At 44.9% G+C, this 72,089-nt stretch overlaps 2 protein-coding genes and 2 pseudogenes across 2 annotated transcripts in view; 3 read left to right on the top strand and 1 right to left on the bottom strand.

Moving 5' to 3' along the window:
* LOC136465356 (MADS-box transcription factor 34-like) overlaps positions 1-4,867 on the top strand; it is a 6,263-nt gene extending 1,396 nt beyond the window's left edge. Inside the window, exons 2-8 of the mRNA XM_066464134.1 lie at positions 1,424-1,505; positions 3,135-3,196; positions 3,300-3,399; positions 3,847-3,888; positions 3,979-4,020; positions 4,246-4,379; positions 4,468-4,867. Coding sequence (XP_066320231.1) covers positions 1,424-1,505; positions 3,135-3,196; positions 3,300-3,399; positions 3,847-3,888; positions 3,979-4,020; positions 4,246-4,379; positions 4,468-4,543 — 538 coding nt within the window. The 3' untranslated portion in view covers positions 4,544-4,867. The remainder of the gene's footprint in view (positions 1-1,423; positions 1,506-3,134; positions 3,197-3,299; positions 3,400-3,846; positions 3,889-3,978; positions 4,021-4,245; positions 4,380-4,467) is intronic.
* Positions 4,868-31,134: 26,267 nt separating this feature from the next.
* Positions 31,135-46,639, top strand: LOC136465176 (PHD finger protein ING2-like; annotated as a pseudogene).
* On the top strand, positions 39,767-57,460 carry LOC136465268 (probable helicase MAGATAMA 3; annotated as a pseudogene).
* A 44-nt stretch (positions 57,461-57,504) lies between these two features.
* On the bottom strand, positions 57,505-59,367 carry LOC136465088 (protein NDH-DEPENDENT CYCLIC ELECTRON FLOW 5-like). The gene is made up of 3 exons (XM_066463980.1): positions 58,634-59,367; positions 58,086-58,541; positions 57,505-57,983 (listed from the first exon to the last, which is right to left on the bottom strand). The coding sequence occupies exons 1-3, from the start codon at positions 59,201-59,203 to the stop codon at positions 57,792-57,794; spliced, it is 1,218 nt and encodes a 405-aa protein (XP_066320077.1). The 5' UTR covers positions 59,204-59,367; the 3' UTR covers positions 57,505-57,791.
* Positions 59,368-72,089: the final 12,722 nt, after the last annotated feature.

Raw genomic sequence — 72,089 nt, 5'->3', positions numbered from 1 at the left:
TTCCCAATACATTGCTAATTGCAAGCATTTTTCTTTTTATTATAATCAACAATGAATATTATTTAATTTCTTTTAGGAGCTGCGAGTTGTGATACATTTTGTAATTTCTAGCACTACTCTCTTCTGTCTTCTCGCATTATATGTGATAGTACCAAGTATTATCGCATTGTTCCAAAAAAAAGGTACTATTATTGCAACAATGTAATGTACATTGAGAAGATCTATGTGCAATTTCTACTCTGTAAAAAAAACAAAGAAATCTATGTGAATCAGGGAGAAACGTTTAAGCTTTTTGAACTACAAGAGATAAATAGAGTTGTTTTGCCTGATTTTAGTTTTTTCTGATTCCAATCTACCTAGGGAACCTGCAAACGACTCAATAAACTGATTTTGATTCACTAAAGAAATGTTTTAGTGAATCCAAAATATTTCTATAAGAGTCTAGAACCTACCAAACACACCCTACTCCGCTATGCAGGATTCCATAATTCGTCATCTTGGACAATGGCACATTCTCCAAAATATAGCTTTGGCTATGATTTTTTATTATGACATATACAAAAATAAAAAAATATATATTTTTTATTAAATTACTTTTTAAGACTAATCTTAATTATCTGTCCTAGTGTTTTCAAACTAAATATTTTTAGAAGTTCCTTATAGTCAAAGTTGTATAAGTTCGACCTAACCTTGTCCAGAACGGAAGAATTGTGGAACCGAATGGAGTACTTAGTGAAGCATGAAATGTGAAAAGTAGCATGTAAAAACTACACTAGATTTAAAACTGAAGTGGTCTGGTGTCAATTTGGGCTGTGTTCTTTCGGTAATCAGTAGCTTCTAAGTGCTTTTAATTGATTCTCCACTTTTACTATTACACAAAAAGGGAGCAGACTAGTATGTATACACATTAACCGTGGTACACAGCATAATTATGCTAGCTGTGCCACTAAGGTGGTCTTGTGTAAAATAAATGCAAAGAGTCGATTTTATATAACATTGGCAGCCATTTTCACCTTTAAAAAGGTATAGATCATTTTAGTTTTGTCCTAAGTTAAAATTTTCTAAGTTTGATCAAGTTTATGGGAAAACATCCAGCTACAACACCAAGTTAGTTTTGTTAAATCCACCATGAAATATGTCTTTATAATGCGCTTATTTCATATTGTAGATGCTAACATATTTTTTCTACAAACTTGTCAAAATTACTGAACATTTGACTTTGGTCAAACCTAAAATGATTTACATTTTGGAACGGAGATAGTAGTATATATGGAAATATACTGGTCCATATCATAATAAATACTTTGGTTGCATTTTATTGTCTAGCTGGTATGGTTTCTAGTCAATTCATAGTTTTTATTTCTATATGTACATATATATACGAATGCATCACTTATTCATTATTTTATTGCCTTAATATCAGTCTGGTTAAGACTCTAGAGCGGTACCAGAGGTACATCTATGCTTCAGCTGATGCTGCAGTGCCATCTAGCGATGAGATGCAGGTGTGAGGACTATCCATTTTACTACTATTGCAACATTTATAGGTGATACTACTTTTATATCATGTGTCCCTCTCATAACTACCTGATTTTACTAACATTGTTCAAGTTCTGAAACTATACACATCAGGTTAATGATTTCTTCAAACATGATCAATTGTTACCGACAAATAATACCTTTCATAATAAGAAAACTATTGGTTTATTACTGTTCTATAATTATTATCATTCATTTCTCGTGAAAACACTTTATCATCAACCTGTGCATTTCTATTTCAATATTTCATTTCTGAAGCAATGATTTCCATGAAAATAGATTCAGTATAAAACTAGGCACTAGTGAAACCCTAGCTCTCAACTTATTTAATTTGGATGTACAAGAGCTACTGTTAGTTTGGACACTTTTTGCTCCAATCCTTAGGATGGCACAAATAAGTCAAATGCGCTAGAAAACTGCTGTTGTTTTAATGCAGAGTCTTCTTGGAGACCAGTGCACTGATGATCTATCAATTGACGAGTCATGAAAATTTCTGTCTATAGTTGGTAAATCTGAGTAGTTTCAGTTTGTTTGGGTTTTGGACAGCAGGTCTAGAACATATCCTCACAAAAATAAGGACGAACCATGAGAAACATTGAAACAAATTGCAATACTTGATATAGCAATTGAAGAAAAAAAATGAGTATGCACTGTATCAGTCATCAAGTGTGAGGTGCTATGGCCTAGTTCAACAGTCGTTGTATGCTACCCTGTCATGGTGGCAGTGCTTGATCGAGTGTTCCAGCTCATCACAAACAATTTCGTGGAATGTTTCTTCATCCATGTTGTCCATGTTAACATTATTTTTAATTATTCAGTAACTGGCTGGTTGCAAATCCAATGAAGCATCCAGCATCAAATAACCTGGCTGGATATATCTGCATGAAGTCACGCAGGGAGAAATTTATTATTTTAAGAAATTAAATAAAAAATAAACTATGGTAAACTTTACCTGTACCAATGCTGTGCAGCTATCATATATAGGGCCCGTCATAGTAACATGCAATTGATAGTAACATGCAATTGTCAGACTCATAGTGCTCGTTTTATGATCTACTAGTAGTAAGATAAATTTCTACATACAGCTATTCTACTGTATGGATTTAACTAAGTATATGGTACTAGATTAATACGTCTTACATCTTTTAATGGTGATATTACAGATGGTGCATTATAGAGTACATGCAATCCATCTGTTTAAACACTGACCACTATTTTTATTAAAAAAGATTTTATAATCAATAGTGCACAGCAAAACTATTAGGGCACCTTTGCAAATTGGAATACAGAAATTTCACATGAATCAGTTTATTTTCACTGGAAGAATGCAGGAAACAAGAAAAAAAAATCCTGCAATCCAAAGGGCCCCTTATATTTCTCATGTATATGTTCTCATTATGTTCACTATCATATACTATAAACATAATAGGATCATGGTAAAAAAATGTGGCCTGAAAGGATTAGTATAAATTAAAGAGAGTAGACATGTTTAAATAATATGCATGTTTTGAATATCACCTCTAGATAGTTTAGCTGCAGACCGTATGGATAGTTTTGGGATTTCTCCATCGAATGTCTGATATCTGAAAATGCAGAATAACTATCAAGAATATGTGAAGCTGAAGGCACGCGTTGAGGTTTTACAACACTCGCAAAGGTGTGATATTTCCATATAAGTTTGTTCTTGTTTTTCCTCTATATGGTTCCACTCCAATATTTGCTTTGTTTTGGTAAAGAAAGTACTGGTGAACCCACTGCAGGAATCTTCTTGGTGAAGATCTGGCTCCACTTGGCCCTAGTGAACTTGACCAGCTTGAGAGTCAAGTAGACAAGACCTTGAAGCAAATAAGATCAAGAAAGGTAAACTAGCTAATTAAGTGGGAAGGGATTCAGGATGAATGATGTCAATGGTATTTTGCGCAGAACAGAATTATAGTGAACAAACTTTTATAATGCATGCCTTGGCACTTTCCTCCTACCTTATATCTGAACCAATCCATAATAGTGCAATTGGACTTACATTGATTATTCATTCAATTAATTACTAGATGAATCTCACTTGAAAAGACAGGATGCGGTGGATAAATGTTGATTTGTGCTACTTTCATTTTAGTTAAAATTTGAAAAGGTAGAAATTAAAAAGTTGAGGTGTATACAATTAAGGAGACATTTAACTGGTATTTAAAACATAGATAGATTGTCTTAATGTTGATTTGTGCTACTTTCAAGTTACCTGAAATTTGGAATGCCCCACCATGTTGCTATCCAAGTAACTCTTCTATGCGTCTCTTCATTTGCGTTTGGCAGACTCAAGTTCTACTTGATGAACTTTGCGACTTAAAGAGAACGGTACTATCACCGCAGCAATGCTACTATGACTCTCTGTTTCAATACTGAAATCCAATATATGCCTGAGCAACCGGCCCTCATCTCTTGCAGGAACAAATGCTGCAAGATGCAAACAGGGTTCTGAAAAGGAAGGTAAGTGACAGTTGAACTGGAAAACTCGTAGCTCGCAAGGTTGGCACTGGCAGTAGTACCCATATGAACAATGACCCTTCAGCTACCTCTGCATTTGCCACCACAACTTTGAAGCTGAAAGCCTGAACCAATGATGCCATGTGTACATGCAGTTCATAGCTGTAGCCTCTGCTTGCATCATTCCAACTCTCTTTTGTTTTTTTGCCGGACCACTATTTGTTTCAGCTGGACGAGTTTGAGGCAGAGGCTTCTCCCCCGCAGCTAGCGTGGCAAGACGGAGGCGGCATGTTGTCCCATGACCCTCCACAGCCAGAACACTTCTTCCAGTCTCTGGAGAGCAACCCATCTCTGCAACCCACGTAATCTCTCTCTCATACACACACAGTCACACACACACATGTAAGTTGTCTCTCTGTCCTGAATCCTGCACTACTTCCGTTTATGCAGATATCATACGATGGACATGAACCAGCAGCCAGTGCCAGAGCGGGGCGGCTGCTACCCTCCTGATTGGATGGCTTAGCCAGTGCTTCATTCCATTGCCTTGAGAAGTGCCCTGTCCTTCAGAGATCACTACGAATTCTGTTGCTACTTTTGCCTGCCCCTTTGCTGCTTTGCAATGCTTACCGAACTGTCCAAATGACCACATGGTCATATATAGGTTATTGTCGTCTTTATCTTCTGTTGGTCAGTGATTACGTCCTGCTCAGCTGCTTTGGCGCCATGCAAAATGACTTGGCGATGCATGCTGGAATGGGCTGAACTGCTTGTGTTTTGGGAGTATAAATCGCTTAGCAATAAGCATTGGCATGCCCCTCTGTTTCAAATACAAGTACACCTTATATTACTAGGAGTGAAATACACTGGCAGCCCTTTAACTTGTCGGCCTATGCCAGTCCGGTCCACGAACTTGCAAACGCGAAAAATAGACCCCTGAACTTGTCAAGTTGTTCATCGCAGGTCCATTTCCCATCCGACGCGACCTCCAGGTGACGTGGCAGCGCCAGCGTGGCGGACGAAGCACGTGAGCCGCACATTTTAATGTAGGCCCCTCACGTCAGGGTCGCCCCCTACCTCCCACTCCGCACGGGACGAACGCCGTCGCCGGCAGCGCTTGGACCACGCCTAGCCGTGCCCTTCTCCCGCGTCCCCTGCACGACCGAGCACCCTGCGCGGACCATTTCTATGCGCCATAGCCCCTCGCCCAGAGCCGCTCGTCCCGCAGCGCCGAGTCAGAGATCCGCCATTGTCGGCATGGAGCCGAGCTCCTTGACCGGCCTTTCCTCTCCTCCCGCGGTCTCTCTCTCCCTCTAAAATGGTGCCCAGAGTGTCGCGTGAGCACTCCACACTCACTCTGCTTCTCCCCGTGCTCCCTCTCTCGCTCTATAGGCGCCGTCGCCTCATCCCGAGCTAGCAGTGCCACCGCCGCCATCGAAATCCTCCTCTGTCGCTTTCCAGCAGACGCGAGCTTGTCAACGAGCTTCGGGGGCGTGCTAAGGCACCGCCCAGTGCTCCCGCGCTCTTCCTCTCCCTCTCTGTGCGTCACTCTGGCTCATCGGAGCTACGTCGCCACAGCCGAGTCGCCTCGCCGCACGTACCGCTGCCTTCGGACGTCCTCCGCCGCAGGGAATGTCCTAGGCGAGTTCGCCTCGTCGCGCTCTCCACCCCCGTGTAACCCGCACAGGCGCTAGCGCTCCACAGCGCCATCCCGCCGAGCTCGCCGTTGCCGGCCATGGGCGCCGCCGCGTCTCGCGCCTCCCGGTCCACCAAACAGTGTGGACACAGCGCCACCCCGCCGCGTTCGGTATTGAAATGTGCAGATCATGACAGGATGATGGTAATGCCATGATGATGATCAAGTGCTTGGACTTGAAAAGAAGAAAGAGAAAAACAAAAGGCTCAAGGCAAAGGTATAAATGATAGGAGCCATTTTGTTTTGGTGATCAAGACACTTAGAGAGTGTGATCACATTTATGTTCGATAGCCGTACTATTAAGAGAGGTGAAACTCGTATCAAAATGCGGTTATCAAAGTGCCACTAGATACTCTAACTCATTGCATATGCATTTAGGATTTAGTGGAGTGCTAACACCCTTGAAAATGTTTGTGAAAATATGCTAACACATGTGCACAAGGTGATACACTTGGTGGTTGGCATATTTGAGCAAGGGTTAGGAACTTCACCGGTGAAGTGTCCACCCGTAGAGTGCAGACAGTCCGACGGTGCCATCGGCACCCTAGACAGAAAAGACGGATGTCACTGTAAGTGATCGGACGCTGGTCTCTGAAGGACCGGCGCGTCCGGTCAGTAGCAGCAGAAGAAGCGCAACGTCGGTCGTCGACCGGACGCTAGCGCTGAAACGACTAGACGCTGGCTGGCTACATTCGGTCACACTGACATGGTCATGCACAGGGGAGTCGCTGTGTGACCGGACGCTGGGTGAGTCCGATCAAGCATGACCGGACGCGCCTGGTCGTGAAAAGTCATCTCTGGATGCTTACTAGAAACGATCGAACGCTGGGGTTCAGCGTCCGGTCACTTTGAGCTATTGCGTCCGGTCGTCACTTGACCATTGAGATCGGGCGATCAACATTTGAAGAGAGGGGACACGTGACATGCATCGTGTGACCGGACGCTGAGGTCCAGCGTTCGGTCGATATGACCAGAGCGTCCGGTCATCCCGTGTTGTGCCCAGTGAAGAGGTACAACGGCTCTATTTCGTGGGGGCTTCTATTTAAGCCTCATGGCCGGCTCAAGATCACTCTCTTGGCCAATTGTATTGACATAGCAACCTTGTGAGCTTAGCCAAAGCTCTCCCACTCATCTCCATCATTGATTCATCATCTTTGTGAGATTAGGAGATAATCCAAGTGCATTGCTTGAGTGTTTGCATCTAGAGACACTTGGTGTTCATGTTTTGTTGCGGGATTCGCTTGTTGCTCTTGGTGGTTGCCGCCACCTAGATGGCCTGGAGCAGTGAGGATCGTCGAGCGAAGAGTGGTGATTGTCTCCGGCTCCGATCGTGGTGATTGTGAGGGGTTCTTGACCTTTCCCCGGTTGAGAGCCAAAAGGTACTCTAGTGGATTGCTCGTGGCTTGTGTGATGCTCATCTTGTGTTAGTTGTGCGGCACCCTATTGAGGGTTTGGCGTATGATGCCAATTAGCTCGTGAACCTCCAAGTGAGTGAATCGCCACAATGAGGACAAGCTTGCCGGCAAGCAAGTGAACCTCGGTAAAAAATCATTGTGTTCATCATTTGATTCCGAGGTGATTGGTCTTCATTGTTATTCATTCTTGTGATTGATTGGCTCCTTCCTTGATACGGCGGTATAACCTTCTTGCTCACTCTTATTACATTACCGCAAACTAGTTATCAAGCTCTTTAGTGTAGCTAGTTGTGAGAGCTTGTTAGTTTGGTTAGTGTGGCTCTTTAGTTAGCTTTTGAGAGCACACTAACTTAGTGTAGTGTCATAGCTATTGTATGGATAGAAACTATATAAACTAGAATTGTGGTAGGTGGCTTGCTATTTTAGTAGGCTAGCGCAACACTTGATTCGCCTCATAATTGTCTAACCGGTTTGTTAAGTGTTATTGTATAAATTTTTAATAGGCTATTCACATCCCCCCTCTATCCATTAGGACCTTTCAAGTGGTATCGGAGCCGAGGTCATCGTGATTTGAGGCTTAACAACATTCGGTGTAAAAATGGCTTAAATCAACAACACCAAGAAGCCACCCCAATTTGATGGCACAAATTATCCGTATTATAAATCAAAGATGACCACACATATCAAGTCAATCAATAGAAAAGTATGGAAGGTGGTAGAAACTAAAATTGAGATTGGTGATCCAGAGAATCCCACCGCGGCCGAAGAAGTGCTTCTCCAAAACAATGACATTGCTCTAAGTGCCATTCATGATGCAATTGATGAGAGAACATTTGAGCAAATCAAGAATATTGAGATGGCTCATGAGGCTTGGAAGAAGTTGGAAGAATCATTTGAAGGCACTCAAGCCGTGAAGGGTGCAAAGGCATACATTCTCAAAGAGAAGTTTGCAAGCTTCAAGACGAAGGAGGACGAGAGTGTGTCGGAGATGTTCCATAGGCTTCAAGTGCTTGTCAATGATCTCAAAGCACTTAGAGAATAGGTGAAGGACAAGGACTTCTCCCACAAGTTCTTGAGATGTTTACCTTCAAGATTTGACACATTGGTCACTATTCTAGTGAGAAGTGGTTTGGACACCATGACACCAAACCATTTGTTGGGAGATATAATGACCGATGATACATATAGAGATGATGATGAGAAGGAAGAAAAGAAGGAGAAGAAAGATGAGAAGAAGAAGAGTGTGGCATTCAAGGCCACATCATCCAAGGGCAAGGCTAAGCAAGAAACATCAAGTGAAGATGATGGCTCATGGGATGATGATGATGATGAGAAGATGGCTCTCTTCGTAAAGAAATTTGGCAAGCTCATGATGAAGAAAGGTTACCGTGCTAGAAGAAAGAAATCTTCATCCAAGAACAAGGAAGAGTCAAGAAGGTGCTTCAAATGTGGAAGCAAAGATCATCTTGTTGTTCAATGTCCATATAATAGCGACAATGATAATGACAACAAGAAAAAAAAAGAAGAAGAACAAGAAGGAAAAGAAAGAGAAGAAGGACAAGATGACCTTTAAGAAGAAGGGTGGTTCATATGTGGTCACTTAGGATAGTGATGCCTCCTCAAGTGATGATGACAAGACCACCAAGAAGAAAGCACTTGCAAGCATTGCTATCAATGAGAAGCCTTCTCTCTTCGACACTCCATCATGCTTCATGGCTAAGGCCACTAAGGTAAAAACTTGTGATGATGATGGAAGTGATGATGAACATGATAATAAAAATGATAGTGATAGTGATGATGATGAACCTACTAAAGATGAATTATTTGACATGCTAGAAGATGCCAAAGAACACTTTGATATTAAGAGAAGGTAATGCAAGAGCTTGAATAAGGAGGTAAAAGCCCTTAAGCAAGCCCTTGATGAGCTTAAAGCAACTCATGAGAGGCTAGAGGAAGCCCATGAGAAGCTTAGCAAGGCTCACAAAAAGCTTGAAAAGGCTCATTCCTCTTTGCTTAATGAGCAAGATAAAAAAAAGCATGTTGAGACTTGTGATGTAGGTTTAACTTATGATATAATTGATAAATCATTATCTATGCCTATCATTGTTGCTCCCACTAACCCTTCTTGTAGTACTTCTACTTCCACCTCATCTAGTAGTGATGGTCTCACTTGTGATGCCTCACTAATGGAGTAATGGTTGAGAATGAGAACCTCAAGAAGGAGGTCGATAAGCTCACTCACACATTGGCTAAGGCATATGGTAGTGAGGACCGCTTGCTTATGTGCTTGAGTAGCTAAAGAGCTTCTCTCCACAAAGAGGGATTGGGCTATACCCCCAAGAAAGGCAAGGCGACCTTTGCTCCTCACAAGACTAGTTTTGTGAAGAACAATGGTCGATTTTGCACTAGTTGCAAATAAGTTGGTCATAAAGAGCATGAATGCAAAAAAACAAGAGCAAAAATGCTAATGTATCCTCAATTAAGATTAATTCTTTCTATGTGCTTACTAAGGGTATAAATGGTGTGAAGGCTAAGTTCATTGGTTAACCATGGATGGGCTCAAAGAAGAAAGCCATTTAGGTACCAAAGAGCTTAGTAACTAACCTTCAAGGACCCAAGCAAGTTTGGTTACTTAAAAAGAATTGATCTTCTTTTGTAGGTCAATTACAAAGCCAGAGGAAGACATTGGGTTCTTGATAGTGGGTGCACTCAACACATGACCGGTGATGCAAGAATGTTCAACACAATCAACACCAATGGCAATTATGGTTATGATAGTATTACATTTGATGATAATGGCAAAGGCAAGGTCAAAGGGCTTGGTAAGATTGCAATATCCAATGACATGAGCATATTCAATGTGTTGCTAGTAGAGAGCTTGAACTTCAATTTGCTATCCGTGGCTCAATTGTGTGATCTTGGATTCAAATACATATTTGGGGTAGATGATGTAGAGATCATAAGTGTAGATAGCTCTAATTTGATCTTCAAAGGCTTTAGATATGAGAATCTATACTTGGTTGATTTCAATGCTAGTGAAGCTAAATTATCTACATACTTGTTCACTAAGTCTAGCATGGATTGGTTATGGCATAGAAGGCTTGGTCATGTTGAAATGAAGCAATTGAATAGATTGGTTAAGCATGACTTGGTTAGAGGCTTGAAAGATGCTGTGTTTGAAAAAGATAAGTTTTGTAGCTCTTGTCAAGCCGGCAAATAAGTTGGAAACACCCATCCAAAGAAAAGCATGATGAGCACTTGTAAAGCATTTGAGTTATTGCACATGGATTTGTTTGGGCCAACATAATACACTAGCATCGGTGGTAACAAATATTGACGTGTGATGCCAATTAGCTCATGAACCTCCAAGTGAGTGAATCGCCACAACGAGGACAAGCTTGCCGGCAAACAAGTGAACCTCGATAAAAAATCATTGTGTTCATCATTTGATTCCGATGTGATTGGTCTTCATTGTTATTCATTCTTGTGATTGATTGGCTTCTTCCTCGATACGGCGGTATAATCTTCTTGCTCACTCTCATTACATTACCGCAAACTAGTTATCAAGCTCTTTAGTGTAGCTAGTTGTGAGAGCTTGTTAGTTTAGTTAGTGTGGCTCTTTAGTTAGCTTTTGAGAGCACACTAACTTAGTGTAGTGTCATAGCTATTGTGTGGATAGAAACTATATAAACTAGAATTGTGGTAGGTGGCTTACTATTTTAATAGGCTAGTGCAACACTTGCTTCGCCTCATAATTGTCTAACTCATTTGTTAAATGTTGTTGTAGAAATTTTTAATAGGCTATTCACCCCCCCTCTAGCCATTAGGACCTTTTACCTGCGATGAACAACTTGACACGTTCACACTACGTAAAATAGTATTTGTATGGGCGGCTCTAGAGGTTTTGTAGGGGCGGTTTGCTCAGCCATCCTATCCAAATGCCTCTATAAATCATGTATTTGTAGGGACGGTTTACAGACCGCCCCTATAAATTGATTTGTAGAGAGAGGCGACTGTATATTAAGCCGCCCCTACAAATCAATTTCTAGAAAACACTAAAAAAGAGGTAAAAATAGCATTTTTTTAATCCGATGAGGTCTACAAATCAATTTTTAGAAATCACAAAAAGGGGCAAAAAATAGCAACTTTTTTAATCCGAGGAGGTCCTCACACCCAGTCTATGGTTACAACATTTTTTCATAATTTTTGCACATGTCGGCTAGGATTCGAACCCGCAACCTCTCCCTTGTGCACAAACTCCTCTACCACTGCACCTTACGATCACTTATATCTACAATCCATTTTGGTTCCCACATATTATATAAAAGTGAGCATAAATTGATTGTTTGAGGTCCTAAACTAATTCAAATAAAAAAGTTGTCAACTACAAAGTTTTATAACTTTTCGAGATCTATAACTTTTATTTTGGTAGTTTCTCCATCCAAGGTCACTTATAAAATTTAAATTTTAAATTTAAGAAATTCAAACATAGTTTTCCATAACAAGATGATTTTAAATCAGAAAGTTATCAACTACAAAGTTTCATAACTTTTTATGATCTACAACTTTTATTTTTACTGTTTGTCCATCCGAGGTCGTTTAAAAAATTAAAATTTTAAATTTTTGGAAATTCAAATATAGTTTTCCTTGACAAGATGATTTCAAATCAAAAAGTTGTCAACTACAATGTTTCATAACTTTTCGTGATCTACAACTTTTATTTTGGTTGTTTCTCCATCCAAAGTCGTTTACAAAATTTAACTTCTAGTGCTTAATTTTTAATACTCGGTGTCTATTTGTAGGGGTTGTTCAATATTGAGCCGCCCCTACAAATCTGATTTGTAGGGGCGGCTGAATATAGAGCCGCTCCTCGGCAACCATTTGCCCTACAAAGAAAGGGAGGCGTTGCCACAAATCGTTTTTGTAGTAGTGTCGGGGCCTATTTTTCACGTTTGTAAGTTCGTGAACCGAACTGACACGTGCCGATAAGTTAAAGGGCCGTCAGTGTATTTCACTCTATTACTAACTAGAGACTCTGCTAATTCTCACCAAATATGCTAAAAAATAACTAAAAATTCTCATAAAAAAATAGAAACATCACTTGGGAATCCAACGTCTTCTCTTTATCCAAAACCTACAAGATTTTGGTTGGTCATTCAGAGGTTGATCTTACCTTCAAATGGTTGTGGAAGAATTACTATCTGTCCAAACACAAGGTCTTCTTCTGGTTATTGATCAAAGACCAGCTAAGTACTTGGAATCTCTTAAGAAGGAAAAACAAGCACTTGGACTCATTTTTTCGAGAACGCGCTTGACATGTATTTCATTAAGGAGAAGATACAGTTTACAAAACGGCTAGCGGAACATCAATGGCGAGCTGCCGTTGATGAACGGCCGCCCCCTGACACCACCGCACCGCAGAGCTCGCAAGAGGTTGTAATTTACAGAAAAATGATTTGCGACGAGACTCTACGCAAGGCAATCCTGCTCTGCTCCTTGATGACGATGTCCCTCACGACATTGCTGACACGCCCGGCTATTGATCCCGCGGGTGTTCCATACCAAGACATTGTTTGTATTCATTGTGGCACTGCGTTGCGACGGTGAACATTCCGCGCTCAGTGGGACACCGACGCCGCGGCGTGACTCCGTCTCTTGGGCTCCGGCAACTTCTCATGCATGGCGGCACGCTTTGCTAAGGAGAGAGGCTCGGCAAAGGTCTCCCGGAACTTCTTGGCGATGGTGGCATCTGGCGTGACTTGGGCAGAACGGCAGACCCCGGAGCTCGAGGCTTCCACTTGTTCAACAGGACCTTCTTTGCCTGCTTCTCAGGATCGGGGTCGCGGCCTGCAGTTTTAGCCGCCAAATGTGCTTTGCAACCTGCTAGTAGAAGAATCCTCACAACATCTTTTCCTAGACTGTCACTTTGCAAGAATGTGCTGGGATATCATCAACCTTGATGTTTCAGTGGACTGCAATTTCCCAGAAGCCACATCTTTGCTCAAAGACTAGTTACAATCACAGTTCTTCATGGAGGCAATAATCCTCATGTGTTGGACAATCTGGACAGCTAGAAACGACCTCATTTTCAAAGGAATGAGATTCGATTTGCAGGATTGTCGAAGATTCCTCTTCAATGAATTGATACTTCTCTCCTACAGAGTGAAGTCAAGCCTCTCTGAGCTACTTCTGTCATGGATACAAACTCTGGGATAGTCAGCTTTCTTTTTCTTATCTTTTTTTTTTCTTTCTTTGTTTCTTAAGTTTTCCTCTACTTTGTTTGTGTAGCTTTAGCCGTTTTGTAGTCTCTTTAGACTTTTGGACTGGTTTCCTGTTTCGGTTTAATAAATCACTGTAGGGGACCAGGCCCCTCCATATTCCTAAAAAAAATATTATCTTTGCACAGTAAAAGTCTCCAAGTAGCAGGTTTGTGGTAGATGGTTGGATTGCAGAATCTCATTTTAGAATTCAAACGTTTGGATCTCATTCTCATTTTCTATAGGAGATTCAACAAGGTCTTATTCGAGTGGTAGTGCAAAGTTGGTTGGTTGTACCCCGGCAAAGAAAAGAAAATAAAAAAGGTCTACCACTCTATCGAGATGCACATTCAGGTATTTTTGTACCTTCTTTTTATCCAAAATTCTTGTGAAAAAGCCAGAGCCACGAAAAGCTTCCCAGAATATCTAAAGTTTCATATCCAAAGCATGCTATATGTATAGTGATTTGAAATGGTAGGACCTGCAATGAAGACGTATGACGAACCTAAACGAATTCGAAGAAATATAAGGTGCAGCATAATTTTGCATCATTATTTGTATTTCTAATGATTGTTTGCATTATAATAAGCATCCATGATTGTTTAGTGGACAAACATTTCGTCAACATGTACAGTGCTTTGCCATATCCTTTTCAGGGCACACAGGCTTCGTAGTTTACAGCCGTTCTCAAACTAAACACACGATAATTTGCTCTACTACCGTACCTCCAATAGCGCAGACCACAGAAGATGCTTTCAATTATCTGACCTACTTTCCTTGTCTGCGATAATATGCAGCCGAAGAGGATAAAATTGTTGTGCCTTTTTGGAAAGGACAGTGCACGATCGTGAAAGCTGTCAGCCTGTCACTGTCGATCTTACAGACACCAACGGTGGTTGATATCCAATCCAATGGTATCTTTTGTCAAGCTTTTCATGTGACTGGGCTTAATGCAATTCTTTTTCTCCTCTAATTAAACTATCTAAAGTTTCAGTAACAGCAGCACAGCACAAAGCGTTAGCGATAGAAACGTAAAACTCATGGAGGATTCTGGGCGTGTTTGGATTGCAGCCACAGCACGCCACGCCTAAACTGCGGCCGCTACACCAACCTTGTTGTTTGGTTCTCACAGAAGCGTTGGCCGCCACAGATTTTTAACTTGTCGTTTGCTCTTGCTGCTCGTCGTTTAGCGCGTGATAACTGTGGCGAGACTGTGGCGAGTGTGGCGCACTTTCTGGCCGCCACCGCCACACCGTGGCGTGGCCAGAACCCAGCAGGCGCTAAGTCGGATCGGATGGAATGCATTGTTTTTTCAATAGTACCACTTGCAGAGATGTGTTCAGTTTCTAGAATAAGGATAGGATATGTTACCGTTGCTATCTTGACTCTGATCACGGCCTCAGGTGAAACCAGGAATATTAGGTTGCCGACACAAAAAAAATAATGCGCATATATTATAGGATATAGTTTGGTTTCCATAAAAGTAGGATCAAATATTAGGGCAATTAAATTGCTACACATCAGCGTTCTCATACGCCGTCTCATACAGTGCCACGTAGGATTTTTGCTGATGTGGAGAAAAAAGAGGGGAGAGAGAAAGAGATCGTTGTTTCGCGTAACAACCACCTCATGAGATAAAATTTAGGACTATAAGGCAACTTAAACACCATTGTACAAGTGGTTGTTGTCATGCAACTCACAAATATTCCATTGTTGTATCCACAAATTATGGACTCTAGAATTACTACGAGACAACTTAAAAGACAATCTATTGTACTTGTTATCTCTTAAGTCATCTCATAATTATGTGGCACTGCATGAGACTACCTATGAGACAGTACCAATGCACTTGCCCTGATAAAAAAAACAAGAGCCTTCCCCTAGCAACAAGTGTACTTTCTATCCTTCTGTTGATGAGCTAGCAAAAGTAATTTTGTTGCCTTATTTTGTACTCCCTCTGTCCACAGAAGAATGTAGTTATTATTTTTTTAGAGTCAAACAGTTTCAACTTTGACTAGATTTATATAAAAAGTACTAACATATAAGATACAAATTAAGTACCATTAGAATAGTTATAGATATATTTTCATAATAAATTTATCTAAAGACATAAATGCTAATAATATTTACTATAAACTCGATCAAACTTGAGTCATTTTGACCCGCACGGATCTCATAATTGCATTATCTTATGGCCGGAGGGAGTAGTTTGAATCTTAGTTTGTTTTGGAAATTGTAACTTCAAATGGAATAAGATGAAGACAAACTTTATATAAAAATTAGGAAATGCTTCTTTTAGAGTGTGCCCGTGGAGAAGCCTCGTGTGTGCGTTGTGCTATCCATCCGATGATCAGGGGAATATCCAACAGTGAAGCTCCCAACCTTATCTGCTCCTAGCCTTATCCCTTCCGCACCCAAGCAACACTTCTTCTTACTTGTGCATCATCTCTCTTCTTATGCTTCAATTCATGCATTGAAGTTTCAATGGTTACCAATAGCGGCAAGGTGGGTCTTTCTCCTTCTCCCTCTCTTAGGGTTCGGAGTTGGGTTAGGGGGGTTATGTGTTCTCCTGACTATAAAGGATGCTTGGGGGAGGCTGTCGGTGGTAGCGACGAGATGAAGGTGGTAGGAGCATCGACTTAAGAAAGAGGAGAATGATGTTGTGGTTAGGGCTGGCGGTGGAGGCAGGGGCAAGTAGCCTCCTCAGTTTATTAGAGGGTGGGACACAATGGGGGGGAGAGGGGGAAGGTGGAAGGGGGGAAGGGGTGTAGGATCGAGAGGTGGCCAACTAGAGGGGGTGAATATTTGTTTCTAAAACTTAATTGTGGAAGCTAGCCAACTTAAATGCAGAATAAAACTAATGGTCTAGCCTGGACTACACCCATCTCACTAAGTTTGCTAGCATCCTAACAAGAGACTAAACAAGAGAGCAACTAGGGTGCCATGCTAGTAAGAGCTTATCTAAACAAGTCTAGTTAGCAAGGTCAAACAACCTAACCTACTAGAGAACAAGCTATCAACAGGGAGCTCTTACACATACTAGTGAAGAAATGGTAAACAAGCTACAAACTACATTAGTAAGTTGTAGCACTACGACAATATTAGTACAAGTAACAAGCTAGTGTTGGGATATGCAAACCACAATGGATAGGATGACCCAAATTTTTTTTGCATGGCTCGATGATTTGCCGGTCACTTAGTCCATGTTGAGGTGAGTTTTAGGATTATCGCTCCCCTTGCTTGTAGCACCTGGTTTTAAGAACAAAACCAGATACACACCATATGTGAGCCTAGGAAGTCAAATCTCACATATAGCTACAAATAAAGATAATATCAATAGACAATGCTTAATATATAATATACTTAGTATAAAGGACATAACCTTAGATAGCAAACAACGGAAAGACAACTCCAATCTTCGGGTGAACACTCCAATTCTATAGGGACAACTGACTGGTTGATTACAAACCTAATTCCTCCAAACTCTAGCAATTTGGTACCCATCTGGGGTTTTCCAAAGATTTAAAAAGTAAAGCAAGCATAAGTACATGCCGTACTCAACAAATATAACATGGGGTTCATGAGGCTCAAAAGATTGATACTGGTTTAACTGTGATTAGCTTTTAATTATCACAATTTTAGCATAGGAGTAGCAACAAGTTTATCACAAGCCCATATAAACACATGATTAGGTAAACATGAATAATGAATAGCATAAACAGTAATTATTAGTGAGCATTTTTATCATCAGTATCATCCGTGTTCATCATCTATTCTGTAAGGGTCTAAGGCCGCTCGTGACTATGAGCATAGCTGATATACCAATTTTATACTCTGCAGAGGTTGTACACTTTTACTGTAAGTCGTGATTTACCCTTTCGTCCAAGGTGGCCAACCTCTTGACCCACTACCAAGGAAGGTCGATAGGGTTCACTATGAAGCCTTTCAAAGGTTTGTCTAACAAGTTAGGACCGCTAGGTTTCCCAATCAATAAGCATAAACTCCCCTCCAAGGAGTGACTGACAAAAGACCAAGAAACAAAAATGCACTCAACCTGGCAGGCAAAGGTCATACCTATCGGAGCCCCTCTTACGCCATAAAGGTAACCACTAACAAGCTAGAAAAAGGTCCTCATATTAAGCTAAAGCCAGAGCCATGTAACCCTCATAGCTATACTGTAAGTCTCGGATGTTCGCTTACAGATAAGTCCTTAGGGAGAAGAATCTAGAGCACCATAAAATAGCTCAATGCTCTAGCCCCCTGATTCCATGTTGTTAAAAAGCATCTTTTAGTGTTTATTGCATACACCATTAGTCAAGTTACAAGATCATGGTTTCAGTTTGAGCACTAGCATCATATTGCCCAATGCATAAACCCATAGGAATCAAGGTACAAGATAACAAAGTACTAGGAAATCCTTAGTGGTAATTAATGTAGACACATGCAGCATGAATTAAATTATTAAAGCGAATAGGACAACAAGGATGATCTAATGCTATACTTGCCTTAAACTCTGATTCTTCTTCAAGTCCAAAACTTCAAAGGAACTCCTTCTTGATCAACACATAAAGCTCACCGACTAGACAAGATCATAAAGCACCACATAAGCATCCATGCAATCATACACGAAGCAAAACAATAGAACTAAATTAGAACCATACACCAAATATAATAATCAACAAGTAAAAAGGTTTTAAAGATGTTCTACATGTTATTACGAACACATAGACGCGAAAAGCACTCTAATCGGAGCTATAATGAAGAAGTTATGAATTAAACAAGATTTCTTTTGATAAAATAATAGATTAAATTTAACCTCAAATTTCAAAAGTTGAAAACATGCTTAATAATAAGATAAACATGTAGATTACACAATTATGAATCTAACACAACTTGAACGGGTCAAAACGGAGTTAAAACGTAGAAGTTATAGCCTAAAGAAAATAGTGGCAAAACTGTAAATAGATGAAAACATATTTTGGATCTAACAGAAGAAACTACATTTTCAAAAATAGAAAACCTATTCTAGAAAATACGTCATGGACCGCGGGTTAGAACATAGAAACTTGTGGGGGCTCTTTTGCAAGGTGGCCGACCGAAACGGTATCACGTGATATCGGCCGTTGGATTGGTGATGGATGATTTAGAACAAATCGAGAGGGGGAAAGCTGCCGACAACGAGCTTGGCGGCGATAGCGCCATGGCCAGAGATGGGAAAGCTCGTCAGAGCTCTTGGAGAAGGGCCTATGGGCTACGGTATTGCACGGGAAAGGCACCAGAAGATAGAGAAGGAAATGGCGAATCCAACCAAGCATCTTACGGAGATGCGGAGCGGACGGAGGCAGCGCTGTGCTTGGCGAGGCGATGACAGACGACGACGCTAGGGTTGTGGCTCGGCGTGGTGACTCAGCGAGATAGGAGCTTGCTCTAAGGCTCAGGATGGAAGCGGCACGATGCGGGCGCCCGGTATTTATGGCCGGGAGCAGCTTGGGGCGCAAGGCAAGGATGAGGCATGGCCGACGCAGAGTCGGAGTCGGGCGGCGGCGGAGCAGAGTCCAGGTGGAAAACGCACGGGAGGTTGAAGACCCCGCTGATAGATGGGGCTAGGGTGGCAGCGAGACAAGGCGGGAGGAGCGGAGAACGGCGCGGCTATGCTGGGCCGGCCTGCTAGGCTGCTACGGCGCGAACTGGGCTGGCCTGCTAGAGAGAGGGGCGGGAACGGCCTACGACGGAGGGGAAAGGCCATGCGGGGGAGCAGGCCATGCGCTGGGCCATTGAGGACAGAGAGCACATGGGCCGCGGAGGAGAAGTGGGCTGCTCGGGCCAAAAGCCAAGAAAGGGAGAAGAAAAAAATAAAATTCATTTTCTATTTTCAAATCCATTTTCAAACCATTTCAAAAGCATTTGAAATTATTTTTGAATTTTGGACAAAACCACTCATCACAAAAATACAAATATACCAGCATGAATGCACCACAATGTTGCTACCTTATGATAAATTTTAATTTAATGATAATTTATTATTTACCTATGTTTTCATGAGCACAAAATACATAACTAAATCTTTTCATATCTATTTCGAAAAGAAACAAATTTTAGGCTGTTACAATTCTACTCCCTTAAGATGAATCTCGTCCTCAAGATTCAGACGATGGTGATCAAAGAGATGCAGATTCCCCGTCTTTGGCTTCTTCTTTACTTTGCATACCTATTATCCTTACTCCAAGTAACTTGTCAAACTTATTCCAAGATTCTGATATGTAATACAAACACCCCTCAAGTAACTCCAATTACTAGGTCACCTTTCCTTTTTAGTCCATACTATCAATTATTTTTCATAAAATATTCACCTTCCAACAGAGACTTCTTACTTTCTTGGTCTAAAGTAGGTTCTATTACCAACTTTAAAACATTAATGACTATATATGCTTAGGTTAAGCTGCTCAACTCTCAAGCACAATTCTAAGTCCATGGTGTCGTCCAAATCTTCTTAGCATAACTCTCCTTTGCTAAGGGCATCGACCACAACTCTGCTTCTCGAAGTGATAGCACTTTTCCAAGTCATAAAACCTTGATTGCTTCAATCCAACAATGATGTCACAAGCTCAAAACCATCTTAGTAAAGATGTCCTTTAGGTTCTTATGATCCACCTAGATGTCACTTTTATGCCCAAGTAGATAGTACCTCCATGCTCCACAATGGATGACTCTAGATCATACTTCAGATGTTCCATCTCATGCTTTCTTACATAAACCTCTACTTTTCTTCTTGCATAAGGACACATCCCACATCTTGGCAGGGTGCATCACAGTGGATATAAAGTTCTTGTCCTGATTTGGCAAAGCTAATACATAGGTTTTACTTCAACCTTTTTTTCTTTACTCCTTTCAATACTTAGCCGAGGTCTCTTGATCCGAACTTAAGACCTTCTCAAGTAGCACTGTCAATATCTTGATGATCTTGGTTAAACCTCCCTTGAACCTCTAATCAAATCTCATCTTTGAAAACCCTGAGTTTCTCTCACATCTTTGAGTGGGTTTCAATCACCTCACTAACTTTCTTGGTACCTTTTCTCCCTAATAACATATCCACATAGAGAACTCACTTGTTAGGCTTGATGTCACATCGATGTTTTCTGAGTCCACGTAGATCCAACTATAGATGTCTCATATCTCCTTCCAAAGGTGTTTGTTCCTCCAAAGGTTTCGATCCTGGGACCTGTGGGTTATGGGCCCACCACGCTTCTGTTGTGCAAACTCGAACGTATGATACTTCATCTTGCAATTTCTTCAACTTGGCTACCCCCTTAAGAAAAGATCAACTAGGGGACAAAAAGGGTAGCTTCCATATTCTTCTGAGTGAGTTAACTATCATAAAGACCTTCTGATATCCGAGAGAACTCATGTGCACATTTAAGAAGAAATAGTTTGATTTTCTTTCTTCCATTATTTTGAATTTTGGACAAAACCACTCATCACAAAAATACAAATGCACTAGCATGAATGCACCACAATGTTGCTACCTTATGATAAATTTTAATTTAATAAAAATTTGTTATTTACCTATGTTTTCATGAGCACAAAATACATAACTAAATCATTTCATATCTATTTCAAAAAGAAACAAATTTTAGGGTGTTACATTGCTAGACACCAAGCTAGCAAGCTTGGAGTACCCCTTGAGGTAGGCTCCAACATGAGCACTAAATTTGAGACGTTCGAATGAACTAGACACTTCAACAAGCCTCCAATTCACTAAAGATGTTCTTCGCCTTCCTCTAGCGCGGATGAGCTCAAAAGCCCCAAACAATGCCTTCTCTTGAGCACCACACAATCACCCGCTTCAATGGAGACACAATCTCCAAGCGGCAATGTTGCTGTAGACCAAGGGTGGCAGTAGAAGTTGGTGGTGCTGGTTTTTTTATCAACACATCGACGATGATGACCTTATCCATGTACATATGATGTGGTCCTGCCGAAGCATGCATGCAGAATGCTAAAATCCCACGCAACTGAGATTTTGTTATTCCCATAAAAATTTGTAGATCTACGACATTTATAATTTTTTACATTTGAAACTTTCTAATTTTGAAATAATTTATTTAGATCCCAAATAATAGACTAATGTTTTAGAAAAAAAAACATAAAAGGGCAAAGTCCATTTTTCACCCTCGAACCTTCAGTGGTTAGATTTTCAACCTTAAACTACGAAATTGGGTAACAAACAGGGGCGGATCCAACGGTGGGGCAGGGGGGGCTCGAGCCCCCCCTACCCATACCGGAGCAGTGGAACCTCCTATGGAGTCCTCATAAATTTTTAGGTAAAGTTCTATAGTGTAGAGGGGCTGAGAGCAGCAGTGTTGTTCAGCCCCCCTGAAATATTTCCTGGATCCGCCGCTGGTAACAAACACCCTCCAATTATCAAAATGAATAAATTAGGTCCTCGTCTTGGTTTAAAAAGTGCTTTTCTATTTTGTAAAAATAATAAAAATATGAACACCTATCTAAAAATTCTTAAATAATTTATTTTAAATCAGAAAAATATGAAACTAGTACTAATTTTTGTTCTAAACATGTTCTCTACTTGTTTGTGGTCATATAGGTATTTAGAATTTCTTTATTTCTATTTCTATTGCTTTATTGCTCATAGTTGCACTCAGTATTTATTTAAAACAAGTAAGAATTGAATAACTCTAAATATAGCACTAATGGATATGTGTCATTTTTAGAAGAAAACTGGAGCTAGTTTCATAACTTTTAATATGTAAAATAAATTAATTATTAATTTTAGAAACTAGCCTGATTATTATTTAGGAAATAGAAAACCAACTTTAAAACCAGCCACATGATCAAATTTGTTCGGTTTCGACGGTGGGAGGGGGTGTGTCATCCATTTCATAGTTACGTGTTACGTTCAAGGTTGAAAGTCAAATTATTGGGCAAGTTTAAATGTGAAAAATAAACTGTACCCTAATAAAAACCTTTCTATTATATCAGCAATGAAGTATATGTTATATTTGTCAACCCACATGACATATGTAACACTCAAGAGAAAGATAGAGTACCTCAACAACTTAATTGTGTGCTAATGCTTTGATGAGGGCGTCAGTTCGGGAGTGTTCGTCCCAACGCATTGTCACACCTGGTTTTAAGGATAAAATAGAATGCATAATCTTATTTGTGCTAAGAGAACAGTCACACACATAAGCCAATAAATTATAGATAGTATCATCACGAGTGTTTATTACATCACATATAATAAGACAAAGTCTTTACATAAATGTAGCAGAAGTATAAAGAAAAATCTCTCATGGGAGCTCCATATCATAGGGACATCAACTGGTTGACCGCAAGTCTAGTAATTCTTAGGAAAGTTATCATTACCATAGCCATCTGTTACCCATCTAGGATTTTTATCCAAATAAAAAAATAAACAAGCGTAAGTACGTGTCGTACTCAACAAGTGTGACATGGGGTTCATGAGGCTCAAAAAGGGCTTAACACGGTTTAATAGCATTCAGCTTTTAGTTATCACAATTTTAGCATAAGAGTAGCAACAAGTTGTTTTAATCTCAAAGTAAAACATATGATCAATGTAAACATGAATAATAAAATGCATAAACGGATAATTCTTAGTGATCATCTATTCCATAAGGGTCAAAGGCCGCTCGTGACTGTGAGCACGACTGATATACCGGTTTTACACTCTTTAGAGGTTGTACATTTTTACTATGAGTCGTGATACCCATATGCTCGGGTTTATAACTCCCAAAACACTTACAAGATGAGCATACAGGGTTTACTATAAAGCCTTTCAAAAGTTTGTCTAACAAGTTAGGGCCATTAGATTCACTCGGCAAATAGATGTAGAGCCGTCCTTCCCGATGGCACAATGATGCATAGCCTATACACAAGGGGACAGAGGCCGCACTATACCCGATTCATCAAGTCATTCTTACGCCAATAAAGGTAACCACTAACAAGCTATAAAAAGGTCATCATACTAAGCTAAAGCTAGAGCCATGTAGCCCTTATAGTTATGCTGTAAGTCCCGGATGTTCGCTTACAGATAAGTTCTTAGGAAGAGAAATCTGAAGCATTTAGAAAGTAGCTAAATACTCTAGTCCACTGTTTCTAAGTTGCTTAAAAATCATGTTTTAATGTTTATTACATATACCATTAGTCAAGTTACAAGATCATGGTTTAGTTAAGCACTAGCAAAGCTACCCAATGCATATCCCATAGGAGACAATATTTAAGTTCAATTCTAGGGAATCTCTATCAAGATGACACATGCAATATGAATTAAATGTATTAAAGTTGATAGGAAACAAGCATAATCCCATACTATACTTGCCTTGAACAAAGTGTTCCTGCTGATCCTGCTCGTCAAAGTAGTACTCCTGATCACCCACGAATTGCTCACCATCTATACTCGATAATCACAGCAACACACAAGCACCCAGAAGCAATCATCCATAGCAAACAATGACTATAAATTAGAATAGTACACCAACAACATAAAATCAAGATGAAAAGTTTGTAAAACGAATCTACGTCTCGCTATGAACACACTGACGAGAAGATCACAAAAATCAGAGCTAAAACGAAGAAGTTATGAATTAAACAAGATTTCCTTTAATAAAATAACATATTAAATCCAACCTCGAATTTTAAAAGTTGAAAACATACTTAACAGTAGTATGAACATGTAGATTACGCAATTACGAACCGAACGCAACTTGAATGGATCAAATCGGAGTTAAAACGAATATTTTATGGCCTAAATAAGGCTAGTGGCAGAACTGTAAATAGATGAAAGCGTACTTTATATCTAACCAAAGAAACTACGCTTTCTTAAAAAGAAAACGTATTCTAGGGATACGCTTTGGACCGCAGGTTTGAACTTAGAAAATTGCAAGGGCTCTTTTGCAAAATGGCCGGCCAAATCGGTATTGTGTGATTCGAGCCGTTGGATCGTGACTGGTTGGCTCAGATCAGATAGGAGGGGGAGAGACTGTCGGCGGTGAGCTGGCAGTGGCGCCATGGCTGGAGATGGGCGACGCACGTAACACGGTCTACGGCTACGATTGGATGAATCGAGGGCACGGGTAGAAAGAGCAGAACAAGGCAAATTCAACCAGGCCACTTACAGCGGTCGACGACAAAGGGAAATGGCGTGGCTCAGCAGGTGGACGATGATGGTGATGCTAGGGTTTGTTGTGGCGTGGCTACTCAGCGCGTCGGCTATGGCTCGGAAGCAAGATAGGGAGGCGGCGCGCGGTGCAGGCCACTATTTATGGCGGCGGGTGGCTTGGGTGGCACGACAAGGGCGATGCGTGGTAGCGGCGGGGTCGGAGGCAGCGGTAGACTCCAGTTCGGTAATGCTGTGGGGAAGAAGACGTTGTCGCATGGGACCGGCTGGTCATCGTCACGCGGGGGAAGAAAAGAGAACGGCGCGGTGACGGGCTGTTCAGCTGGGCCGGCCTGCTACGGAAAGAATGGGCCGCCTGCGGGGAAAGAAGAAACAGGCCGCGCAGAAGGAAAACCGGGCTGCGCGGGAAAGCCTAGAGCAGGCCACGGCAGGAGAGAAGGCTGAGTTGAGCCAGATCCAAGAGAGGGAGAAGAGAGAAAATAAAATTCCTTTTCTAATTTTCTCAACACAATTTCATATCCAATTTAAATCCAAATTTAAATCCTTTTGTAAATTTTGATCAAGCCAACGCATCATAAATAAAATATGCAGCAGCATGTATGCACATACATATATGTAGACCTTATATTTAATTTTAATTTTAACAAAGTTTTAATTTTTCTAAATTTAAATGCTCACAAAAGGCATAATTAAATCATTTTCTTCTATTTTAAATCATGCAAATTTTAGGGTGTTACACGCCATTTCCTGGACCTGCGCAGCGACTGGGCCCAACAGGCAACGGGCCTCCTCCATCTACGCTCTCTCCTCCATCTCTACACAGCGACAGCTGGCAAATCCCCTACTCACCGCACCGTCCGCCTGCCCCAAGCCGCCTCACTGCCGCGCGGCACCCCATCCCGTGTGGCATCGCGCCATGCCCCGCCCCCACCCCTACGCATCATGCCCATCCCCTGCTATCGTGCGCCATGCCTCGTCCCCCGCCGCGTCGAGGTGCCGCCGACGCCGCTGTTCCCCTGGCCGTTGGAAGAGCTTCATGTGACGCTGCCCCGCTAGCAAGTTATCTGTGCCGCTGCCGGCACCGATGAGCTCCATATGCCGCCATCGACCTTCGTGCTGGCATCGAGCTCCACAACGATGAGCCTCCATTCCTCCTAGCCGCAAAGTGACATTGTGTTGAAAGCGCATGTTACAAGCCTATGTTTTAAGTGTTTCACATGTCTCATCTGGATGTTGCATGTGTTTCATCTGGATGTTGCAAAAATAGACCGGGATGTTGCACATGTTGCACTATTACACGTATGTTGCAAATGTATGTTCCAGATGTTTCATCTGTTTTTTCAAACGTATGTTGCAAGTGTGTTTATTTGGATGTTACATATGTTGCAAGTGTTTTTATCTCGATGTTGCATATGTTTTGCAATGGCTTTTCATGTGTTTTCAGGTGTTTTTGCAAGTGTTTTATCTGTCTACGGACGTATGTTGCAAATGTTTCACCTAGATGCTTCAAAAATAGTTCGGGTGTTGCACATGTTGCAATGACGCTGGTGGCTGACGAACAACGGCTTGTCGTAGGGCTTCGGCTCGTATCTCGTGCGGCGCGCCTCGTCCTCTCCTCTCCCTCCCCTCCCCTCCCTTCCCTTCCCTCCGTCTCGCCTCGGTGTTGGCGTTGACGTTGGGGTGGGGGTCGTCGAGGGTTCTACGTTTCGGACGTAGGCGCTGGCGTGGGATGGGATGCAGAGTGCGGGGGCGTGGAATGCGATATGGGCGCAGGTGTGGTAGTAGCGTCCAGACGAGTTCTGCGGGCCGGACATCCGGGCGCTAGCCCCTCCCTTAATTATGTGTAAAATTTTGTAATAAATATGTGCTTATATATGTTAGAGATTAGGTTTATGTAGAAGGGATTGGTTGATCGGTAACACACTGAACTGGTTGTCGTTTTACCTTTTCTTCAGGCTTCGCCGCCGCCACTGATCGATATTGTGATTTGTGAGGACTGAGTGACGTGAGGAGACTTCGCTGCTGAATGGATTCCACCATATGAAAGATATACAGCCTGTTCGCTTGCTCGTAAACGATCGTAAATTTTCAGCCAGGAACAGTGTTTTTCTCTCACACCAAACCAGCCAGCAGTAAATAATCCACGATCGTTTACGGTCTCCCGAACAGGCCGATAGTCATAATGATATCCGGTCCCTCACGTGGTTACAGCCATATATATGCCCATATATAGGTAAAGTGGCCACTATTTTTATTAGACAATTGATTACTGCATTGGGTGGCCATCATACAGAAAATTAAGCCTCAACTAACAGATTGTGACACTACTACTAACAGATTGTGTTGTGACACGTCGCCGAAGATTAATGTGTGGTGCCGCCGAGCCGTGAGCCCGTCTGCCCGTGATAGCTACGTTTGCACGGAACGGAAGTCCACTATTGGCCAGTCTGTGCATGAGACAGCGGTGGTGGAATATACATGCAGCTACTGTGTGCAACTGATAAGGGAGATGGGAGATGGGAGATGGGAGATGCATGAGCCGTGTGAGGTCATGTGGTCGGCTTGAGGCAGCGTATGTATGCAGTGGCCGAGAATATCTTGTACTGGCGGTCGAGTGAGTGGCTAGAAGTAGAACTGAACATCTATGGTGGCCGACAAATTAGATCTTCTTCTGGTGCTGCATACAACGGGAGCTTTAGAGGAAAATGGTTGGTCCACGAAATTGCCGTGGGAAAATGTAGCGAGTGATGTAAAATCGTCCTTGCTCATGGCTAAAATTGTTAATCCTCTAGCGCTTTGTTTTTTTCTCATGTGGAGCAAATAAACAGCTCGACTACTGATCATCTCGTTTCAAGCATTGATGTCTAAACAATGAAACAGATCCAGGAGGGAGGCTCGGGCAGTATACCCCAAAAGCCGCCGCCGCCGCCGCCACCCCTTACTACTCATCCCTACTTCCTTCGTCACCAGAGAAGCCGGTTGGAAGCCTAGCGGACTGCAAGGATAGCGGTGGAGGGGCCATCTCTTCTGGTGGTATCCGGTTCGTGTGATTTGGCGGAGCTTCATGATGCAAACGTGGCATTTGAGCCATGCTGGTGGGTGACGTGTGGATCTGGCATGAGCTGGCCAGGGACGTTTAGATCTGATCCGCCAATGACCTTCGGCGACTTGTCTCGCAAGCTGGCAAGTTGGTGTCACAATGGTGGTCCATGTTATAAAACATGTTGCCAGCGGTTAGGATCTTTCCCTCTCCGTCTCTCATGATCAACATAGTAGATGAAAATAATAGAACAAGTAGACATAAGATAGGGAGACTTTTTCTTTATTCCTATGAAAATTGGTGATTATAACATAGAGGTCCCACGTATATATAGTCCTGTCAAGACTTAAGAGTTTGGTAAGAGTCCACATACAAACGGATTAGGATTAGGATTCCTCCTTCTCCTTTCCTTCTAGGATAGAGTCCGAATGTTTTACAACACTCCCCCTCGGGCGATTACCATGATATGCACATGCCTCATTAAAAACTTCATCCGAAAATCCAGCGGGTAAAAATAGTTCTTGAAGAAAAGAGTACATTGCATTCGTTAATTACATGTACATGTTGTTTCGTTAAAAACCTTGTGTGAGAAACCTTCAAGTAAAAACTCACATAGGGAAAAAGAGTGCAACATTTAACCTTCTTGGTCATGTATACTTTAGGATGTTCTGTTCTTCATGAATAGATTTTTATCTTCATGATCAATGCATAAACTTCAATGTTTTAGCAAAAACGATCTATTTGATCTTTGTAATTCTAGTGGTTTACCTTCAAGGTAGATTTAATAAAAATATGCTCCACCTCATAAAGCCAAAATTTGAACTTCATTGTTCAAACCATACTTTTCATAAATGTGTGCTTAATTAATGATATGCAACACCTAGTACTATATCTTTTAAAAAGTTGGCTCATAATTCTTCTATGAATTATATGGGTATAAACAAGAGCAACATGCTTTATGCATAATAACAAATTATTAGTTGTGCAAAACAAATAAATTTTATCCTTCAAGGTAATAAATTCTTTCAGAGGATTATGGGGGTAAATAAGTTATTATTCAATATCTTCTAGATAGTGTATCAAATTTATACTAGAGTTTGAATACTGATAATTTTTTCTTAGTGGATTTTCAAATTATATGTTCTACAAATCTTCAGGACTTTAATTGTATCACTAAATAATAAATCTAGTCTTGCATTTGGCATTAAGGGGATAATTCAATTGCTAAAATCATCATTATTCTTATACCTTCTATGATATTTAGAGGATATCAACACTTCATTGCTAGCTTTCAATATGCACTTTCTGAGTGTTCATATGACAACTTCACGGTGTTTAGAATTCCTCATTTTCTTTCACTCGGGTCTATATTCACTTCAGGGATTAATGGTGTTTATTCAAGAATCAACTGGTAAATCCTTCATGGATTAATTCCTTCAAAGATGTTCTCAATTTGGATGAATTATATTACTCTTCTATGAGATATATTCTCTACTGCATAGGAGATTATTATGAGATATACACAATCATAGTGTTATTCACTACAAAGTCATTCAATGACTCTATTCCTTCTGGGACATGCCCTTCTTGAGACTTCAATATTCATTCAGGAATATATTCTACCTTAGACTTCTTTAATACTTAGTATGAGATTTAGCCGGGACGTGAGCCTCCTCGCGGAGGTGTAGTACGCTGAGCCGGTCGGCGACGAAGTCCAGGCTTTCGAAGAGAAAGGCCTAGGATGGCTCGAAGATGGGTGGAACCCGCATCTCAACCGGTGGGGGAGCGGGAAGTTTGAGCGAGCCGAAGCGAATCGTATCGCCTGAGCCCGCTGCAACGAGGGTGGCAGAAAAGTGGGCCATCCGATGATCAAAAAGTGTTGAACGTACAACGTCCTCCCCACGGATGGCGCCAACTGTCGGTGCAGAAAGTGAGCAACACGTAAATATTTGTAGTTTTGCCATACGTCGTGATCGGAGGTGGTCTAGCACTCAATGACACAGGGTTTATACTGGTTCAGGCAACGTGCCCTACGTCCAGTTTGAGTCGGTCGGTGACTTTATTCCTGAGCCCAGGTGCTCGAAGTCTGCAGTGGGGTTACAAACGAGAAGGAGAAAGATGGGGTGTACAAGAGGTCCGGTCGGCTCCGGTCGGAAGGGCCGAGAGCGATAGGAGCTCCGCTATGGGCTAAGTGTTCAAGCGTGTGCCTGAGGTCCGAACCTGATGGTTCTGTGGTTGTGAGCTAGTGAACTTGATCGGTCTGGATTAACTTGTATCGATTTGAATCAACTTGGTCTATTGGGAGAGAGCGTAACCCCTTTTATAGATGAAGGGGGTGGCCTTACAAGTGAGAGAGAGAGAGAGTACGAATGCTTCTAAGCCTTGTTGCCTACGCCGACGGGTACGGGATGATGGTAGGCGGCCACAACACTGTTGGATGTCAGATGCACATGGGAGGTTCCGTCGTCCTTGTTTGGGTATGGCAGATGTCGGTACCTGCATATATTGTTGATGCCTAGAGGCATGTGAAGAGTTTCACCATGTGCACTCGGTACGGTAAATCCTGGCGCCCACAACACTGTCGATGCCCAAAGGCATGTGGGGGAACCTTACCATATTGGAGTTTAATGGCGCCCACAATACTGTAAGGAAAATGTAGGGGCCTACAACACTATTTGTGTCTGGGCGGTTGCAAAGTACTGTTCTGTGCAGGGTATGGTCCCTGGTACCGTGGTTTAACTTGTGCGCTTTGCCTTGCTTTTCTCCGCACGTCTCCTAGTCCCTACCGAGCGGGCGTCCCCGGTCGGTTGATCCCAGTCGGCTCTGACCGTGCCAGTTGGAGAAGAGCGGTGAGCAGGGGTCGGGCGTATCCCCGGTCGGAGAGTGCGGGGTCAGAGTCGGAAGCGATGCTTTTGTCCAGGTCTTTCGGTCGAAGAGGCCGTCCGGAGGCGGGCTGGCGACCGAATCGAGCGCTCTGGTCGGAGAGGTGGGCCGAAAGTCGGAAAACGGGCGTTGTTCCTCCTTGGCCTGACCTTTCGGTCGGAGATTGGATCACTCCTCCACCCTGTCGCTCAGGTATTTGGGCCGACCTATGAGTTGCGTGTTGTCTGTTTAGGCCGAACTTTTACGGGAAAGCTGGTCCGCGAAGAACCTCGGGTTTACGAACCCGACATATGGTCTTTCACTCAATTCCGTACTAAACGAGTTAGAGCAAACAAATTGAAGAGCATGGCACGGTCACTGATAAAACTTCAAATTTCTCATGCACATACGAGTTAGAGTGGCAAACGTTCAAGCATATTGTGGATTGTGATTTTAAGATGAATTGAAATGCATGACGTGATCGTCCGTTGCAATGCACCGGCAACAAATTGGAAGGTGAGTTTTTTTTTTTTTTAGGGAATGGGAAGGTGAGGTTGATTTGAGGTCTGACGGTCGATGACTCGCTGATGGCCTGCTGCAGTGCTGCTTCCCTGAAAACGATTTGTTGGCCCGGTGACTATTGGGCCATGTTCCATGACCTTCAGCCCAGTTCGTGGACTCCTTACCCCCCCCCCCACTAGGTCGCTGGGGCCTCCCCGCGCCGTCGTCGTCGTCCGTTCGAGCTTCCCCGTGCGGGTCCGCGCTTCCGCTCCCCAGCGCTTCCCTGAATCGCTGCCGGCTCGCGTTTCCCCGAGCCAGCGGTCAAAGGTCGATTCAGCGCCCTCACGGGAGCTCGTCCACGCCCCCTTGGCCCTGCGCACCCACACCTTCGCCGGAGACCGCCACGCTGTCCTCGAGTTCGACCTCTCGGGAGACGGCGCTTCACGCCCTGCAAACGGGACGACCCCGTCCCGCATCTACGGTGGATATTCGCCTGTGGGACGAGCCCATCCCACTTCTCCCCTCATCCAAACGCCAGCGAGAAGAGGACCGTCCCGTCCCGTTACGGTTCGTCTCTCCACCCCTAGTTCCCCAAATCGAGGCATCGATCCATCGAACCCTGCCCGGAGACGCGGAATCCGCGAGCCATCATAGACAGGCATGGCGATCGCTCGGACCGGCGTGTACGTCGACGACTACCTCGAGTGTGAGACTTACGCGCCCCTATTTTACGGATTATTGAGTTTGCTACCCCCTCCGATTGTTCGTCCGTACCAGTTTATTTTGTGTTTCGAATTGTGCAGACTCGAGCACCCTGGCTGGCGACCTGCAGAGGATTCTCTCCACCATGCGCGAGCTGGATGACAGGGCACATGGTGATGATTTCTTCCCCATTTCTGTTTTTCTTAGTATATATATAAGGATACCAGTTCGAAATTTTGCATATCTTATGTTTGCTTATTGTCCAAGACAGACTAATTTAAATTTGACTAAGTTTGTAGAAAATAGTATCAACAGCTGAGCTATGAAAATATGTTACATGATGAATAATGATACCTATTTGATGTCATAAATTTTAGGGATACTAGTTTATTGTACAATTTTTGCTCAATTTAAATATGGTCTGACTTAGAACTGTAGCTAGAATTGCACTCCTTTCGGGACGGAGTATGACAATTTCTTTTAGTGTCAATTGATGCTAAGTTGGCATTTTCGTGATGTGATGATGAGTGGATAATTGTTTTTGCCTATGCGATTTTGTGTTTCAGGCATTATGGGTCAGACCAAAGAACAGATAAAGTATATTCTGGGAGTATCATCCCATGGGTATGACAGGTCAAACATGGATGATGATGAGTCGGAGAGGATGAAGAAGGACATTGAAGCTATCCAGGACAATGCTCTGAATCTTTGCACCGAGAAAGTCTTACTGGCACGCCAAGCTTATGACCTGGTACTGCATCCTTCCTGTTGTTTCCCTGTGGTCCTAGGTTCAAGAAACTTATGGTATGAGTTCTTTTCAATTTTAAAGGCTCACCTAGTGCAACAATATATTTATTCCATATTTAATAACTATCTTAGTTGCTGTTGCTTTCTATTCTACGGTCAGGTCCAACTTTTTTTTTATCTGAAATCCAAAAAGCATTATGAGAGTATGCATTTGTAATGTTATACAAACTTAAACTAATTCTAGGGTCAAGTCTTTGCAGTCATTGATATGTTCTGAGTTATAAGCTGCCGCAAATTCAAATATGAGTACTAACTAGAACTACTAGATAATGGTCAGCAAGAAGAAATTGAATTTGAATGTGAACTTGTGAAGAGCCTGATACGATTTATATTGTTTGATATGCCTCCATATATCTAAGATTAGATGTTTATATTAGAAGCCTAACAGGTGTTACGCCCACTGGAAGTAAAGAGATTTTGGTGAATGTGGATCAATCTAGAAATGAAATACCAACTTCTATAGTCTTACCACTTTATTCAGTGTCACTGGCTTTGCGTGGATATCTAATTGCAAGCACCTTGTGCATTATTGTACAGATAGAGAGCCATATAAAACGCCTTGATGAAGACTTGGGCCAGTTTGCAGAAGATTTAAAGCATGGTATTAGCAGTCGTGGCAGATGCTAGGCATTATTGTGGGCTGCCATCCTTAGATCTTTGTCAAACAGATTATTATTATTATTTTTCTATTTTAATTGCAGAAGGGAAGATACCTTCAGATGAACCTACAGTCCTTCCTCTAGTTCCGGTGGTTAGCAGGGATGAGAAAAGGAGGTTTGGTTTTAGTACGCCTCAAGCATCAAAGAAATTTAGAGAGAGGGAATGGGACAGGGAAAGGGGTATGGACTTTGACTTAATGCCCCCTCCAGGTAGCAGCAAGAAAGCAGGTACATCTATGGATGTGGATCAAACAATTGATCCAAATGAACCGACATACTGTATATGCCACCAGGTCAGTTTTGAAGATAATATATGTGTTAATATTTCCTGAAACTTATTTGCATGAAACAATTTTTATGTCGCAATCACTTTCTGAATAAGATTTCTTTGCTATTGCTATTTCAGATTTCATATGGTGACATGATTGCTTGTGACAATGAGAATGTAAGTCATCTTGGTGCCAAATAATCATGCCTCATGAGTTATCTTTCAGAGTAAACTTATAGTTTCCTTTACGTTTTAGTCTAATCAGAGGATAAGCTTTAGATCTTTGCTGTGATTTTAGGATTTTCTTTTTCCCATTTCAAACAACAGAATGTAGCATTCATTATGCTTTGTTGCAGCTTGATTGATAATCTATGATCTTATCTTCAAGTTTGTAGTTTTCTTCTGTTGCCATTGTGCACAGCAAAAAGAAAACCCTGTTCAATTGGTTTGCTTGATACATAGGCCATCTTACGTCGTTGAGCATTGCCAGTATTTGATGTTTGATAAACTGTTATTACTTATTATCAATGTATACACCTTCGAAGAAAGAAAATAGAGAAACAAATAATTCTTTGTAAACCAGTTAAAGAACCTACATGGTGTATCTGAATATTTTTTGTCAACAATTCATGGTCATATGCTTACATGCATGGTGTATGACTCTTTGTGATCATGCTAAAGCCTGCACTATAATAAGTATGATTTCCAAACATCATTACTAAAGAAAGGTTTCTGACGAACAAATGTTATGATTCGAATCCACAGTTGTGTTGAACCATCACATTAGAAACACAAAAGCTTGTTATGTTACAATACAAAATTTCTTTTTTGTGTGAGAGCAACCTCTCTCTTATAGATGCTAACTGTTTCACCTTGATGCTACAGTGTGAAGGAGGTGAATGGTTCCATTACACGTGTGTGGGTCTGACACCAGAAACGAGATTCAAGGGGAAATGGTTTTGCCCAACATGCAGGAATCTTCAGTAAGAGGTTCTCCAAGTAGGTATGATGATGCTAGTAACCACTGTTGATTTCCAGAAATCTGAATTTTATAAAACCAAGTCCTTTGTCAATATAGGACATAGTAATTTTTAAAACCATGTTAAGCCGTTCCTTTTGTACAGCCTTTCCTCATTACAAAAGAAAATTGTCATTTAAATATTAGCTGTTACATTCAATGTTTTCTGATCGTCCGATTAATCGCGATTAATCGTGATTAATCGTCCTTGTAGAAGAATAGAGTTTGGGGCAATTGGCCACACCTCAATGTGAGGGGGGCGCCTTCTATTATATGGCCGGCTGGCCTTGCTTTACAAGGCAGGGGGTAATCTCCCTGATTTACATCAGCTAACTATAGCAACTGATCCCTGATTTACAGCTGCTAATTATGTCTATGATATCCATAATTAGCAGGGGATATTCTATTTCCTAACACCCGCCCGCAGTCGCAGCGGGAGGCTCCCGGACGCAAAGACTGGATCGAAAGTCTAGAAACAATGCCGTCGGAAGCCCTTTAGTCATGATGTCGGCGAACTGATGAGAAGAGGGCACATGGAGTACCCGAATCGCACCAAGGGCCACCTTCTCGCGGACGAAGTGTATGTCGATCTCGATGTGCTTCGTTCGCTTGTGGTGGACGGGATTGGCCGTCATGTAGATGGCGCTGACATTGTCACAGAAGACAACAGTGGCAGAGGGTAGCTGTAGGTGGAGCTCCTGGAGGAGCTGTCGGAGCCAACAGCATTCGGCCACCACATGGGCCACAGCACGATACTCCGCCTCGGCGCTGGAACGTGACACTGTGGTTTGGCGTTTGGAGGACCAGGAGACCAGAGTGTCACCGAGGTATACACAGTAGCCGGAGGTAGAGCGTCGGGAGTCAGGACAGCCTGCCCAGTCGGCGTCGGAGTAAGCCGTCAGCTTGTCAACGGGCCCGGCGCCGATGTGTAGACCCGAGGAGAGGGTGCCCTTCACATAGCGCAGGATGCGTTTGATCAGCGCACGGTGCGGCTCTCGGGGAGCGTGCATGAAGAGACACACCTGCTGGACAGCATAAGCCAGTTCAGGACGAGTCAGAGTGTAGTACTGGAGCGCCCCAGCCAGGCTCCTATACTCGGAGGCGTCCTTCTCTGACAGGAGGTCCCCGTTATGTGCGGAGAGCTTGGCCTGAGTGTCAACAGGTGTCGCCGTAGGATGACACTCAGCCATGCCCGCACGCTGAAGGAGATCGACGGCGTACTGGCGCTGAGACAGGAATAGGCCGTCGGAGGAGCGTGTGACGGCGATGCCGAGGAAGTGATGAAGCTTGCCAAGATCCGTCATGGCGAATTCAGAGCTCAGCTGGGCCGTGATGCACTGAAGGAGAGCTGTGGATGAGGCGGTGAGGACGATGTCGTCGACGTACAGCAGTAGGTAGGCGAGGTGCGTCCCCTCTTGGAGAACAAAGGGGGACGCGTCGGAGGCGGAGGCGACAAAGCCGAGCTGCCGGACGAAGGTGGAGAAGCGCTGGTGCCAGGCCCGCGGAGCCTGCTTCAGTCCGTACAAGGACTTCTGCAGGAGGCAGACGCTGTCGGGGGCGCCAGGGTCGACGAAGCCTGGTGGCTGCTGGCAGTAGACAGTCTCCTCGAGATGACCGTGAAGGAAAGCATTCTTCACGTCCAACTGGTGGATCGGCCAGGCGCGAGATGCGGCGATGCTGAGGACGGTCCGAATGGTGGCCGGTTTGACCACCGGGCTGAAGGTCTCGTCGTAGTCGATGCCCTCGCGCTGAGAGAAACCGCGGACCACCCAGCGAGCTTTGTGGCGGGCAAGAGATCCATCGGCGTGGAACTTGTGTCGGAAGAGCCATTTTCCCGTCACGATGTTGGCACCGGGGGGACGCGGGACGAGTTGCCAGGTGTTGTTGTTGACAAGAGCCTGGTACTCATCCGTCATCGCTGCGCGCCAGTTGGCATCGGCCAACGCGCTGCGATAGTTCGTCGGGAGAGGCGAGGTCGAGGATGATGTGGCCGTCAGCCCTTCATAGCTGACGCGAGGGATGACACCAGTCATGGTGCGCGTGACCCGCGACGGAGGTGGCGGTGTTGTCGAAGGCGCGGGTGGCGCCGGTGCAACCGGAGGCGGTGCCGGCGCAACTGGAGGCGCCGGGGCAGCCGGTGACGGGGCAGGGGCGGACGCCGCGCGGGGGCGTCGGACGTAGACCCGTGGAAAGGGAACCACAGGAGGGCGCCCGCCCGGTGCCGGAGAAGCTGATCCGGCTGCTGGTGATGTAGGTGCGGCGTCGGTGTGCGGCTGCTCGACATCCGAGATGGATGGAGCGACCACGGGCGTCGAGGGAGGAGTTCCACCTGCAATAACAGTAGGACAGGGCACCGAAACCATATCGTCGTCTAAGAGGAAATCTAGGGAGGTGGGGGATGGGGCGGCTGGGGTTGCTGTAAAGGGAAACGTGGACTCGTCGAAGATGACATGACGGGAGATGATTATGCGACGGGTCGAGAGGTCGAGGCAGTGGTACCCTTTGTGAGAGGGTGGATATCCAAGGAAGACGCATGCCGCGGAGCGAGGTGCGAGCTTGTGTTTGGAAGTGGCCTGCAGATTTGGGTAACAGAGGCACCCAAAGACACGCATATGGTTGTAGGTGGGTGGCTGTTTATGCAGGCGAGTGAAGGGAACGGCATGCTGGATGGAGGAGGATGGACGTCGGTTAAGTAGGTAGCATGCTGTCAGGAGGGCCTCGGCCCAGTAGGTGGGTGGCAGGGAGGCATGGAGGAGCATGGTGCGAACGGAATTATTAAGGGTGCGGATTATACGTTCGGCCTTGCCGTTTTGGGGGGATGTGTAGGGGCAGGAGAGGCGGAGGTCAGTGCTGCGAGCGGCAAGGAATTGGGTGGTGGTGGTGTTAAGGAATTCAGTGCCATTATCAGCCTGAACACATTTGATAGGTAGGCTGAACTGAGTTTGGGCGAGGGCAGCGAGCTCAACTAAATGTTGGTGAACATCGGACTTTTTGCGGAGAGGAAAAACCCAACAAAAATGACTGTAATCATCCAGACACACCAAATAGTAGGAAAAACCAGACAGACTGTTGATAGGTGATGTCCATACATCACAGTGAACGAGTTCAAAGGGCGCATGAGTTGTGGAATGCGAAGAACTGAAAGGTAGACGTGTGTGCTTGCCTAACTGACATGAATGGCAGAGGGAGCGATCTACTGTTTTACAGGCAACAGCATGAATTTTATTAAGGTGCGCTAAGGCAGCAGGTGATGGATGACCGAGACGTTGATGCCATAGGGTCGACGAAGCAGCCAAGAGGGCGACAGGGGTGGAGACGGGCATGGTGTAGAGGTCCCCGTCGCTGTTACAGCGGAGAGTCACGCGTCCCATTCGGAGATCCTTGATAGAAAAACCATGAGCGTCAAATTCAAATGAACAGCTATTGTCGCGAGTGAATTGACGAACAGAGAGCAGGTTACGAACTATAGATGGTGCGACAAGGATATTTTTAAGAATAAAATTAGATGTGGGAGTGGGTAGGACGGAGTGACCTCTAGACGTGACTGGAATGGTAGTGCCATTACCTACTGTTATTGAGGAGATGGAAGGGGGTAGGTGCTGGGTAATCATACCATCCGAGGACGTCATATGTGTTGAGGCGCCGGAATCGACGACCCAGGGTGAGGTGCCCTGCATGTTCATGGCCTGTAGGGTGGCGATGAGGCCGGCTGCATCCCAGGTGGAGCTGCTGGAGTTGCCGGAGGTTGCCGCAGGAGCGAAGGCTGTGTGTGCCTGGGGAGCAGGCCCGAGGAGGCCCTGCTGGCGCCCAGACTGGGCGTTGGGGCCACCAGACCCGCCGAAGCCACTATGGCGGCGTTGTCCAGGAGGGGTGACCCGCTCACCAAGAGCCACGCGTTCGCCGGTCCAGGGGTTAAAGCCCCAGGGTAGGCGCCGGTTGGGGTTGTGGCCGCCAGAGGTGGAGGGCTGCTGGCCGCCCTTCTTGCTGTTGGGGCGCCGGTTGTCCTGCTGCTGCTGCTGCTGGCCACCAGCAGGAAAGGAGGCAGCAGTGAAGAGCGCCGAGGCAGCACGTACCTTCTCGTCATTCTGCAGCCGCAGTTCCTTGAGGAGAAGCTGATGGCGAGCGGAGGAGAAGGTGAGGGGCTGTTGCCCGGCGATGTTGTCGGCGACCGTAGAGTAGACCTCGTTGAGGCCGCGCAGAAGGTTGAGGACGAGGGTGCTCTCGAGGACGGTCTGGCCAACGTCACGCAGTTCGTCGGCCTTCGCCTTCATGCGGACGCAGTAGTCGTCGATGGAGGAGTCCCCTTGAATCATCGAGTGGAACTCGTGATTGAGGAAGATGGCACGAGGCGCTTTGTTCGCCTGGAACACGTCGTCGATGGCCTGCCACAGCGCGCATGCCGTCTGCTGAGTGTTGGTCATGGCGAGGTTGAGGACTGAGTCGGAGGCGGTGCTGTACATCCATCCGCGGACGCAGAAGTCAGCCTGCTGCCATGCTTCGTCGGTGGGGCGCGCAGGGGAGGCAGTGTCGAGGTGTTGCAGTAGGCCAAACTTCCCGCACATGGCGCGGAAAGCCATCGACCACTTGGTGAAGTTGGAGGGCTTCAACTCGAGGACCATGGGGACGTGCAGCTTGACATTGATAGTGGCAAAGGGGCAGATGGTCGGGGCAGAAGTAGCCCCTAGGGTGCCGCTGGTGGCAGAGGTGAGGTCTGAGGCAGTTCCCATGGGAAGAGAAGGAGGAGGGGCGGCGTGGGAGGTGGGAAATCAGATCAAGGCCTGGTGCTCCGATACCATGTAGAAGAATAGAGTTTGGGGCAATTGGCCACACCTCAATGTGAGGGGGGCGCCTTCTATTATATGGCCGGCTGGCCTTGCTTTACAAGGCAGGGGGTAATCTCCCTGATTTACATCAGCTAACTATAGCAACTGATCCCTGATTTACAGCTGCTAATTATGTCTATGATATCCATAATTAGCAGGGGATATTCTATTTCCTAACAGTCCTTATCGGTACTTAGCACTTGATTAGGCCCTCCGATTCGATCAGAGCGATCAGAAACCTAATCGTCCGATTAATCGTCGATTAATCGCGATTAATCGTCGATTAATCGCGATTAATCGTCCGATTAGGTCTCTTTGCCGATCAGCACTTAGGATGACATATATGAATATATAGTATATGGTATATAAATATATAGTATATGGTATATTATATATATACCATACATACATATATATATATATATATATATATATATATATATATATATATATATATATATATATATATATATATATAGTATATGGTATATGCTCGATGTCTACTATGGTATATAAATATATATATGAATATATAGTAATGCTCGATGTCTACTATATAAATATATAGTATATGGTATATTATATATATACCATACATATATGATATATACTAGTCCTGCTATATGCTGGACGATTATATGGACGATTAGACCGATCAGAGGTCGATTAATCGTCCTGATCGTCGATTAATCGTCCTGATCGTCCTAATCGGTACCAGACCGATTAGGAACGATAAGCCGATCAGAAAACATTGGTTACATTAACTCCAAAATTTTGTAATAGGTGCTAATGTAAGGTAAGGGGTTGGTCTTGGAGAGGCCTCTTGATCTCTCCTTTTACCCGGTTGAACACATCTTTGCAAAGGCCTCTAAAGATGGTGTTTCGAGCCTTTGCATTATATTTCTCGTAATTCACCTCATCGCCTTGTAGGTGTGTGGCATCCCGAGGTTTTGGGAAACCTTGTGAGGCGGCTCTAAGTATTCCAACATCTAGAGCTTCTAGATACGCCTTCATGCGGATTTTCCAATATGGAAAATCATCCCCCTCAAAGATAGGAGGAGGTCCATCCCCGTGAGACATCTTTCTCTAGGCGGTTAAGCCTAAAAACGTGAGCACGAGGCTCTGATACCAATTGAAAGGATCAAGATGCCCAAGAGGGGGGGGGGTGAATTGGGCTAATTCTAAAATTCTTTGCAATAATTAAACCCTACGGTTAGTCAAGTAACCCCTTGTGCCTAGAAAGTGTTTCTATTGATCTATCGCACAAAAATTTAGCAACCTATGTTCCAATCCTACTCTAGCATGATAATTCTATGAATGTAAATGACAAGAATTGAATTGCTCAAAGTAAAGAGAGAAGGAGGAACGCGGCGATGTTTTGTCAAGGTATCGGAGAGTCGCTACTCCCCACTAATCCTCGTTGGAGCACCCGCGTAAGGATGTAGCTCTCCCTTGATCCGCGCAAGGATCACATGCTCTCTACGGGTTGATTCTTTGATACTCCATCACGGTGAATCACCCACATCCGCTCACAACTTGAGTTGGGTCATCCACAAGCTCCGCAGGATGATCACCAAACTCCCAATCACCACCAAGCCATTTAGGTGATGGCGATCACCAAGAGTAACAAGCACGAACTCTCACTTGACCACGACAAGCCTTATGAGAAGGGTGGATGCACACTTTGCTACTCTTGCTTTCACTAATGAGGGTTCTCTTTGGGATTCTCAAATCTCAATCACCTCACTAGGACCTTGCTCTTCTTGGCACTCTCAAGGGGGTTTCCCAGCTCTTGTAATGAGCAAAAGTATCCCCTCACACGAATGGAGGAAGTATTTATAACCTTGGTTGAAAAACGAACTGTTATGTTCCTCTGCGGGGTGACCGGACGCTCCGGTCAGTTCTCCCCGAACTCCAGTGATTAAGTTGTGACCGGACGCTGGACAACGTCTGGTCAGCACTGACCGGACGCGTCCGGTCACGATTTTCCCTCTTTGGAACCTTACTGGAGTCGACCGGACGCTGAGACTCAGCGTTCGGTCACTCACCTCTCAGCGTCCAGTCGCACCAGACGAAATCACCTTGATCAAATAAATTGACCGGACTCTGCGCCAGCGTCCGGTCACTCCGGAACCAACGTCCGGTCAGCATTTGACCCCCATTCACTTCCAACTCTCGATCATACGTGAATGAAGTTTGCTCCAATGGATCTAAGGGCTTTTTAGGAGCTACCTAGTGCTAGATTTAGCAAGTGTGCACCACACCTAACTCACTAGACTCACCTAGGTTAAGCTACCCGTCCGTACCCCCTTAATAGTATGGCCAAAGGAAAAATAAAGTCCTAAACTACTCTAAGTGTCTCTTCAACTCCAATCAACACTTAGAACTAGTCCATCCTTAACCTTGTCGTCCATCCTTTGAAAACCGAAACAATTTCCATCGTAGGGGCATGACCACCATGATTGCCTAATCGATCTCCATTACCATGACCTAACTTAATTGCCTCTGCAAAACACACGTTAGTCATAGTAATCACGTATTGCATTAATCACCGAAACCCAACTAGGGGCCTAGATGCTTTCAGATATTATTGCCTTCTACCTGTCTTCCTAAAGGCATATTTTTGGATAATACAAAACACATAAATCAAAACTCTAAGCATTAACTTGCTAAAGGTCTCACCGGACTTCACTTGAGGCCGACAGAGGACAGAGTGATAGCCATAGACTTGAGGAAGGGGTGGGTAGGGAAGGGTGCCAAAATGATGAAGGGTGTGTTTCTCTAGCAAGCTTGGCTAGCAAGCTACTTTGGCAGGTCCAAGTTAATCAACATATACATTTGTTTGGTTATCATATGCTAGCTAAGCCTGTATTGACTAAATTCTTGTTTGGTTGCTGGTTTATCTGACTGTTACCTCTTCTTTTGCTATGGTGATCTTACCTCAACCACATTCGTCTTGGTTTGTCATCTTTGTCGCTGTCTCGCATGGTCATGCCGTCATCGCACGAACTTGCCTCCGTCTCACGCCAACGCGATGCAGACATTCCCCCTCCCCCTCCTATGTTGACGCGTGCTGTCTCTCGTGTCCTAGCATGAGCCCGCCACTATCCCGGGCCACCGACTCATGTCTACTAGCAGATCTAGGTGGTTGTAGGTTGGGGGCGAGGTGGACATTAGCTAGAGAGGGTGGCGTCCCACATCGACGACGTCTGGGTAGGAGCCCTTGTCTTCTGTGGCTGTCATCCTCCTCGTCCTTTGCTTCAATAGATGACGGTATTGAATGAACCAGAGAAAAAGATGAGAAGTTATATCAGCCTAGGCCACTGATTCGCTAGCAACTAGCCAAGCTAAAATGGACCTCCTCTGTTTTTCCTTTAAGCCTGGATAGTTACTTCCTTTTATATTACCTACTAGATCTAGCTAGATGACTTGAGTAGCCAACCAAACATGACTCAAACACAATATAGTCATCCAACCACGAAGGGCCTGTAGCTCAGTGGTTACAAAGAACTTTAGTAACACCTGAGGTCCTGGATTCGACTCCTCATGGAAGTGAATATTTCAAAATTGGGAGAATGGTGTTCTTACCCCTGTCCAATAAGCTAATTGTGATTTTGCCCTTCCTTTTTCAACTTTGTGTTTTTACCCTTGTTATTTTGAACTGAATAGTCCGTTTGCCCCTGCTTTTAACGTCCGTCAGATGGACATGGATTAAACGAATTAAAAAAATTCTAAATCAGAAAAACAAAGGCCAAATGACCATAGTGCCCCTTATCCGTCTCATCATCCCAAACGCATAGGGCGTCGTCGCTCACATCGGCTTGGGCGCGGCTTTTCCAGCGGCGGCGGCGGCGGCTGCAGAAGATGCGGGTTCGGGCGCAGGGAGGGGATGCAGGGAGGGGAGGGGAGGCCACGACTCCAGGTTCGGGCGCAGGGAGGGGAGGCCACGACTCCAGGTTCGGGCGCAGGGAGGGGATGCTTCCAGGGTGCCGGGCTGCCTCCCGGTCGCGGCTCCAAGGTGCGGGCGCGGCCTTCCTCTAGGCGCGGGGAGGCCGCGGCGGCCGCCCGCGGGTCGGCGTGCGCGCGCCCTGCCGCGGCTCACCGGCGGCGTCCGCCTGCAGGTCCCGGCGTCCGCCCGCAGGTCCCGGCGGCGCCCGGCCGCAGGTCGTCTTCTTCCTCTGGGCGCCCGGCTTCGTGGCTGCAGGGGCGGGCGGAGCGGCATCAGGGCGGGCGGAGCGGGCGGCTCCGGTGCCTGGACGCGGCTCCCGGCGGCGCCTGGCAGCGGGTCTCCGCGCCGCCTCCTATGATGCTGTCGAGCTGGTGGCCGACGTGCCGGGCCACGACCGCGAATCCGTACACGACGACGCTCGGCCTCATGCCAGACCCGGTGGCTTGCTTGCATGGTCTCCGCAGCAGCCAGCTCCGTGGTCGCCGACTCGCCGTCATGCACCATGGTCTCCGCCATCCACCACCCAGGGCTACCGCCAAAGCCGCGGCCCAGCACCCGCTCGTCTCCTTCCTCGGCGCGCTCCCCTCTCCATCTCGGCCTTGAGCGCGCTCTCGACGCCCAAGTTCCGGCCCCATGTCCTGTCCTGTGCAATACATGTGTTCGACAAAATGCCCAAAAAGGCAACAACGCAAGCCAGTACTCCCGTCAGATGAAGACTGATGTTGCTGTAGGTCGCCTTGCCTATAAACAGTGTGGATGATGAAAGCAAGATACTTTAGATACAAACTCCAACTGCTACACGATGGATCATGGTAAGTACAATAAATTACTTATTCCCTGCTCGGCTGCTCTCCTTTTCATTTGATTGTAATCATTATCAAATATCATGCCTAAGAGAATGCTCATACCAAAGTCATGAAGCCAGCAAAGGTTGTAATTAAGTGCCAAAAAAGACAGTGAGAGCATGCTTCACGTAAATTGTCGTATAGTACTGTATTTTAAAAATTTAACTGACATTTGCAACATCTATAAGTGAGATCATGACTCTGATGTACTCTTGTGATTCTGGTAGGTACTACATGGAATAATTTGAAATTGATATACAATATATTCCTGTGCTTTATAAAATGGCAAAACTACATGGAATAATCTTGCTCCAATTTATGGTTTGTACCGCTATCAACTATGAGAGAATACTTTCCTGTGCTTTATAAAATAGCAAAACTTTATTTTGAGACCTCAGCACCTGATCTTCCATATTCTTTAAGCATTTTAAATTGAGCTTGCTGATGACGAGAGTATGTCTATTGTACCTGGTGTGGCTGGAGCAAATTACAAGGGCACGCTCATTAGTTGTGTGTGTCATGAATCATCTTAGAATTACCTATTCTAATAGTCTTTGCCTTAGACCATGAGACATGAAGACTCAGTTTGGTAATTGTTTTCAATCACCTCCAGTTATAATTTTATCTCCTCAATTTTGACTGAACAAAACATTTTCAACAGTGACAAAAGAGAAGTGGTAGATTATCCTGGAGATACTAAGACTAAGATACAATGTGTTGATGCTTCCATACTCTTCGACAAGACAGGTAAATTTTAGCATACACGAAGACATGGAGTTGCTGCTAAAGAAACAACACAAGGTCGAACCCTTGCATCAGAGATCTTCCTGGCCACATTTTTGGCTGCGTTGCCTTCAGCTTCAAATGTATGTTTATTGTCTACTGAAAAACAACATAGCCTATTAGAAATCTACTAGCTAAACTGAATCCTGAAAAACATCACATATATCATATTGTGCATTTGTCCCAAGTACAGGCAGAGAACAATACATATGTTTGGTTACCAGCATTCGATGTATCAATATAAGAATAGAGGTTGCTAATCTGGAGTGTTTGAGCATCCATTTTCAGACCAATCTCTACTGGACATAGTTGGCTGTAAGGTAACATGCTTCTGGTTTCTTTCAAACTTCTGCGTATCTTTCTGTTTGAGCCATCTCAAAATTGATGTCACTAATGATAGGCAATATGTTGACCTTTCAGGAACATTGATTACTAGGGCGTGAGGCTGTTCGCAAGTCTTTGGTACTTCTGAAAAATGGCAAGGATCAGAAGGAGCCATTCCTTCCATTGGCCAAAGATGCAAAAAGAATACTGGTTGCATGGAGACAGTGGAAAAATAACTCCTGGTAAGAAGAAACTCTACAAAAATAAATATTTTGTATTTATAAGTTCTTCTGTACTCATATCAATCAATTGTTTGACCTAGACGATACAGTTGTCCTTCTAAAAAATAGAGTGACGGGGTACTTCAATTGTTCATTTGAACTAGCATGGATATAATTGTTCTGAAAGAAATGATGATTATTTTGAGTGAAGTAACCTTCTTTGGTTCTGAAGAAACTGTTTATTGTTTGGGAACTACAGCTGTAAACCGTGACCTACAGCGGGACGTGGACGTCAGTGCCGACTTCAGGAGGTTTCACCGGGAGAAGGCGGCAGCGTCCAGGGCTATGCCGACGCTGGACACACGGAAACACGGCGGAGTCCAGTCCACTGTCTACATATGAATCGATCTCTGTAGCATCTTATGTAATCTCCCATCCCAGCATTATGAACCTTTTGGTCCCAAAATTTTGAATATTTATCAATATTAAATCTGAGTTCAAATAATTGCAAGTTGTGCCAAATATGTTTGACCAAATTTAATCAATTGTCAGCATACAATAAAAAAGTATAATTCCAAATTAGGGTAAAATCACAATTAGGCATAACAAACAGGGGCAAAATCGCATGGGCATTCATGTCCTTTTGTACAAAGTTTAACACCGTTAGGGGTGGATGACGGAGCAGGGGCAAACTGATGCTTCGTGAATGGCACAGTAGGGGTAAATTCACAAAGTCAAAAAAATAGGGGCAAAATCACAATTTCGATACAAAACAAGGGTACAAACGCAAGAGCCCCTTCAAAATTTAACGGCTTTGCTCCGTCAGTGGTAAGCGACGTTCCCGTTGATAGTGAAACGCCTATGGTGACTTCGTCAATCTCGTATCGAGGACTTGCCGGCCCAATCTTCGAAAATGCTCATAGGGGTAGAGATTACGTGCGTGCATTCATAGATGGTGAGTGTGCGTGCATTGTAATCGACTACGTTATATTGTGTAATTAAAAAAAAAGATATACCTGTGTGAGAAGATCTTCTTAAAGGGAAAACCCGGGGGCTGTCATAACCCCCCGCAGGTCGAGTTTTTTGAAAGGCAAGCACGGCCCCTTTGCCTTAATAAAAAGAAAGAATGAAAGAAATATTTGTTTTTGATGAGAAACAGAAAGAAATAAAAATAAAAATATATACTGTAATGCATAGAAGGAGAAGGCTGTCCGGTTGCGCTCCGCCTGGGCCGAACAAACCTGCTGGGTTACCGCCGCCGCCGCATCAGTTCTCCGTAGCCCCCCCCCCCCCCCCCCCCCCCCCCCCCCCCTCTCTCTGCGCCGACTGGGTGGCCTACAGCCGCCCTCGCTGCCGCCGCTGCCCTACGCCAGGTGCCGTCATTCGGTGGTCTCTTCGCCGGTGACGAGCACCCACCAGGTATTCTCACCCCTTCTCTTCCTTGGTTGCTGTGCGAAATTGAGCTTTGGCTATTTGATTCCTACTACCTTCCAACTTTTTGCAAAAACCATTGGGTGTACATGTGTACACCCATGTCCCTTTACTGGGTCCGCCCCCGGCAGCAGCGCTCCGGTCTGATATCGGTAGTTATCTTCTTTTGTGTTGTTTGTTACTATGTGTGTGGTGAATGGTAACTGGCAACATGATCTATGACTATGCCTTTAACTGAGTTAGCAATTCAGCATTCTTATCTGTAATGTACTTACTGTGGTATTATTAAGTTCTTGAATATCGCTTAGCCGCTGCTACTATTTTATTTGATTTAATTATTATCGCTAAAAGATCCTAGCTATATCCCTGTATCATTTGTGTCGTGTGTGTGTGTGTGTGTGTGTGTGTGTGTGTGTGTGTGTGTGTGTGGAGAATTTGCATATTCGGGTGTCCGTTACACATGACATATCATAAGTATTGAAGCAACATAGCTCTTTTGTCTATCAGGAACTCCGGCTGCCTCTCCTATTTGCCACTTTGGTTTGTAGATATGGGATGAAAATGAGATGTGGAGAAATTTTATGTATTTATGTGAACCACTTGCTGATTGATGTACAATAGTACAGACTATAGTGTAGAAAAGAAATGCAATGTTAACAAACTGATGTACAGCCGCTCCTCTTTGGTAATTGTTTCAGACTTCATTGTTGATTGCTGATGCTCAGCAGTATACAAATTATATATAGAAGTACAGACTTCAAACTAGTTATTAAATGATTTACTGCCTCCCCTCGTTGGTCTTTGATGCACTGTTGATTGCTGATGCCTTGCGTTTTTGGTATTCGTGGTGTTATTATGTTAAGAGTCTTGGCATGGCATAACCTAAGCTAAAATTCTTGGTACACCAGTGGCCGCCCTTCCAATGACGGTGGAGAAGTCCAGCGGCGGCACGTCAACTTCCTTCACCATGGACCATTTCCAAAAGCTTGTCCTAAGCTGGGATTACCTCCGCCGCATCACCGAATCCAAGGTACGCACATCAACCTCACCACACCCACCACCCGCCCGCCATACCATCCATAACAAAATTTTCTAAATCCCTAACCTTCTCCGGCTCGGGGGTCAGGGCGGCAAGCAGGCCAAGGTGCTGCAGCGTGTGAAGAACACATACGACTCGGTGGCCGAGTACCTCGGTGTCTTTGAGTCACTGCTCTTCGAGGTCAAGGCGCAGATCATCCAGGGACGCAGTGATGAGGAGGAAGGTTAGGGCGTGTGCTCCTGTGCTTTGCTTCTTTCTCAACGCAGCATGTTGCTTGCTCTTATTTCGCTGGTGAGTTGCCAATTGGGATTTTTTTAATTTATGTTTTGACCTTGTGTGGTGTGTGTAGAATCTGGGATGGACTGGCGGAGGGGGGCAGTGGGATCTTGCACAGAGTCCGTGGGGTTCCACAAGCTCTCTGTGGCGGTGGAAGACAATTTTCAGGATAATGTGTCAGAGAATGACCTACTGCTTCTCTCCAAGGAGAAAGTAAGTGTTGTGCAAGTAAATTTTGTACTTTAGCTGGTCCTGATATGAAAATACCAAGGTAATGACTGATTGGGACGAAATGTGTAAACTTTTATTTGGTAGGTGGCCATTAGCATAATATTTAATAACCGAAACCCATAAAATATCTAGATGTATTTCCTGAGTTCTTAGTTCTTACATTTTGGACATTTTGTCTAAGAACAGAGCAAAATGTGCCATATAGTTATGGCTGTGATATCATACTTAGATCAGTCTGGCAAGTAGTCTGTAGCCAAGTACATTATGTGATGAACTATTATACTGAAATAAATCAATCTGGCAAGTAGCCTGTAGCCGAGTACATTATGTGATGAACTGATGTGCCTGCACTTTTGCAGTTTGAGGAGGGATCAACCCCTAATGCATACGCCTTTGCATTGGTGGAACAGCGTGGTGGTGGCTTACATATTTCGCTTAGAACTTTTGTGGCAGGTGAAATTGTAAATCTGAATGTTGCAAAGCCTGTGAACTCTACAAGGCTGCAACATTTTGCTTCCACCATTGCAAGTGAAAATAGCTTGCTGTGGATACTGAAGGCGAGTCTCAATTGTTCTAAAACAAGCACCTGAGTCTTTCATGGTTGCATCGTTTATTGATGGCATGTACTGCTTGGTATGCCATTTTCTTGTCTAAATTTTCAGGTCTGCAGCTTGTCTACAATAATGCAGGAGTTCACAGCTATGCACTCTGTAGCTTCTCTACCTTTTAAGGATTTGATTCTTTCAGCTACTGAGAAGCACAAGGATGGTGATGGTCAAAGTCGTGCGTGGAATGTTCCTGAGCCACTTATGGATTACCTCAAAACAAATCTTAACGATTCCCAGCTAGAAGCAGTCAATGTGAGCATCCTTTGTGATTTTCGCATTGTTGGTGCATGTATTGTGTTCAACAACAACAACAACAACAAAGCCTTTAAGTCCCAAACAAGTTGGGGTAGGCTAATGTTGAAACCCATCAGAAACAAGGTTCAGGCACGTGAATAGCTGTCTTCTAAGCACTCCTATCTAAGGCTAAGTCTTTGGGTATATTCCATCCTTTCAAGTCTCCTTTTATTATCTCTACCCAAGTCAACTTCGGTCTTCCTCTGCCTCTCTTCACGTTACTATCCTGACTTAGGATTCCACTACGCACCGGTGCATCTGGAGGTCTTCGTTGCACATGTCCAAACCATCTCAATCGGTGTTGGACAAGCTTTTCTTCAATTGGCGCTACCCCTAATCTCTCACGTATATCATCGTTCCGAACTCGATCCCTTCTTGTATGACCGCAAATCCAACGCAACATACGCATTTCCGCGACACTTAGCTGTTGAACATGTCGTCTTTTCGTAGGCCAACATTCTGCACCATACAACATAGCAGGTCTAATCGCCGTCCTATAAAACTTGCCTTTTAGCTTTTGTGGTACCCTTTTGTCACATAGGACATCAGACGCTTGCCGCCACTTCGTCCACCCTGCTTTGATTCTATGGCTAACATCTTCATCAATATCCCCGTCCCTCTGTAGCATTGATCCTAAATATCGAAAGGTATCCTTCCTAGGCACTACTTAACCTTCCAAACTAACATCTTCCTCCTCCCGAGTAGTAGTGCCGAAGTCACATCTCATATACTCAGTTTTAGTTCTACTGAGTCTAAAACCCTTGGACTCCAAAGTCTCCCGCCATAACTCCAGTTTCTGATTCACTTCTGTCCGGCTTTCATCAACTAGCACTACATCGTCCGCGAAAAGCATACATCAAGGGATGTCCCCTTGTATGTCCCTTGTGACCTCATCCATCACTAAAGCAAACAAATAAGGGCTCAAAGCTGACCCTTGTTGTAGTCCTATTCTAATCGGGAAGTCATCCGTGTCTCCATCACTTGTTCGAACTCTAGTCACAACATTGTTGTATATGTCCTTAATGAGCCCGACGTACTTCGTTGGGACTTTATGTTTGTCCAAAGCCCACCACATAACATTCCTTGGTATTTTATCATAAGCCTTCTCCAAGTCAATAAAAACCATATGTAGGTCCTTCTTCTTCTCCCTATACCGCTCCATAACTTGTCTTACTAAGAAAATTGCTTCCATGGTTGACCTTCCAGGCATGAAACCAAATTGGTTCATAGAGACCCGCGTTATTGCTCTCAAGCGATGCTCGATAACTCTCTCACATAGCTTCATAGTATGGCTCATCAACTTAATTCCCCGGTAATTCGTACAACTTTGAATATCTCCTTTATTCTTGTAGATCGGTACCAATATACTTCTCCTTCACTCATCAGGCATCTTGTTCGATCGAAAAATATGGTTGAACAGCTTGGTTAGCCATACTATAGCTATGTCCCCGAGGCATCTCCACACCTCGATTGGGATACCATCCGGTCCCATCGCCTTAACTCCTTTCATCCTTTTCAACGCCTCTCTGACCTCAGATTCTTGGATTCTCCGCACAAAGCGCATATTGGTGTCATCAAAAGAGTCATCCAACTGAAAGGTTGTGTCCATATTCTCACCATTAAACAATTTGTCAAAATACTCTTGCCATCGATGTCGGATCTCATCCTCCTTCACCAAGAGATGCTCCCTTTCATCCTTAATGCACTTAACTTGGTTGAAGTCCCGTGTCTTTCTCTCACGAACCCTAGCCATCCTATAAATGTCCTTCTCTCATTCCTTCGTACTCAAATGTTGGTAAAGATCCTCGTACGCTCTACCCTTTGCCACACTTACAACTCGCTTTGCAGTCTTCTTTGCCACCTTGTACTTTTCTATGTTGTCCACACTCCTGTCATGGTACAAGCGTCTATAGCATTCTTTCTTCTCCTTAATAGCCCTTTGGACTTCCTCGTTCCACCACCAAGTATCTTTAGCCTCGCGTCCCCTTCCTTTTGGTTACTCCACACACCTCTGAAGCTACCTTCCGAATGTTGGTTGCCATCTTGTCCCACAAGTTGTTTATGTCGTCTTCTTCCTTCCAAGAGCCCTCTTTGATAACCCTTTCCCTAAATACCTCTGACGTCTCCCCTTTCAGTTTCCACCACTTTGTTCTTTCAATCTTAGCTTGTTTATCCCTACGGGCACGCACCTGAAAACGAAAATTTGCCACCAAAAGCTTATGTTGAGAAACAACACACTCTCCTGGTATCATCTTGCAATCCAAGCATGCTCGTTTGTCCTTCTTGCGAGGACAAAGTCAATCTGGCTACAATGTTGTCCGCTACTGAAGGTCACTAGATGAGATTCTCTCTTTCTAAAGAAAGTGTTGGCTATCATCAGGTCAAAAGCTAACGCGAAGTCTAGAACTTCCTCCCCCTCCTGATTTCTACTACCATACCCAAAACCTCCATGAACTGCCTCGAAACCTGCGCTTGTAGTACCTACATGCCCATTAAGATCTCCTCCTATAAAAAGCTTCTCATTACTAGGTATAGCTCCAACCAGGCCATCTAAGTCTTCCCAGAACTGTCTCTTAGCACTCTCGTCGAGGCCTACTTGGGGGGCATACGCACTAATTACGTTCAAGACCATATCACCAACGACAAGCTTGACTAAGATAATCCTATCTCCTTGCCTTCTCACTCCCACCACACCATTCTTGAGGCTCTTATCAATCAAAACTCCTACTCCATTTCTATTCGCGACTGTCCCTGTGTACCAAAGCTTGAAACCTGTATTGTCCACCTCTTTCATCTTCTGACCCTTCCATTTAGTCTCTTGAACGCATAATATATTTACACGCTTTCTAGTCGCGGTATCAACTAATTCTCTTAACTTACCTGTAAGTGACCCTACATTCCAACTACCTAAACGGATCCTAGTTGGTTCGACTAGCTTCCTTACCCTTCGCACCCGTCGACTCAGATGCGAAGACCCTTGCTCATTTTTCACTACACCCGGGCGCCGATGTAGCGCGCCACTAAGGAAGCGACGACCCGATCCTTGGTCACTTGACACCATGCCCAGATCACGACACGGCGCGTCACGGGGGTGACGACCCGGCCCTTGCCCATTTAACACCATACCTGGGTTCTGATATGGCGCGTCGCTAAGAGGGTTACGCCCCAACGATTTTCTTTCGGGTTTCATCTCCATTAAAGTGGCTAAGTTTTTACATTGGCTCGCCACGCCTAACACAACCCTCCTCTTTTACCAGGGCTTGGGACCTGCTATGTATTGTGTTCCTAATATTTATTTAAAATCATGGCTCTGATAGTTACTGATTTTTTCTCTAGGCAGGTCTTTCACGCAGATCCTTTGTTCTTATTCAGGTCTGTTATTTTTTTACCACTATTAATTTGCATTGTTATTGTTTACCTGTCTTGATTAGTTATGTGAAAGTATTGCAAATACCTGAGCTGTTTTAGCTATATGTTTTTCTTTTGAATGATGTGCAGAGCGAACACATAACACTATTTAAGAGTAATGCGCGATTTGCTGATTTGTGTTCTTCTAAGTTCTATCTGCTTATTTGCAGGGCCCTCCAGGAACAGGAAAGACACAAACTATTCTTGGACTCCTTAGTGCTGTTCTCCATTCTGCTCCTGCAAGAATGCAGATCAAGTAACAAACTCACTTGGTTATTCTTTATATTTTGGTGTATGGAATAGTAATTCCAATTGTGAGGATAGAAAAGCTCCATGTTTATCATATATGAGAGATAGTAATTATACTGCAGTTCTTGAAATCTTAAATTTCGCGCATGCATCTCATATGCTTTGTGATGCTTAATGCAGAGGAGGACTTGATGTTCTAAAGCATAGGCCAGAACTGGACATTGATGGCAAGTACGTTAAGAATGCAGACCTCCTAGTTAGTTTGTAATATATTTATTTGATTTTGGGCTGGGGTATGGAAAATGGGAAGGATATAAAGCTGATTAATAATATCTAGCTGCTTCAAATTGTGAGTTTCCCTTTGAAATGCTCCATCCTTAACTGGTTTCTCTTATAGATCTGCATGGTTATGTGTTGGTTACTAGAAAAATAAAATATCTTAGTTTTGACATTGCTTTTGTTCCTTTGATATCTCAAATCCTCCACACGAACTAGGGAGTGCTGGGAGGAAAAGGTTGTTTTGTTTATGGTACCATATTTTGTAGCCTTTTTATTTTCTAGCTTTTCTGTGTGGGAAGTGGAACAGCTAAGAATTTTATGTTATTTTGATGGATTACTGATTCTAGTTTTTCAAACACCATGCGACTGCAAATTTCTGTTGGCACCGATAACTGGGGAGTTCACATGACAGGCGTGCACACTGGATGAAGGCATCTCCTTGGTTACTTGGTGCAAATCCTCGAGATTTGATTATGCCTGTTGATGGTGATGATGGATTTTACCCAACAGGAAATGAACTGGTACTCTTTTATATGGTATACTTGCTAAATTTTACTCAGGTTCCTGGACTATTTTATCCCTTACATGGCCAAAAAAAAATCTTTACAGAAACCTGAAGTCGTAAGTTCCAATCGCAAGTATTGGGCCCATGTGTTGGTCTGTGCTCCATCCAACTCAGCACTTGATGAGATCGTGTTGCGTGTTCTTAAGACAGGTAAAGGTTTTCGGTGCTAAATATCCAGTATAGACACAATGCTCCCCAACCCTTCTCTCTCTGTTTTTCTTTTTGTGCATCTGGTGTGCTCATACATTTTTAGACTTATCACTCATGCTATCACTAGGAAGCATCATGCACAAATTAAGTAATGAAATGATGTTTTTTTTGTTGTTTCAGGAATCCGAGATGAAAATAACAACACTTACAACCCTAAAACTGTGCGCATTGGAGTGAAGGCCCTTCATTCTGTTAAAGCAGTTTCCATGGATTACCTTGTAAGTGACATAAAGTTGCAGTACATTTTCTTTATATCTTCTGTCAACTACAATGATTTCAACCTTGCAGATTCAACAAAAACTTTCTGGTGTAGATCGCAAATTAGATGGTGGGAGACGAGGTGCTGGTGAATAATGATCGGATTAGAGCTTCAATACTGGACGAAGCAGCCATTGTACTCTTCTGATTAATTATAAATGTCTGCTGGTTATACCTATTTTAGTATTCTCACTTTCAAGCAAAATTTGTAGGTATTTTCTACTCTGAGTTTCAGTGGATCCTCAATTTTTAGCAGGATGACCCGTGCTTTTGATGTTGTTATAATTGATGAAGCTGCACAAGCGGTGAGGAAACTTTTAAACATTGCTTTCATCATGGAGCATTGACGTCATCAATTTGGATAATAGAATTTTCTGTGCCTCTGTTTAATTAAGTTCCTAAGCTTAGACTTATCCCCTTCTTTTCAGGTGGAACCTGCCACTCTTATTCCATTGATCCATGGCTGCAGACAAATTTTTCTTGTATGTTGTCTAATTTTCTCATTTTTTGTATATTGTTTTGTTTTTCCTTTTCTTTAAGCATCTTGCTTTCCCCTGTGCAAGATGTATATTATTTATTTATATAGTACCTTGTTATGTGACAGAGGTCAGGCCCAGGTGATATTTTGAATATTTTCTCTTCTCTTTAGTACCTATAGTAGCACTTGTCTATCTGGGCTTACGTTAAAAGTATACTTTTATTTCTTGGTGTGCTTGTTTGTGCAGTCTCACCATTTCTCTTGACTGTATATCTCATAATATATCCCTATCAGGTTAATCTGTGCACATGAATACAATCACTTTAGCTTTTGGTAATGATAACTATCTCATAATATTCCTATCAGGTTGGTGACCCAGTTCAGTTGCCTGCAACTGTCATTTCACAGACTGCTCAGAAGTTGGGGGTAAGATGATCTTCTTTTTATACCGGCACACATTTTCCAGGTGCTGTAATATGCTAAGACAATGCTCACTTATCTGTTAGATATGGAACAAGCTTGTTCAAAAGATTTCAAGCTGCTGGTTTTCCGGTGCAAATGCTTAAAATCCAATATCGCATGCACCCAGAGGTGAATCTCTTATCTTCAGCATATCTGAAGCTGGAAACTGGAATGATTGTTGTAATTCATTATCCATTCCCATACAGATTAGTATGTTCCCTTCAAAAGAATTTTATGAAGGTGTACTACAAGATGGGGAGGGCCTCAGCAGGAAACGTCCATGGCATTCCTACAGCTGCTTTGGACCATTTTGTTTCTTTGATGTTGATGGTATTGAATCCCAGCCATCTGGAAGTGGTTATTGGGTAAACCAGGATGAAGTGGAATTCATAACTCTCCTGTATCACCAATTGGCAATGCGCTATCCGGAACTCAAATCTAGTCCTGAAGTGGGTGTTATATCACCATACAGGCATCAAGTAAAACTATTGAAGGACAGTTTTCGATCAACCTTTGGGGATCAATCAAAGGAATTGATAGATGTAAGCACCGTTGATGGATTTCAGGTACTAGTTCAAATGCATTTTGGGATTTCTGTACAAATCACCTCTATGCCTCAATACTCTTGCAAGTACCAGTGATTATGATGTTATATCTCTTTCTCGCTCTTTTTGTGACCACTATGATTTGATGTTATATCCGACTGCTTGTATGTAGGGACGTGAAAAAGAAATAGTAATTTTTTCATGTGTAAGATGCAATGAGGAGCAAAAGATTGGCTTTGTTTCTGATTTTCGACGAATGAATGTTGCCATCACAAGAGCAAAATCTGCTGTACTGGTAAGCCCCTGTTCTCCATGTTTCAAATTTCATCATTACTATTTGTTTTTGCATTATGGTAGCTTCAAAGTTTCCATTGTTTGCATGACACAGAATTCAAATATGCACTCTATAGTCTGAACTGAGAGGTAGAGGTAGGTGCAGGCTATAAATTTAATAAGGAACTCTGTTGCCTAACAAGATGTACACAAAGTTTGAGATTCTCTCATGCATCCATACATGCAAGTAGATACGATTGTTCAAGGATGCTGCTTATAGTTATGGTATCTAAGATGAATGGTAGAATGCCTTTTTGAGATCAATGTCCTGTGCAATATGTAACTTCACGGCTCCATCCAGTCTTCAAGATTTAACTGACATTTGGACACCCATACCCCCCACTTGTACCGCTATTTGTTCATGTTTTATATATACTTCCTCCAATCACTATTGTAAGTTCATTATAAATTTAGAACAGACATAGTCTCCAATATGACACTTTGACTGGCAAAATCTATTCTCTTTTGGAAGGAGCTGTGTGTGTGTGAGTAATGCCAATCTTGTGTTGTCAGTCCATATAAAATGTTAGTTGATGGTCAAAGTTAAAAAAAAAAACTTAGGAAAAAATCTCAATGTGCTTTATTTGTGATTGGAGGGAGTACTTAGTTGTAAATCTAAATAATAATCTGCATGTCGCAGGCTGTAGGTTCTGCTTCAACATTGAAGCAAGATAAACACTGGAACAACCTTGTCGAGAGTGCCAAGGAGTGAAACCGCTTCTTCAAGGTGTGTTTGTGACTTGCTATCTTGTTTCCTTAGCATGAAAGGGTACACATCATCTGGATGGGTCACACTATGCACATTTTGCAGGTCCCGAAGCCATTCATCACATTCTTTGGAGAGGATAACCTGAAGGCTATGAAGGTGGAAAAGTATCCTCTGCCAGTGCCGAATGCTCAAGTACTGGAAGAAATCAATCAAGAAGTTGTAAGGCAGGAGCTCATGAATGTCGATGATGCTGCCGACCATGCAGATGCAGGGGATGACGATGATGCTGCTATGGATGCTGACGATGGAGGTGGCGATGATTGATTGTAAGATTCGAAGGCTTGAATGGCTTGGGTAGAGCAGTTATGTAGAGTATTGGTATTACAAAGTGGAGTTGGCATTCTTGGATGGACGGAGGTTGCAGAGGGTTGAAAATAGAAATTTGAAGTAGTGTTTCTTTCCTCGTATCTAATTTTTGGAGAAAGTGATTATCTCAGAGCGCACTACGAAAATTGTTTATTGTCAAAACTGCAGAGGTGATAGATATGTCTCTTATGTATGTTTTCCATGGTTGGCAGTTAAATTTCACAGTGTGATGCAGTCTTTCGCATGCACTGGTTTAGGTGAAGTAGGAGCATACTGACAGAGAAGTTTCAACTGAAGCAAATGCTGCTATTCTCGATACTTCACTGATCAATATATATGTTTTTTTTCCCCTAACTGACACAGACGGTTGCTAGTCACTAGTCAATCAGGTCTGATGTGAAATTAACGTTGTGGTGGTGTTTCATTGATGCTGTTCGGTCGCGGGTCACCTTGCATTATCGAATTCGGCATCGACCAATAATTCTAATATTGAACACTGTCATCAGCAATTCACTATGGACAGCATTTCTAACATCTGTAGACCATTGTGGTTGCTAATTATTTGGATTTCCATTTATTTTGCGTCTCGCCTGGCCTCATCTGCTGATCTGGATACACGTACACGAACATGTGATGTGTCCAGGGTCACCAGTTCTCCCAGCTAGCAAAGCATGCCGGTCATCAGTTCTCCCAGCTAGCAAAGCATGCCTAAAGATTGGGGTTGCGCAGGTACTGAGCCCCCTGCCACGTGTCTCCGGGCCCCAGCATCACAGGCTCCAGCATGGCAGGCCCTACGACCACGTAGGCGTACTTGCCGTACCACTGGTACTGGGATCCCGGGCTGAAGACGTACAGCTCCTCGAACCCCTTCCTGTGCAAGCTAACGGAGTTTCTCCTGCCCTGCAAGCAATTCCCGCGCAAAAGCTCTCATCAGTCTCCCTGCCCTGCATTTCTACTCAATTGAATAAATCGACCAATGCCCAATCTCCGGAGGTTTTATACCCTGTCGATGATGGTGAATTCCTTGGGCGCGTTGCTGTACACACGGCACATCGCGTCCGTCATGTGTTTGTAGTCGTCGTCCTCCTCGCCGTCTGGCTCGTCCGCCGCGCCACGGCCCTGCCCGCCCGAGAGGATCATGTCCAAGCCTCTGTTTGCCCACCGGTGCCGGGCTGTCGTCCCTGCTGCGGACTGCTGCACGGCCTCGTAGTCTGGAGGGATGACGCTGAACTCCGACAGCGCGGGCTCCACGCTGCGGTAGTCGGAGCCCAGGAGCCCCAGGGCGTAGGTGGCGTCCGGGGTGCTGACGCGCAGGTGGCTAGGCACGGCGCACGTCAGTGCCATCGGCGACGACGCGCCGTTCGTCACCGCGAGCTCCGTGGCCAGCGCCTCAGGGTGCAGCGTCACCACGCACCTCGCCGCGGCCGCGTTCCCCGGCGCCGCCGACGCGAGCTCGATCTGCAAGGAAACGCGACGTGCCATGACGAATGACCTTTCTGAATCTGAAGCTTGGGAGCCTTATCACTACTGTATGTACTGTTCTGGCGTACCTCGATGGAGGTGGTTGGGTTTCCCCGGACGTCGCGGAGCGACCACGCCCCGCTCGCACTCGGCGACCATACGCCGTCGGCGCCAGCACAACGGAGGTCCACAGACACGCCGCCGCGGATGACGGCCCGCCCGCCGGGGCCCTCGGCGACGTTCGTGTGGAGCACCTCCGTGACCGTGCCGTGCCACATGGCGGGCTTGTAGGACGTGACGAGCCCGCTGGGGAGCAGCACGTGCGCCACGCTGCCGTTGCGCAGCGCCATCTTGACGGCGCAGCTGCTGCCCACGGGCTCGAAGCTGACGCCGTGGCCGGCGAACTCGGCGGCCAGGTACTCCACGTTGAGAGGGGCGGGGGAGGTCCCCGCCGCTTCTTCCGCCGCGGTCGCCGGCGCCAGCGCGCGCACCTGAGGAGCTGCGCCTGTACTCGCAAGCCGCACTGTCTTGCTTCCGCCGCCGCCACCGCCGCTTGGCTTGGGGGAGAGGCACATGACGATGTGCTTCCTTGAGCTCGCCAGAGGGGTTGGAGTGGCATGGGCAGCTGCAGTGGCAGCAGGAGTGCAGAAGCCCGCCATGCCTGCCAGTTCCTGTAGGAACGTGTGATCAGTGAGTGTAGCCTTATCTACAAGGTCTGGGAAATATTCCGTGCTGGATTAACGGTGTCCTTTTCCACTTTTCAGCTGGATTTAGATATTTTTCAAGCTGTTTTTATTTCAATTTTGGAGCACACTACCAATCATTTTCCGGGGCAAGACAAGATTATTTCCATGCGAAAAAAATCACATAAAATCGTTTGTCCTAAGCATATGAACGGATAATTTTTTTAGCCAGTATAATTGAATAATTTCCAATTATATCAAGAAGGGATTGTATTGAACCATTCCTAAGAAAAAAATTAAAATATATCACCAATTTAATTTCTACGACATATAAAATTCGAAAGAGCCTTATTCTACGTCGCTGCCTCGTCATTTTGATTCTTTTTTTTTGGAACCGTCAATTTGACTTTCATAGTTTCATTCCTAACATTGGTACCTGTTATCTAGTTTGTCTCGAAAAAGTAGAATTGAAACCTGCCGCATGCGTTCAATAATATATGCGCAACTACAGAGGAAGTATAGCAAATTAAAATTATTTTTTTAATTAAAAAAACATCTCGATCCCAACCTTCATCCACCTCCCTCGCTTCCCACCCCGTCCCTTCTTCCGTTCATCGCCGACACCACCTCCCTCGCTTCCCTCCCCCTGTTCCTTCTTCCGTTCGCCGCCGACACCGTATGCGCTCGCTCTCTCTTTCCCTCCCTCCCTCGGTGTGCTACCGCCGCCGCCGCCCTACCCTAGGTCCGGATTTCTGTCATTTTGTATTCGTACCATCAGTGGGTGCTAGTGGAGGAATATTTGTTGCATGGAAGCAAGCTCTTGGCACTGCTGGGAATTTTCGGGTGGACAATCATTGTGCTTCTGTCCAATTTCTACTCACTGACAACGAACCATGGTGGCTCACCTGTGTGTATGGGCCACAAGGGAACGAGGAGAAGATCAATTTTTTACAAGAACTCCGCTTGATCCGCACTCACTGTCATGGCCCATGGATGGTAGCCGGGGATTTCAACCTCATCTATAAGGAGGAAGATAAGAACAATGCCAATCTCAACCATGCTATGATGGGTCGTTTCCGTCGGGCCATGGATGACTTGGCTCTCAAGGAACTTCCCCTAATTGGGCACAAATTCACATGGAGTGGTGGCGGTAATTCGCTCACTCTCAGCAGGCTATGGTTGCTGCACTCTTTGAAAAAACATTCTCTAGCTTTGGTTGCTGCACTCTTTGGTTGCTGCTCATGTTCGTCATAGGAAGCGCAAAAATTTCATCTCACAAATAATAGTAGATGATCAGGTGCTGACTAGCCATGAGGATAAGGCTGCAACAATTTTTGATTTCTATGATCAGTTGTTGGGCACAAGTGGCCAGCGGGATCTGACCATCAACCTTGAAGAGCTGGACTTAAGCCAAATTGATTTGGCCAACCTGGAACTGCCTTTTTCGGAGGATGAGGTGTGGAACGCCATCAAGCATTTGCCTCCAGATAAGGCCCCAGACCCAGATGGATACACAGGGCGTTTCTACAAGATATGCTGGCCAGTTATCAAATCTGATTTAATGGCTGCTATATCAGCGGTGCAGCGTGGGAATTTTAGGAACATGCAACTTCTTAACTCAGCATTGCTAACCCTCTTGCCCAAAAAAGATGATGCTTCCTCAGTTAAGGACTTTCGACCAATCAGTCTTATCCATAGTTTTGCTAAGTTGGTCACAAAACTGTTGGCAAACCGCTTGGCAGGAAGACTCAGTGAGTTGGTGTCATCCGATCAAAGTGCTTTCGTGAAAGGGCATTGTATTCATGATAATTTCGTACTTGTCCAGCAGACGGCCAAGTTCTTGCATCAACAAAAGCAGACACACATTCTATTGAAGCTAGACATCTCTAAAGCCTTCGACTCGGTTTCCTGGCCGTTTCTTTTGGAGGTTCTTCAGAGAAGGGGTTTTGGGCATAAATGGCGGGATATGATCAGTGGCTTGCTTGCATCGTCATCAACTAGGGTGCTACTCAATGGGGTCCCCGGTGAGGTTTTATATCATCGGCGTGGGCTTTGGCAAGGTGACCCACTCTCTCTTATGCTTTTTTATCCTTGTCATGGATGTCTTGAATAGATTGATTGAAAAGGCGAGCACTAAAGGGCTGCTGCAGCCAATTTCCACTAGGAATATTAATCATCGTGTATCCCTTTATGTCGTTGATGTGGTACTGTTTCTTCGCCCAGTCGTCACAGATTTGCAAGTTGTGGATGCACTGTTACGGCTATTTGGCACATCTTTAGGACTGAGAACAAATATTTAGAAATGCAGTGTCTCTCCTATTCAATGTTCAAATGAAGACTTGGCTATGGTTCAGACTCATTTTCCATGTGTAGTTCAGGAGTTTCCCTATAAATATCTTGGCCTTCCTCGCTCCATCAAGAAGATGTCTAAGATACAGTTACAACCTCTGATTGAGAAGGTGGCTGACCATCTGCCAGGTTGGAAATCTGAGTTGATGAATCGAGCTGGTCGTGCTACATATGTGCAATCGGTTCTCACCTCAGTTCTAATCTGTTTCGCCACTGCCTTGGAGCTTCCTCCATGGTGCCTAAAGGCGGTGGATAAGATCCGTCATATTTTTTTTGTGGCAAGGCAGGAAGGAGGCAAAAGGATGTCACTGTTTATTAGCTTGGCCCAAGGTGAGCCATCCAAAGGAGCTTGGTGGCTTGGGCATTTTAGACCTTCAAAGATTTGGCTAGGCACTCAGGGTCCGTTGGTTGTGGTTGAGTAAAACTGAACCTGATAAGCCATGGGCAGCCTTCCCGGTCATAGTTCATGGGAATGCACAGGCCCTATTTGATGCTGCTATAACTACGGTAGTCGGCAATGGGGCGAACACCAAGTTCTAGACTGATCGGTACTGATCGGTGGTTACAAGGGTCCTCTATTCAGCTATTAGCTCCCAATTTATTTACAACTATACCCAAGAGGTGGGTTAAAAAAACATACAGTTCAGGAAGCACTAATGGACAATCAGTGGGTACAGGATATCCAGGGGCACCACTCTGTGGAGGTCCTGTCAGAATTTTTGGACATTTGGAACTTGGTTTAGGAAACATTACTCCTGCTAGAGGTTGAGGATGTTCATAAGTGGAAATTGGACATTTCAGGTCAATTCTCTACTAAGACAGCATATGAGGCTCTATTCCTTGGAGCAGTCCAGTTTGAGCCGAGCACTCTAATTTAGAAGAATTGGGGTCCCAGGAAGTGCAAATTCTTCCTTTGGTTAGTTGCACATAATCGATGTTGGACATCTGATAGACTTGCTAGAAGAGGTCTTCCTCATCCTGAGCACTGCCCCTTCTGCGACCAAGAGGATGAAACCATTCAGCACCTCCTCCGTTCCTGTGTCTTCTCTCGGCAATTCTGGTTTCAATTACTTCGCACCTTTGCACTCCCGGATATTGCACCTCAGCCATCTGCCACTGGGTTCTTTGACTGGTGGCAACAAGCCGGTAGCACTCTTGACAAAAGAACCAAGAGAGGATTCAATTCATTAGTCATGCTAGGAGCCTGGATGTTTTGAAAGGAGAGAAATGATATTGTGTTCAATGGTGCCTCGCCTAGGATAGAGCGGGTGCTTCTCCTTGCACAAGAAGAAGCCGCTCTCTAGAGGTTGGCAGGCGCTAAAGGCATTAGTGAACTGGTCGCTGCTCGACCTAGGCTTTAGCAGCGCCTATTGAGGGAGGTCGACTTTTTACGGTTTTAACTGGCGCGTATGTAACCTAGAGACGGTGTGTAAAGTTGGTGTGTGTGCTGTTGTATGGCTATATAAGCCTTTTACCCCTTTTCTTAATGCAATGATACGCAGCTCTCCTGCGTATTCTAGAAAAAAAAAACTATTCTGGTAAGTGCAATCCAATCACTCTAAGATGATCACATATATGTCATATTCTCAGGGTCATGATAGTTTATGTATGGAATATGGATAAGCTTAACCTTGCACTAACCATGCCCATTTTTTCATATTCAAGAACCCAGCTGCGCTTGATGGACCCCGTGTATTGGTTGGACTTCGTCGCAGTGACCCTTTTCCTATAGGAGTGGTTAAGAGAGAAGGTAAAACTGGTCTTTGCATTAGCCATATCCCAGAGGACTTGCTTAACTTGGACATTTGTGTTAATTATTTTGTACAATGAATGAAGACTTAATTCACATATACTGTATCCAGAAATTTGTTGGCTTGACATCAGTTTTGTAATGTGAATAACATGGAACTTTGAGAACTATAATGAATAAACTGTCTTGCTATTTGGCTTTTCAGTTTTACCAATGTTTGAACCAAACATCATTAAACGCTCGCCTAGATGCTCTTAAGCACGAGGTGGAACCCTGGTGACGAGGTCAGGATTGCAAAATTGTTTGTTGTGGTGTGATTCCATCCGTGCTTACGTCATGGCATCCTGTTGCTTGATTGCACCCACCCTCTGCTTGATTTCACCATGGGTTCATTCACACAGCCAGAGCAGAGTTACATCTCCTTATATGCAACTAGTGGGTTACTGCAACATAAACACCTCCCTTTGGAATCTTAGGTTTTACTAGTCATATTATACTTATACCTTGTGAAATTCATTCAAACTACTATGATTAGTGCATGTTCAACCTCCTGAACAAATGTCATGGCATTTTTATATTTATAGCCTAGTGCTCCATCTGTTACAAAGTACAAGGCAAGATGCATTTTAAGATTCAACAACAAAAGTGGTTACATTGGATTTGTATTTAGAAATACTTTCTAATGATCAATTTTTTTTGTTGCCACACACGGTATATTATGAGAGAAGTTAGCTGGCAAAGTACGATCATGATGACTGTGCCAAGTTAAACCACACCTTATATTGTGATGCAGGGAGTATAAAGTTTTCCATTACTGTCATTTCACCAAAGAGTGGAAAAAATAGGAAGCCTAGTGAGATCATGTAGATGTATTATTATTTTTGAACGCAATGGCGGGAGCTCTGCCTTTCAATTAAGATAGGAAAATATAGTTTATGTACAAGCAAGGACACTCGAGATGAGGGTTTCAACCCCCCCCCCCCCCCAAGCATGTAAAGGAGGGAAACACACGCCCCAAAGTGGGACAACAGCTAAACATAAGCTAATGCTCTCTTCCTTTGCTCTATGTCTTCCTTTATCCTTGTGGCTACTTGCGACACCGTTTCTATCTTGTTGTTGAAAATTCTCCTATTTCTCTCTTTCCAAATATTCCAAAAGGTGTAGATTACTACCCCATTAAGTCGTCTACGCTCAGATCTTGGCACTTTCCTTGCCGCCTCTTCCCACCATAACCTGATATGGATGGGGTCTGCCTGGGGTTGCTGTTGCAGTTGAGTGAAGTTTTCCCACGAGAGGATTTGATCCCAAACCGCCTTAGCAAAAGGGCAACATAGGCATAGGTGGAGGTCGGTTTCTAAGGGACCGTTGCACAGCACGCATTGTTGTTGGTGTGGCCACCCTCTCTTTTGTAGGTTTTGCGCCGTAAGAATTTTATCTTACACTAAAATCCAGGCGAAGATCTTGCGTCTGTTGTCCACGTGCGCTTTCCAAATCAATTAGCGAGCCTTTGAATTGAATTCTGTAAGCTGAGCGGGTGGAGTAAATCCCATCCTTGGTCCATCGCCAGATGATGGTGTCCTGGACGCCCTGTTGTAGGTGCACATCCTGTATTCGTATCCAAAGGGATACAAACTCCTCTATGTGGACGTCATGTAGATGTATTAATTATGTTTGATCTAAAATTTTCAATTTATCAATATTTGTAGATCTCTTGGAGCCATGTTTATTGTCCACTTCCTTAGCACGTGAAACTGAACCATGTGCCCGATCGATTTCATGGTCTCAACAAGCAGCCTGTTCGGCTGGTTGGGCTGGATCGTGGATTATTTACTGTTGGCTGGTTTGGCTGGTTTGGTGTGAGAGAAAAATATTGTTCTAGCTTGTAATCCACAATCGTATACGATCGTTTACGGCCTGCCGAACAGGCCGAAGGATTTGCACCTAACTCCGGGTATACATACCTTTGACATTCTAAATGATCCTCTCTAGGTTTAAGTTTTATGTACAAGCTCATCTGTTCATCCTATTGTACTTACATATGTTTATAATATGGTACAAGCTCATCTGTTCATCCTACTGTACTTACATATGTTTATAATATGGATGGCTAATGTAGGTGTTTGCTGGCTGTTTGCACTGTGGATGGTCATGTGAAGCTTTACCGGTCACCAATTTGGGAGTTATGTGATGAATGGGTTGAAGTGAGCATTTTCTGTGCTATTTAAGCAACATTCAATTTATAATGAAATGGTTGACTAAAAAGTTAGTCTGGATACCAACCAAATGTCTGCTACAGTGATTCTTGTGCCAGATTTGGTTAGGGCCATTGTTCCCATTATCCATGCATAATGCATATAAGTAATATAGCTTTTTTTATTACTAGGAGAATCAGATGAACATTAACTACATAACCTAGTTTTCAGCCAAAATTTCGTTCTGTATCACTTTCTTATTCCTGTTCCAACTTCTAATCAGAATAGAATTTGCAATTTAAGTTTGTTCTTGACTCCTTGGTTCTAGGACTAGCTTTTGTTTGCTCTTAGTTGTCTGTTATTAATTTCTAGACTATGCTTTTGTCTTTCGTTGCATTTGTTTGTTAGGAATGATCAGTGATCACCTGTTCTAGGTCACAGATATTTTGGTGCTTATTAACATTTCACCTGACCTAGGTCGTAGATATATCACAGTTGTCGTTTAACTACTATAAAACTATAAACTTCGGAGAGGATAATGGTTCTCATTTGACTTCTCCGGTATGATAACTTCTACTCTAGCATATCCTCGTACTTTTATCTGAATATGTGGCTAAAAGTATAATTTTTATAATCAGAAGAATACAAATGCTGGGGAGACAGAGGTTTTAGGATCTACTTGTGAATTGCAAGAATCTCTTTATTTCAGGGGTCCGGACAGAGAAAAATAAAACCACCAAGGTGAATGATATTTTCTGTTTCTACATCATAACTTTGTCATTGAGAAAAGTTTCCACATTTGAAATAATAAGATGATCAAAGGAAGCACCATTTAGCCATCATGCAGGATGCCAAGTGCTTATATGCAAGCACTTTGTACGAATTCATCAGTGGATGTCACAAATCTTTCCTTTTAATTTATTTTGTTGCAAGAAGACAACATTCTTAGCAATCTTTCTAACATCCATATGCTGTACCTGAATCTATTTTCACTGAATTTTTATTGAATATAGAGTTGATGGTTTTATTTATGACGGCAATGAAGTTGATTTAGATGCTTCAAAGGATGCAGACTTCTCGATGGAACCATGCTCTAAATCAAAGAAGAAATCGTTGAAAAAGGTAGAGATTTTACACATTTATGCTGAAGTTTCGGTTTATTCTTTTACTTTGTAATAAAAGAGAAACCTAGTTGTTTCTTAACAAAAGGTAGAACCAATTATTCCCTCCGTTTTTAAAATGGCACCGTTGAATTTTACATCCATTTGACTTTTGGAGTATTTGTCTTTCCTTTAAATATTTGTTTTTTTAGCGATCGTGCCGAAGCACGTTTTTCATTAAGCAGAAAGGAGTTTTGTTACAATTCTTATGGCCACGGTAATCCAAGGTTACCGAAGCCAGAAGCTACACAAGCAAAGCAGAACCCGCTAGTGTGATTACACAATCATTAATTCTGCGACAAAGAAGAGCTACTCTGGGATCAAGTCGCCGCCATCAGGGTCCTTAGGTGCTTGTAGGCAGCCAAGCACCAGGCGTGTATCTCCTCCTGAATGACCACCTGCAGCCTTGCCGGCGATGTAGTATCCCTGCCGAAAGTCCTCGCGTTTCTCTCCTTCCAAATCAACCATCCGATGAGAAAGAAGAGGGAGTCGAAACCACGGCGAGTGATCTTGGCCGATATCGAGAAGCGCCCTTTGGCGACCTTGGTCACGGCCCACGTATCCATGTTCCACCCTAGCAGGATGCCGCCAGACACACCGATCGCTGGGACATAGTCATAGTCGAAGGCGGTTCCTAGCGTTTCATTAGCTATGGAGTTACACATGACGTAGATCTTCGTCTCCTGGATACAGACGAGGGTGGCCCTTTCCTGGACCAAGAATTCCCTCACGACATTGCGGCGTGCGCGACCGTTTAGTCCGCGCACGTTCCAGACGAAGCATGTGGGTAAAGACGACATAAAGAAACAGTTGTACGACGGTAGAAACATGGGACGCCAGAGACTATGTCTCAACAGCGTCCAACTCAGCCATGTCAAGGCCCATGGCCACTGGGTCGAAGTCACTGTTAAAAAGGATTTGCAGTGCCTGCTGCTTGTTGGCCGACATGTTGCCCCCACGGAACGTGTCCTTGAACTTCCGCTCGATCTCTAGGTCTGGTGCGCTGGTATCCACATGCAACCCGAGCTTGTTAAGTAGCACAATCTGTGCTTGCCTAGTGGCGTTCGCCGCCCACGGCTTTACCGCAAGCCGGTCGCTACGGCGCAGGGAACCAATGGAGATTGGTGTGCGGGAACGACGAAGGCGTGGCCTATTGTGAATGAGGGGGGACTGCAAGGGGACGCAGATCATGTACTCGAGCTCTTTCTAAATGGCGGCTTCGTCAGGCTCCGCCTCCACACACGGCTCTGCTTGTTCAGTGGTGGGAGTAGTATCGACGACGGCGGGTGTAGCAGTCCCGGCCTGGGCGACATTCCTAGATTTGTCTATGGGGGTAGCCGGTGACGCGACAGTCACAGCAATGTCCTGCTTAGATGCGTCGGCATCATCTGGACCAAGCAAGGCAAGGAGCCCACTGGTACCCACGCGAATGCCCAAGCTGCAATCGTCCTGCACGGAGGCGTCGGCATCTTCCGGCCTAGCCAAGGCAAGGAGCCCACTAGTACCCACGCGAACGCCTAGGCTGCAATCAAAGTGATCAGCAATAAAACAACTCGCCAACATGGGCTGGGCCAGACGCACAGGTGCCAGCTCCGGCGAAGAGAATGACCCATGGCAAGCCATCACAGAATGCCTCGTCACAATCCTGGCCTCAATCAGCATCAGATCCTCCTCTACCCCAAGGTGAATGGGGTTGTCGGCATCCCTGGCCTAGAAGTCAACTTCCCAAACCAATGACCGCGCGTCAGGGCTGGCAGTGCCCGTAGGCATGCCTGACATCTGAGCACCAACAGCAACAGTTGCAGACTTTTCTTGGTCTTGCTTCCGTGGCAACACAACATCCGCTATCTCGCGCACCCGAGGACCAGCACCAAAGCGACGCGTCCTGCACCAGGACCATGCCCTGCCCCCGAGCCATGATTGGCCCTCATGTAGAAGCCCGTGTGGATGAGGGACCCACCCTGAACCACTTATGCATGCGCGTACGTGTCGGTGTTTTGGACCAGGAGGTCCTCAACCAACTAGTGAATTTATCCTGCGTGTTCCCGATTCTAGATGGTGATGCAAAGAGACACAAGGTTTATACTGGTTCGGGCAATTCGAGCCCTACGTCCAGTCTGGGAGATCAATCTTGTATTCCTTGCACCGAAATGCTCGTAGTAGGGGGTTACAAGCTAGGTGAGAGAGGGAGCCGGTCCCAGGTCTCGGCGAGGTGTGATGTTGGCTGCTTGAGACATTGCTCTCAGACGGCAGGGAAATGTGTGTGTTACAGGGCGTTGTTCTTCGTGAGTGCCTGTCCCTCTAGAAATAGCCCTAGTCCTTTCCTTTTATAGTTTGAAGGGAGGACAAGGGTGGTACATGAGCTAACTATACGGCGTCGTGCAAACAGAGGCGGTGTGTCCAAGCCCTGTGGCCTATTCCTATGGCGGCGTAGTCATCGGAGTGGTCCATCCTTGGAGCACTGGGGCGGCATGCTGGTCACATCCGATCCTGTGCATCATGGGAGCTCTAGGGCTGCCTCGGAGTGGGCGCGGCGGTCAGCGTATGAGTCACTGTGGACTGACTGTGCACGAGGCCAAGGCTCGGTCGGTGCCGAGGCTGCACCGCAGTGGGGGGTCTCGGCAGACACAAATCCTGAGATAGCCAAGACCCTGGTGCATAGTGTTGAGGCCCAGAGAGAGCGGTTGATCTGGTGTGCTGGCTCGGAGGCGGTGATGACCAGGGCCAGGCTGTCCATGTTGTGTTGTTTTTGAGGCGAGGATCGCGGGCATAGTGTAGTGCGGGCGCTGATCGTGGGCACAGCGTCAGAATATAGTGACCGGTAATCCCCGCCGTGCCCTATCTCAGCTGGTATGGTGCTGATGTGACCTCACGTCTCATCGGCCATTCCACGGTGTCGAGCCGTCGTCTGGCTGAGATTGCGGGAGTGGTTGACGTATTAATGGGATATGACGTGCTGTCAGGAAGATCGGTCGAGGCGGGGGCGAAGGGCTATGGACAAGCCAGCCTCGAGCGATACGGAGAATGAGGCCTCGCGCGAGATGGAGATCGGGCTCCTTGCCGAGGCCTTCCGTGAGAGGCCTCACGCGAGGTGGAAATTGTGTCAGGATGCCGAGACCTCCCGTGAGAGGCCTGAGGTGATGCGGAGAGCCGGGTGAGCTCGGACGAGGCTGGTTATGAGCCCATGGCTTACCCTCTAACTTTGCCGTTGATGGGATTTTAGTGCCTCTTTTGGTGTACGCTCGAGGTACCCCATTTTATGGTACCCGATAGTAGCCCCCGAGCCTCGGGGAGGGTGAGTGCATTCTCCCTGAGGGTTTATCGAGACTTGGTTTGCAGTCGCTCCCATCGGGATTGTGTTTTGTTTCTTGAGGTTTCGGTGGGTGCGCGCGAGCGCACCCACTGGGTGTAGCCCCCGAGGCCCTAGAGGAGTGGAGTTACTCCTCCAGGGGCTTTTTTCGTTTTCGTGTTTGAGTGAGGAGTTTTTATCGTATTTGTCGAGCCCACAAGTGCGAGTTTGGGTCACGGGGGTCTCGGTGAGGTTGTAGGAAGAGCCCTCTAGCCTCCGCATAGAGCGAGAGGTCCATCAGGGGTTCCTCTGGCTTTTGGTATGACCCTCACACTTCCTTTTCGCTCGGGAAAAAGGGTGGAATGTGCCAGGCTACCCTCGATGGGCACGAGCGTTGGCACTTCCGGTGAGCTATTATCGGGTGAGTCCGAGTGGAGGCCCATGCCCCGTTCGCTAGGGGACAGCTAGCGGTCTAGAGACACACTCCAAGAGTACTAGAGGGTTTCTCTAGTGGGTGCCGAGGCTGTTCGCTGGGCCTCGGTGGCTCGGTGCCTCCCTATGGTGGGATCCCATTCAGAGACTTCCCTGCTGGTCTCGGACACGACTTAGGATGCCCCGAGCAATTGTTTTCTCGGGTCTTGGCCATTTGTAGGCTCGCCCCAAAGTCGTCCCTAACTCTGTTGCCCTGGGGCGGCTGTCGAAACCTCTGGGAGCCCAGCCTTCGAACCCCTAGACCGTAATGGGCTTGGTGCCCTTTATCGTATTTGTAACGAAACTTCTAGTGTGGACTTAGATCATTTTGTCTTTGTCTAGGGTGCAGGAGGAGCCCCCAAGCCTCTGCCTAGAGCAAGAGGGCGGTCAGGGGTCCCCTGGCTTTTTTATTCGACCCTCACATATCCTTTTTGTTCAGACGGAGGATTTGTTTGCCGAGCCCATTCAGGTGTGAGCCGAAGCCACTGGGTCTCGACAGGGTTGTAGGAAGAGCCTCCTAGCCTCTGCACAGGGCGAGAGGGCCGTCGGGAGCTCCCCTGGCTTTTTATATGCCCCTCGCACTTGAGGGTTTGTTTGCCGAGGCCCCTTTGGGCGCGAGCCTTGATTGTGGGGTCTCGGCGAGGTTGCAGGAAGGGCTCCCTAGCCTCTGCACAGAGCAGAGGGCCGTCAGGAGCTCCCCTGGCTTTTTGTACGACCCTCACGCTTCCTTTTCGCTCGGAAGGAGGGGTTGTTTTGCCGAGCCCCCTCGAGTGCGAACCAGGGTCGCTAGGTCTCGGCAAGATTGCAGGAAGAGCCCCCTAGCCTCTGCACGGGGCGAGAGGTCCATCGGGGGTTCCCCTGACTTTTTTGTACGACCCTCATGCTTCCTTTTCACTCAGAAGGAGGGGTGGAATGTGTCAGGCTACCCTCGGTGGGCACGAGCGTTGGCACTTCCGGTGAGCTGTTATCGGGTAAGTCCGAGTGGAGGCCCATGCCCCGTTCGCTAGGGGACAGCTAGCAGTCCAGAGACACACTCCAAGAGTACCAGAGGGTTTCTCTAGTGGGTGCTGAGGCCATTCGCTGGGCCTCGGTGGCTCGGTGCCTCCCTACGGTGGGATCCCATTCAGAGACCTCACTACCGGTCTCGGACATGACTTAGGGCATCCCAAGCGTTTTGCTTGCTTGGGCCTCAGCCCCGTATAGGCTCGCCCGTGGTCGTCCCTGACTCTATTGTCCTGGGGTGGCTGTCGAAACCCCTTGGGGCCTAGCCTTTGAACCCCTGGACCGTAATAGGCTCAGAGCCTAGTTCCTTCATCTGAAAGGAATAGGCTAGGGGGAATATCTTCCCCGTTGGCTCGGCAACAGGTGGCACGCCTTTTGAGGCGATTTCCTAGGGAGGCAAAATGACGCCTGCTACCGTAGTGGCCGAGCATGATGTGGTGGATGGGATGTAACTGTTCTCGCAATTAATGAGAAAGAAGTGGGCGCGTGGGCGGCAAAATCGGCTCATGGTTAACTACGCCGGATCGGGGGGAAACTTCCTCGATTTCATCGCCCATTCGTTTCGCCTTCCCCCTGCATAAATACTCGAAGAGTCTCGCCCCTCCTCACCTTACCTTGCCTACGTTAGCTCTACCTCCATCGAGCCATC

The sequence above is a fragment of the Miscanthus floridulus genome, chromosome 1, assembly GCF_019320115.1.
Source record: "Miscanthus floridulus cultivar M001 chromosome 1, ASM1932011v1, whole genome shotgun sequence".
Lineage (NCBI taxonomy): Eukaryota > Viridiplantae > Streptophyta > Magnoliopsida > Poales > Poaceae > Miscanthus > Miscanthus floridulus.
This window is presented reverse-complemented; position numbering and strand designations above follow the sequence as displayed.

Coding starts and splice junctions, on each gene's coding strand:
- LOC136465088 (XM_066463980.1), bottom strand. CDS start 59,203: ATGGCGGGCTTCTGCACTCCTGCTGCCACTGCAGCTGCCCATGCCACT. Junction 58,542..58,633: donor ACCCAACCACCTCCATCGAG/GTACGCCAGAAC, acceptor GTTTCCTTGCAG/ATCGAGCTCGCGTCGGCGGC. Junction 57,984..58,085: donor AATTCACCATCATCGACAGG/GTATAAAACCTC, acceptor AATTGCTTGCAG/GGCAGGAGAAACTCCGTTAG.